The 71,179-nt window shown below is 48.1% G+C and overlaps 1 protein-coding gene and 1 long non-coding RNA gene across 10 annotated transcripts; one reads left to right on the forward strand and one right to left on the reverse strand.

Annotated features, from left to right (window-relative positions):
- Window positions 1-13,387: 13,387 nt before the first annotated feature.
- On the reverse strand, window positions 13,388-41,757 carry LOC123935818 (patatin-like phospholipase domain-containing protein 4). Of its 8 annotated transcripts, none has more exons than XM_045996620.1 (8): window positions 41,195-41,368; window positions 40,758-40,866; window positions 40,232-40,383; window positions 36,471-36,565; window positions 36,168-36,303; window positions 24,923-24,988; window positions 15,351-15,503; window positions 13,388-14,635 (listed from the first exon to the last, which is right to left on the reverse strand). In XM_045996620.1, exons 4-8 carry the CDS (start codon window positions 36,482-36,484, stop codon window positions 14,504-14,506), a joined length of 501 nt encoding a protein of 166 aa, XP_045852576.1. In that variant the 5' UTR covers window positions 36,485-36,565; window positions 40,232-40,383; window positions 40,758-40,866; window positions 41,195-41,368; the 3' UTR covers window positions 13,388-14,503. The 8 variants fall into 8 exon arrangements, with proteins under 8 accessions (XP_045852576.1, XP_045852571.1, XP_045852572.1 ...); XM_045996615.1 differs by having other exon boundaries at window positions 40,232-40,416; XM_045996616.1 differs by lacking the exons at window positions 40,758-40,866; window positions 41,195-41,368 and adding an exon at window positions 41,634-41,757 and having other exon boundaries at window positions 40,232-40,416.
- A 162-nt stretch (window positions 41,758-41,919) lies between these two features.
- On the forward strand, window positions 41,920-60,436 carry LOC123935821. 2 transcript variants are annotated; one of them, XR_006817026.1, is made up of 4 exons: window positions 41,920-42,401; window positions 42,930-43,057; window positions 50,324-50,392; window positions 58,680-60,436. It is a non-coding gene; the product is annotated as an uncharacterized LOC123935821 (long non-coding RNA). The 2 variants fall into 2 exon arrangements; XR_006817025.1 differs by having other exon boundaries at window positions 41,924-42,754.
- The last annotated feature ends 10,743 nt before the right edge of the window (window positions 60,437-71,179 follow it).

The following is a 71,179-nucleotide window of genomic DNA, read 5'->3' on the forward strand; positions in this document are numbered from 1 at the left end:
TAGAGCTAAGCAAATTGGCTGAAATTTTCAAAAAAATTGAAATTACCGGTCGAAAGTTTAAAAAAAAAAAGAAGTCAACATTTGGTTGCTATCTACCTAAAGCACCCACAGAACTCTCTTCTGCTGGGGTGGTCGTGGGAACTCGCCCACAATGCTTCACATTTGCAAGTCATAAACTCTGAGACACAAGAAACATCTGGCTCCAGGAAAAAAAAAATTATATCGTTTCCATCGGGCTTCATTCACCAAAAAGGATGCTCACTTTTAAGCTTAACTTAAAGCTACAGGGAAGGAAAATCTTGAAACAGATTTCATGAGCACAAGACAGCAGCCAGTAACCCATTGTAGAATTCCCCTAACTTCAACGTTCGTGTCATTAACATGCTCCGAAGGCAAGAAGCTGGTTTGTTTTAACGAAAAATTGTACTTATCTGGAGCTTCCGTGATATTTACTTGTCACTGCCGTCCCTCTAATCATTTTCACAGAAGGTCTTCAATCTTGCCTCCGAAAGGCATGTAGTTGGTTCAGTGTTGTTCCTGGGGATACGTTGCTGTGTAGTCTTTCCGCAGTGAACGGGGAATGAGCAAGTGCTGAACGGAATGCCACACGCATGTCTCTTGTTGGCGTTTCTTCTTCTTCAGATCCTACCTACCTGTACAGTGAGATTTCAATGAGGAGAGAAGGGCATTTACTGTCTTCCTGGCTGTAGCATTGCTTCCTAATTCTGTTCATCATATTTTCTGAGAGTGGTTAATTTTGGAAGGACCCTAAGCAAATATCAAATTGTTAGGTTGATTGTAATGCTGATTAACACTTAAGCATGTATCGATCGTGCTTATGTGTGTTAATCTGACATATAGACCTTGCGCTCATTCGGAATTATGTTTTAGGACTGGGCAGAAGGCACAGCAAACGTTTTGTGAGGTGCTCCGTAAGAAACATCTGCTTTCGTGAACATTGAATGCGCTTACCAAGTGTTTATCTTCAAATTTTATAAAAACTTGGGAAATTTCAGATGATCCCTTTTCCCTTGTCATATAAAAATTATTCCTTACTCTCCGTTTTAGAAATCAGAACTCAATTAGAAATATTAATTCAAAAATCACATTGGTCTTAGAATTTTAGTTTATTTAGACACAATCTGGGAAGCAATGTGCAGACTTCCCTCCAGCTGGACACCATTTGGTTATGAGCAAAGAAATTCAATAAAGTAGAATTGCACAAATCCCATTCATCATCTACAAGCACAGCAAGTATTTGGCTCACATAGTCTGAGGAGCACGGATTTTAGTCCATATGTATCTCCTATTCTCTTAATTATTCGAGCTCAGGCAGAAGAACTCATGTGCAGATGTGCAGAAAGACCCGTATCTCCAAACCGTTCCAGGACATGTGTGTTTGAGAATGACGCCTGGAGAAACTTCTCCCTCCCCAGCACCTCCCCCTGTGTAAACCGTAGAGTCCAGCTTTGGAAACATCAGGGCCGGCAGAGCACATTCGAAACAGACTTACCAAGGTGGATGGGTTACAGATCATGGGCTTCTTGACGTCTCTCATGAAAGAAACGAAAACGGGACGTGGGCTTCATGCCTGAATTTGGAAGTACGAGTTGAGGGAAAGCCTTGTTTCAAGGCTGAGAAAGGTTCCTGGAGAAGCATTGACAAATGAGGCCATCTGCCTGCAGATGACTTTCCGGGACACTTGTCTCTTGGGTAGATGTAAATGCAGGAATAAGAGATACTGCAAGTCTCCCCCCATTACCCCTTCCCTCTAAACCACGGAGAAGAGCTTTACCCCTCACTGGAGAGACAGAGAAGGCTAGCAAGATGCGACCTTGCCACCGCCACCATCCTATCCACCAGTACTAAGGAGCAAAGGAACATATTAACAGGGAATTCAAATAGTGAAGATAGCATAAGGCATGATTTTCTGAATATGGACAAAATTGATCTTTACCGGGATAAAATCAACCCAAATGAAGAGTATTATGATCTCGAGGTTAAAACAAGGCCGACTTCCCATTTGTTTGTTTTTGTCTACACGGTCAGTGACATTTGAAACGACTGATACTATCCATTGTTGGTGATGGTGGGGAGAACAACGTTCCAAAATCTGTTGAGAATGCTTATTTTGGTACAACCTTTTTTGGAGGTCATTTGTCCCAGGAGCTTTTGGAATATTAACTGTGTTCCCTTTAGCAATTGTACCTGTAGGAGTTTTTCCTGATGTAAATATGTGTGTTGAGAATGATTCATGCATAAAGATTGAAAGCTAAGTGACCACATGTAGGAAATGGTTAGTTGAGTTTCAGGGTCCTGAGACAAGGCAATTTAAAAGTAATGAGTGAATTCAGGGGAAGGATTTCTGTGATATGCTACTGGATATTGAGAAAAACAAAAGAAAGTTGCAGAAGAATATATAATATGTAGAAACTATGAGCCAAATCTATTCTTTATCTCAAAAAATGTATTTCTGTGTGTGTGTCCCAGAAAAAACAAATATATACCAAAAATATAACAAGTAATGTTCCTGATATAGGGATATGAGGAATGAATTGAAGACTTTTTTTAATGGAGAGAACATCCCCATTTTGCATTCAAACACGCACAACCTTAAAATAAATAAAAACAGATAGACAACTTTCAAAGTAAGATGAGCAACCATTTGCAAACTTTCGAAAAACACGCAGAATTTGTGCAGCTCATTGACCACTTATGGCTTGATTAGCCCAAGAATTCTTGCTGTATATTCTATTTTAAAATATTTATAGGGACACCTGAGTGGCTCAATCAGTTGGGCGTCCGACAGTTGGTTTAGGCTTGTGGTCTCTGGGTCTTAGGATCGAGCACTAAGACAGGCTCTATGTTGGGCAGGGAGTCTGCTTAGGATTCTCTTTCTATCCCCGTATTTCTCCCCTTGCTTTTGTCCTCTCTCTTTGTCTCTCTCTGCACCTCCCCCTGCTTGCATTCTCTGTGTCAGATAAATAAGTAAAATCTTAAAAATAAAAAACTAAAATATATACATATACATGTATATATAATAAGTCTTCTGAGTCATCTTGATGAGGCAGACCCCACACCCCAAAGCTAACGTGTCACATCTTGTCCATCACATATCTTCGTCTTCAAAATCACCACAAGGATTATTCAGCCCCAATGCTTTGCATGTAGAAGTCATCTGTAAACCTAAGTGACGTTTTCCCCTACAAAATTTCAGGAATGTACCCTTCTGTGAATATTGCTGCAGATTCTCTCGTGTCGTCAAAGTCGAAAGAATAAGAAAAACCGGCTAAACACGAACAGCTTTAAATAAGAGTATTCATCAGGGGTGTGAAGACAGGGGCGCCTGGGTGGCTCAGTCAGTCAAGCGTCCAGTTCTTGGTTTCCACTCAGGTCATGACCTCAAGGTGGATGTGGTCAGGCTTCATGCTCAGTGTGGAATCTGCTTGAGATTCTCTCTCTCCCTCTTCCTGTGTCCTTCCCCTGCTTATGCACACACCGTCTCTCTCTCAAGTAAAATAAATAAAATCTTAAAAAAAAAAAAAGAGTACGAAGATAGATCTTTTACAGAAATGCGTCAGAATCAAAATACATTAGCAAGCACACGACGAAGGATAATATAAATGTTAACAACTATGAAGAGAATTTCACTACTTTGCATGGGTTCTGCCTTGTCTCTGATTTTCTGTATTTTGTTATTTGCTGTAAACAAAAGTTTATTTCCCTTTTTCTTGGCTGTTTTCTCCCATAAATAACATTCTACTGATAGTTGTGGATTATTCAGGAAGAGCAAGATAATGGCAACTAAAATAAGTAGGTAAGGAGTATTTTTCTTTATTCTAAACATTCCGTCTGTCTGACTGTATTTATAGTATGTAAAACACCTGTTTTTATTTCCAAGGGACCAATCTGGTTCTAAAGTCACAGCTGGTGACAGTCTGTGAGGGTGTTTAGATACTATTTCTTGAGCAAGGCAGATGGCTATCAAAAGCAACTTCATAGTTTTATTTTTTTATCACCATTCCCAGATTTGGACAAACTCATGTGGACAGAATTGACAGGACTTGAGCTTGGAAAGTGCAGGGCATGGGTTCTGCTGGTATGCACAAGGGATTGCCATAAGCATGGGAGAGTCGAAGGGACCAAACACGGAGAATGTTTGTGTCAGAGAAATGATGCTAAGAGAAGTCAGTACCCAGGACTAAATGCAGATGAGCAAGAATCGTTGTCATTTCCAAGACAACATTGACCTCAACTGTCAGATTCGCTGCCCTTGATGACCAGGTCCCTTTCAGAACCAGCGGCCCATCTCTATATACCAGTCTGCGTAATGAAGGCAGAAAGGGCACGGTATGAATATGTTTATGATGACCTGTACTAAGAAGGTGAGATGTTCAGATCAAGTGCCATCGGGGCAAAAATCCCCAGTCAAATCAACCAACTGTTGGAAGCAATGACTTGGACAGTTCCTTCTGTAAAGCACTAAAGATAAAATTAAAAGTAGGACCACTCCAGTTGAGGAATCGATTCAAGAAAAATCAACTGGGAACACACAAAAATTTCCATGACCTAGTCCAGCAGATAAACGAGATCGTTCAACCATGGGCAGCCATGTGCAACCATCTCAATACTCTTTATCTTTAGGGTTAGAAATATGGAAATATTCAATGTACATACAGTTGCTAAAATCGATGAAATGCAAGAAACACAATTCTAATAATGAATAAGAATAAAAATTAGATAATAAAGAAATGTCCATTGTATTTAACTTATTAGTACTTCTGATCTGATTATCCTGAGTGAATCAGTCTGATTTTCAGCATGTTCAATATTATGTGCTCTTGTTGCGTCTGCTCTATAGGACAGTAAAGCATTTAAGAAAGACATATCAGACTGTGATTTGAATTAAATAATTAGAAAATGTCATTAGTTGTGTAGTCAATGTTTGCATGTCTATAGAAATCTAATCTTTTTGTTTAATAACTTTTTGCTTTATTGGTTCCATAAATAAAATATGGGTCTTTCGAAGAATGCCACAGAAATAAATTGGATGTCAAAGTAAAAATAGTGGTATTCTTCACGCACATAAACTTTTAGATATGAGAAATCTACCAACATTTAAAAGGGCAGATGCATCGGTATGTCACCTTGTTTGTAGCTAGTAGAAATGGAGATTGAATTTAAGTTCCAGAAATAAGTGCTGGAAAGGAGAGGTAAAACTAAGGAAAGAATTCCATCTGGAATATGGTAAATAAGCTCCTAAAAATATAAGCGCTATAATCACTATTTGAAAATATGTGATTTTAGAATATTTAAATCCAGTAATAGGAAGCAGAGAAGACCAACAAATATTTGTTGGATATTCATAGAATTAATTCTTTCTCTCTTTTTTTTTTTCCAGATAATTCCTATTCCCCTTATGGGGCTCATACTCATGACCCCAAGATCAAGAGTTGCATGCTGTAGCGACTGAGCCAGCCGGGTGCCCATGGAATTGATTCTCAGTAGAGGTGTCCACCATTGAAGGGGAAGGATGTGATAGAATTCAGCAGTTAAAAGCATAAGAGGAAAGAACTAAAAGTCAAAGGATAGCAGGTAAAATTGAAGACTGTCTGTAGTTAACCCTGTGGTTAACTTGAGAACGAAGAGCATAACGGAGGGGCGCTCACGACTGCAGGATGGGAGGCATGAGACTGGGAGTTTGGTGAAAGCCTTGTCAAGTTTGAAGGCATTTCTGAGACCACCCAGTGGAGGCATTCAGTAGGCACTTGGATAGATGGATCTGGGGGTCAGATGATGGGCATCTGGGCCATGGCTAGGTCTTGGGCACCATGTCTGATGGGCTGCACCTGAAGGCTCACTAACCACTGAGAAGGAGTGGGAAAAGGGGGAGCTTGCAAGGGTTTGTGACGTGCCCCCACCTGAGATGTGTGCAGAAGACGATGCTGGCACAGGGCTCTTTGAAAACAGGTGAAGGGCTACAAGGTCAATGCACAAATCCTCTCACAGCAGGGGAGAGACAGTCTCTTGGACTTTGAGCTTGGAGGAAGGAAGGGAAGGTGGGCGTGAGTACGAGAAGATTTGCTGCATTGGTTTTGAGAAGCTAGTGGGATTCCCACTGGAGGCACTTGATTTCCCTGGCGTGGAAGGTGAAGTTCCTGGCTGATTCTGAGAAGAACAGGGGAGGGGTGGTCGTTGAGAACAAGAGACAAGGAACAAAACTTTGATCACAGTAGGGTAGCCAAAGAGTGAATTTACTTGCAAACATTTGGCATGGACGCCTTTCAAACCTTAGAATTAATGTAATAGAACTTGAAAACAGATTTTTGCAAAGTTTGGGTATAGAAAAAAATAACACATAAACTTATGTGAAGTCTTAAACTTGAAATTATTAAGTGAACTGCTAAAGTCGTTCTACCATTGGAGGGAGGAAGACAAAGAGCATTACCCACCATTAAAATACGTTACTGCAGAACCTCCCATCCCTTATTAACAGACTCCTCAAATGGTAATGGAATTTGGAAGTTTGTTTTCTGTGAATGTCAAAGGTAAAGTGATTTTCTCTAATGAGCTTAGAACCTTGCTCACCAACACTACAGTCCTATACAGACGGTTTTAGGGAATTTTGCATCAAAAGGAAAATAACTTGTAATTGTAGCATTCCCCTGTTTCTCTCCCAGACACTAGCGCCTTACTTCTTCTAACCCCTTATCCTACTCACTAAAATCAACATTGGCTCTGAGAGTAGAGTTTTCTCTGTTGCCACCCTAGAAGCCTTCCCTCCATAACATTCCAATTTTTGCCACTTGCCTGCCATCAGGATCCTTAGTCTGTTTCCAAGTGTCTGCTATTTAATCGAGCTAGAAAGCCACGGAAGCCACAGAGCGGTTTCCTGAATTGTCGAATAAATGATCCAAGCTGGCTTGGCAGACCCACGTTTCCTTCATAGCTGGTCTAAACTTGAATGGTCTGCCTTTTGTTCTGAGATGAAAACCAACACCCTGTTTGCTTTTCTGGATCGCTCAGAAATGTTTTGCCTAGCCAGCGAGTCTCCTGGAGAGCCTGCTTTTCTGAGAGTTCCTCCTCTGTTTTCCACTAGTGCTTTTGAGCTGGTTTCTACCACCTTCTGTTGGATCCCCTCTCTGCTCTGTTCCTTTTTCCCGGGCACTGGATTCCCTCACTTGGTGACAAATGTGCCTTCCTCGTCCTTCCCTGTCCCCCAACTGTTCCCAACCAAAAGTAGTATCTATCCACACATCTAACTTCCACGTTTACGGTCTTCTCTCCATCCTTTTATATCAAACATCCTGGGGAAAAATCTGTCTATAAAATATAGCAGTATTGTCTGTGCCATCTGCCATTACTGCTTCCCCCACCCCAGAACAGTCTCTTCTTCCCATTACTATGGAAACAACCGTCTGACCAGTGTTTCTCAAAACTCAATGAATCACTTGGTAATATAGTTTAAAATGTAGATTCTATTTATGAGATTGAGCCTGAAGCCTGAGCTTCTGCATTTCTAAGTTCCCAAATGATGCCCCAGTCTTGGTTGAAGGACCACAGTTTGAAATCCAGGAACCTGAAGGAACATCACTCCAAGATTTATTTGTGTCTTTGCAAGCTGTCACTTGAGAACTAAAAAGACTAGACTCTCATCTACATCGTTTCAACTACTTTAAAACTGTCCAACTCAATATTTGTTTCTTGAGGCCATCCGTCCACGACACTGGTTATCACTAGATCGACAGTCCTGTGGTGTCACGTTCAACGGCTTTGCCGTCCATATCTTACAAGTCTTCTCTGCTGAAGTCAACACAGTGCACCACTCAGGCAATTAAACTGTACAACTCTGGCTCCCTTGGGGGAAGCGCTTCTTTTAATAATATTACTGTGCAAACATCAATTTTATTGAAAACCAGTGATAAAAATATTTCCCTATTTCTCCCTTCCCTTTGGGCTCCAGGACTGAGCTGACAGAATATCCAACTCCAAGCCCACAGGAGGGCAGCGATAATGCATGACCTACTGGAACCCAGTGAGAATGTTCTCTTGGACTTTCTCTTAGGACTATTGAAAAAGAAATCCCTGCCTATGTCCTGTGACCACTTATATGGTAAAATAATGGGTTTTACTCAGAAAGTAGCCACCTTATTCACCATCTGGAGAGAACCTGTTCTAAAACTAGATCATACCTGGAGATGTGATTTGAGCAGCTACACACAGATGTGCCGGATATACCTTGGACTGTACAGCCAAAGGTACCAGCCCGTGCCCTACAGCATGGCAACTATCTTTCTTGTATCTCTTTCTTTCTTTCAAGATTTTATTTATTTACTTGACAGACAGAGATCACAAGCAGGCAGAGAGGCAGGCAGAGAGATAGAGAAAGAAGCAGACTCCCCGCTGAGCAGAGAGCTCGATGCGGGGCTTGATTCCAGGACCCTGAGATCATGACCTGAGCCGAAGGCAGAGGCTTTAACCCACTGAGCCACCCAGGCGCCTCTCTTTCTTGTATTTCTCTTTGAATTAAGGTCTTCTGAATTGGGTTTCCTTCACATGCAACAACAGCTTTCAACAATTAACTGCCCTGAAAAAATGACCTTTATTTGGCTTCCCTTAAATAAAAAAAAACATCTCTAATGCCTCCTTGGAAAAGTGGACAAAAGACATTAAAGAAAAAAATGAAGAAGCTTAAGGTCACAAAATTACTTAACCTTTCTTGGCTATCATGGAGTGTTTCTTCTGCCAGTTGAACTTTCACATACATTGGTCACATTTCAAAAACATAAACATTGCCGGTGTGAAAGAAATTTGCAACATTTGTAGCTTAATAGGAAGAGACTAGACATCACCCGGAACTTGAGGTTCCTATTGCAAAACATTGTATTGTACGATCCCATAAGTAGGTAAATCTGTGCGATCGTGTTTCTTTCCCATTTAAAAATTCTTTAAAGTTTTTATCTGTTTATTTATTGGAGAGAAAGGGCAGCAGGGCAGAGGGGGTTGGGCAGAGGGAGAGGGACAAGCAGACTCCCCACTGAACATGGAGCATGGCAGCTGGGCTCCATGTCTCCAAGAGACCATGACCTGAGACAAAAATCAGGCTTCACCGACTGAGCCACCCTTGCACGTTTTTTAGGTTATGGGTATTGTTTTGTTACTGTCAATGCATTGTTCCATCTCTTAAGTTCTGGTAGAATAAAAGCACCATTTTCATATATTTCTGTCGACTTTTTAATGAATACTTCTCACAATATTTTTTAGTTGATCATCTTGTTTTTTGAGGCATGGAGTCCTTCATTCCTTAACTGTTGAGGATTTTGGTGTCTTGGACCCATCTCCGAAGGAAAATGTTTTTGCTCTGTTTTTCCACCATAAATAGAAATGTCATTTTCTGGCATAAGGAATTCAAACAGTCGCAGAAATCACAGATTCCAGAGCAGAGGGAGAGGAAGTAGAAGACAAGCCTAGAGAATCTTGTTCCAGAAAGGAAGGAATTACTCAACGGACGAGGAGGATCTGACAGGGGATGGTGACAGGGGAATCGGCCAAACTAGGTTCCCGCTGAGCAAACAGGCCACTCTGGGCATCAGAATAAATCATGACAGTAGCCAATTATAATCCTTTGAATGAAACAGGAAACCACGAGTCCACACGGAGATAAACTGACAGCTTGACGAAGCAGGAGATATTTATATGCTTTTGAAAACGCTTCCCCACACACGGATACATGTTGATTATAAAGGGGCATAGAATAACTTTATGGGGGAAAAGCCTGGTGAACATCCCTTTCACCAAGGTCAAGTCTCATTCCATCTGCTAAGATGCCACGAGAAAGAGGCAGCATTACATCTGTGATTTCCTTGCCGATCATGAGGATACAGGAGATAAACCGAAACTGAGGGAAATCCTTTAAAATCACTCAGGGGACAAATAGTGACTCCCCAAAGTCCAGTCCATCCAGAACCCCAGAATGTGACCTCAGTTGGAAATAGGTCTTTGCAGATATGATTCATTAAGAAGGTCAAGATGAAGTCATCCTGGATGTAGGGTGGTCCCTGGATGCGCAGAAGGGCATCCTTATGAGAACATAAACAGACACAGACACGTGCACAGGGAAGAGACCTACGGGAAGAGAAGCAGATGTTGGAACGATGCTGCCATAGCCAGGAAATGCCAGAGATGGCCAGCGGCCCCCAGAAGTCGGGAGAGAGTCATGGAGCACAGTGTTCTTCAGGCCTCCAGGAGCAACCAACCTGGCCAACCCCTTGATTTTTGGATTCTGGCCTCCTGAGTCTGTGAAAGAATAAGTTTCTCTTCTTTTAAGCCAAGCAGTTTGTGGTCCTACTGATGGCCATCCCAGGAAACGGATGGAGAAAAGGACCCATCACCTTCCAACCTCCCGCTGATACCGCCAGTGCCATGAGGTCAAAGAAAGACTGGATAACGTTGCCCGAGCAGAAGGAAACTGAAGAGACATGGTCCAGACCAGGGAGACCCCAAGCTGCTCCCTTACCCCTCATGCTTGTGACGACACAGCGAGAACATGGCTGTCTGCGAACCTGGACAGCGAACTGAGCTGGTGGCTCAGTATCTTCATCTCGGACTTCGGCCTCCAGAAGCGTGAAGAGCACATTGCTGTCATCTGGATGCCACTCAGTGCCTGGTGTTTTGTTCTAGCCGCCCAAAGGACTAGCACAGCTCGACACGGACGGTAACACTGATTCTGTTCAACCAGTGGAAGCAGCAGTCAGGAGCCGCCAAGGGAAGCGCATCCCCTCCGCCTTTAGGAGGGATCAGCTCTGCTAACTGCCTTGGATGTGAAACCACCATCGGGTACATCTGCTTCAGGCTGGTCAGCGCGCCCTCGTCTCCCAGGTCCACAGCCTTGCCAGGAGCTATGTTTTTGGGGCACTGAGAAGGGTGCCCATTGTCAATGTCTCCCCCATGTGAGCCAAGCCAGGGAGCGATCACTCTCTGGGCAAATATGCCCCTTCCTGAAGCGACTTCTGCATTTGAGCAGGTGTTATCCCTCTGCCTCTCAACTAGCATTTCTGTCCCCGTCCAGGTGAGTGACGGGTTGGGCGTGATGGTGGAGCTCTGATCTTGGCTAGCAGTGGACACCAGTATGGCTGTGGTCAGCAGTGGACACCAGTATGGCTGTGTGGTCTCTACTCGCTTTGTGACCAAAGGAAAACGAGCAGCCCTGCTCTCCCTCCTCCATTTCTTGCATCTCCAGTTCCTCATTGATCACATGAGTGGCATGAAGCCAGGAGCCCACACATACGTCCTATAGAACCGTTGTATGGCTCAGTCCCGGTCTTCAGAGGTAGAGCATGTCATCTGACCTCCACTCTTTAGGATGGGGGTCACGTGCATGTCTAAATGCATGAGGCTTTTCAGCCTACAGACCACTGCCTTTGAGCCAGGGATGGGGAGGTTCCTGGGGGGGTGGGGCACAGCTGCAGAATGGTACGGCAAAGCTGAAGGACCCATCAGGGGAGGGCTACGTTCCTGCACTGGCTGGAACTTTGTGGCTTTCCACCCATGGACAGTACACCGATTCTCTCTTTCTTTGGTCTGCCCACAGAAGTGAACTGGACTGTGTACAGCTCGAAGGACATTTGTAAACACAGTGGAGAAATGGAAAATTCACGGGAAGTAAGTGAAAGAACTCAGTAAGTGCGTGCTTCATGTCTGCCCTGTTCAGAGGCACACGCCCCGTGCTTCTGGTCTCTGCGTGCCCGTGTACAGACGTACGTGTAAGGACGCTCGTCCACATTCGAGGTGGCCTTAGTTCCAGATGACGTTGGATGTGCAGTTATGTAAGGAGGGCAGGAATGTATATTCGGAAATCCGGTCTACAGTGCGGACAAGACTGAGTCCTCTGTTTGCCTCTCTGTAAGTCAGTCATGTGCCTGAGGGATTACACTGCAGGGACATATGTCTGGAGGGTGGCAAGACACGTATTAGCGCTGAGCAAGCCAAGGTTTCGGTTGTGTCACCAGAGGCAAAACCAAGGGCAGAGCTGAGGGATTACACGGTGAATTCCGCCCAACTGAACTGTCGATCTGCAAATAATAATAATCATCATAATCGTGATTAATAATAATTACTAGTGATTATCAGTAATTGCTACTGATCATTAGTAATTATCATTGTTGTTGTTTAAAAACGGGTCCACTTCTGGTGGCCCGCAGAGGCTGCTTTTCCAATCCTGCTTTGGGTTATGTGGATAATTAACGGCAACTTTCGGTTTTACTGTGCCAGAGTGCAGGTACAGCTTCGGCAAGAAAAACCTCAAAACCGTGAACCTCCTTAATGATTGGTTCCTCCGCAATAAAATTAATAGGCTGGATCCAAAAATTCTCTGGGACTCATATTTACAAATATCAAGAGGGAAAGGGATTCTATGTATCTGTGTTAACCATCGGGGAAAAAATGAAGACCAGAATAACTGAAACCTGCTGCGGATAAGGGCCCTGGTCTGTTCGGACTCTGCGTTCAATGCCCAGAGCCGAACGGCTGTTCTCTGTGAGCTGCTGGTGTGCTCACAATACACCCAATATTGGGAAACTAGAATGGAACAGAGGTTGTATTTTTGCACGTGTGTTTGTTTTAATATACTGCTTGCTCCTTCAGAGCATTCTTTAACTTCAAAACCAAATCTAGTTTCTCTAATTGCCAGTGGAAACAGGGGGTTACCATAGTTACAGAGTAGAGAGGGTTCCTGAAAAGAATAGAAAGCCTAATGAAATTTTAAATGACCGTTTCGAAGGCATTAGGAAACTGCCCCAACCGGGGACCGGGTACGTATCAGGCTGACAATCCCAGTAATACCCAGCAAACCTATCAGGATCTGGGTCTGTGGGGAGTGCCTGTTTTCTGCCAGTCCAGATGCGTGAGGACACACTGTGAGCGGCACAGAGCACGAGTCGGGACCGGCGCCGCCGGAGAACTCGGTCCAGCACCCCTGACTCGCAGAAAGCAGCATTGCAACGTGCTGCCACTGTTCCCTCAGGGGAGAACATGGCTGCCCCGCACGCACCTGTCCGTGAGCTGACCCCGGTTTTCCAGGGGAGCAGTGTCCACCAGGACGGACAGAGACGTAAGCAGTGCGTACAGTCACTTCGATGTCTAACATGCTAACGTTTGTTTGTGCTCACGGGGCACCCATAAAAATGGGTTGAAATATCCTACAAATAGGAGAGTCACATAGAATGATAAAAAGCGGGGAAATCTAGCGGACAGACAGATGTGAAACTGAACTGAAGATGTTCACATCACGTCTGAAAGAACGTGTTAGGATTCAGCTACCTGTTTTCTAGAGGAGCAGGAAATAGACACCCCAAGGAGGATCACTACCCAGGCCTGAGTCTCTGTATAACTCATAAGGAAAGAGGCAGTCAGTGGTGGTTATGCGCTAAAAATTGTGTATTTGGAGCTTTTAGGAGCCATAAAACTGATTTAAAGGATGGTTTCAAATGTTAAGAGAGAAATGCATAACAATTAAACACAGGCAATGAAACTGGTTTGTTTCTAACTGCCTCTTAGTAATTAAGAGTTTATGCTTGGCAAAGCCCCACAAACACAGATTTAAGACTTGAGACAGTGTCCAGGAATTAGAATAAACCCACATCCGAGTCCTCAAAGTGATAGGATTGCTACTTAGAAAATGGAAGAGCTAAATCACTGTAACATGACTTAAAAAATACGAGACAAATGATTATTTTCTACTGAATTCTTCTTTACTGGGCTACTGGGTGCACTTGGTTCTTCATATGTAGAGGTGTATCTTCTGGGTTCCTGAGTAGATTTACCCTCTACCTAGACTGATGGGTAAACAGCTGATGGTATATGGCCTGGCCAGACAGACAGACAGAGGAAGTAAGACATCAGCTGTAAGAGGCAGAGAGATACGGAGAAAGAGACAGGTATTAAGGAGAGCTGAGGGTTTACAAGAGGGACGCATGAAAGCAGACTGAAAATTACCTTAGTGGGGATGCGGGGGCCGGGCTGGGGTTTAAAAAGAGGAAGGTGGGCAGGAAATGCAGGTCTGCTGAAGAGAAAGGCAACCCCCAGCCCCCTAGTGCCCGAATCTGCTGGGCTTCCGGGCTGCCATGTCCCATTGTCTGTAGGAAGCATGGCGGCCCTCCAGTTTCAACACCCCATGGTTCACCCGAATTGCTGACCCTCTACATTTTCCAAAGGACCTGCCTGCTCTCTGGCAGGGACAGAGGAGGATTCTTTGGACCCTCAGGTCTCCTGAGGAGACTCCTCAGGACCCGCATATGCCCTGCCTAATAAAATACCTCTCGTTTCCTTGCACAGAAGAAATAATCACAAATATTACAAAAACTAGTAACAGAGAATCCCGATAGGGTTTGTTTTTTTTTTTTAAATGATTTCATTAGAAACCTCTGTCAACAATGATGTGGACAAAAATTAAAAAAAAAAAAAAACAAGTATGAAGTCTTCTGTGCATTATAAACTCGTAAGCATTCTATTCAAACCAGTTTTCTTTGAGGAGAAACCTAATGGCGTCGTCAAAGCCAAGCTGATACAGGGATTCCATTTTCCTCTTGCTTGGGGGGAAAAGGGCGTGGTTAAGCCTCACCAGGTTTGCCACGGACAGCTAGAAGAGAACACATTGAAGGGAGAGGACATTACAGTACAGGTTAACCGCACTGACGATTTCTTGCCGTAGATACCAATCGTGGCTTTACAAAATCAGTTGGAGAAAATGCAACTTTAAAGGTTTAACTTAAGTCCTAGACGAGCTGAGGGTTTCTCAGCCTTGGCAACGAGGACGTGTGGGGCCAGACACTCGGCTGTTGTGGGGGCCGCGTGCTGACTCGTAGCGCTCACCCCTACGTACTGGGTGCCAGCAGCACCCCTAGAGGGGACAACTCCCCACGTCCCCTACCCGTAACATCGCCTCCTGTTCACGACCACCGGGAGTGGAGGGAAGAGAACCCATATTTTACCTAAGTTATTCAGTTGAGCCCCAAAGCTTTTGTCCCGTGTTTTGCCATACTTAACGATCACATTTTTTTAAACAAATGATCTGATTTAAGATTGCACTGAAAACCTGCCATATGTTCTCTGTCCTGAAGAAGTGAAGAAAAGGAGAACTTTCCCCAAACAGATAACACAGAGGGAAAGGCTTGTGAACTCCCAGTGCCTAGGTTCCCAGGCCCGTGTGCATGCGTGACACGCCATGGGTAAGAAACCCTATGGCCGAGACGATGCCATTTGCATATACAATTATCAATGAGCTTCCAACGTTTCGGCAGCGTGTGGTAGTTTTTAGGCGATTATCTGCAAATGCAACGGAGCCTCTGGCTCACCATTACGTCCTGATTGGCGAGATTGACGTAGAGGTCCAGCTGTCCTTTGTCCTGCGGGGAGATGTCCAGGCGTCCGCTGAACGGTGAGATGGTCACCGTCCGGCCGACAGGAAGGATGGGCAGGCTGTTCGTGAGGCCTCCGTCCACCCACTTCTGTGGAAAGAGAGACCCCTTGTCAGCACACGTCACTGTCACGCCCCCTACGACAATGGGCACAGGCTTTCCAACAGGGCTCTCTCCTCATGGAATCCATGCCCTGGAAATGCTCTTAAATTACTACCAATCATCACCCATCAGATGGGTGATTTCTGTACAAGTCTTTGCATACATATCATTGACCTATATAATGAGAACCTCACAGGATTGGGAAGCCTCTCCAGCTATTTTTTTAAAGATTTTATTTATTCATGAGAGACAGAGAGAAAGATGGAAGCAGAGGTGGTGGGTGAGGCCGACTCCCCAGTGACCAGGGAGCCCGATGTGGGACTTGATCCCAGGACCCAGGGATCGGGGCCTGAGCTGAATGCAGACGCTTAATGACTGAGCCCCCCAGGTGCCCCTCTCTAGTTGTTTAAAAGCTTTAACTAGATTACTATACATAAGAAGTACCTAAATGTTTGTAACAGTGCATACACCAGAAGCCATGTAATAAGCTTGGGGTTCATCATTAAGTCAAAGTGGAAAGCCACCTTCATGGTTGATACTGCGTAGACCATCCACCATCACAGGACATTCTGTGTATTACAAGCAGTAGAAACTGGCATTCCCTGTCGCAAACTTAAAAGTAAGCTGAGCAACCAGAAATCCTTCTATTTCTAAAGTGGCACCTGTCTTCAAGACATGAGGTTTCAAAGCCAGAAAGAATGGGAAGTACTACAATTTAGAACAAAACAAAACAAACTATTGAACTCCAAAGAGGTTCTGTATTTTCAGACCCATACCCAAAGGGGACAGATGGACAGAGCAGGTCAGAAAAGCTTCCAGAAGCTCCTGGACACCGTGTTAGGAAAGACAACAAAGAAACAGGAAAGTGATAAACCTTATGCTATCCATTTCAAAGCAAGAAGTCTCGGGCATCTTTGAATGGACAGTATTGACATAATCGGCTCTAACAACAGACACACAGACACACAATAGAAGTACACATTCTCCAAGCTGTATCTGTGATGGAAATAACCTTCGGCTGACAGGGAAAGAACACGGTCTAAATGGTTGAGAACCCCTCGCAAAAGAACCTTTACTGGAGAATTCTACTACGCTGTTTCCCCCGAACATTTGGAATGCAATGTAGGAAAACCCAAGCTGTTCTGTTCAGCACAAAGGCAGAGCGAGGAGGGAGAAACGAGTTCGTACAAAATGCCCTGAAGTTGCTTAAAACATACATTTGTTTTGTTCCAAGGTGTCTCTGTGTGTGTGTGTGTGTGTGTGTGTGTCTGTCAGTCTTACTCCTTTTTTAAAAAAATTTTTTTAAAGATTTTATTTATTTGACAGAGATCACAAGTAGGCAGAGAGGCAGGCAGAGAGGAGGAAGCAGGCTCCCTGCTAAGCAAAGAGCCCAATGCGGGGCTCCATCCCAGGACCTTGAGATCATGACCCGAGCCAAAGGCAGAGACTTAATCCACTGAGCCACCCGGGCGCCCCTTCTTACTCCTTTTTATTGGTAAAGCTAGTGATGGAATGATCCGTCCCCGCACTGTTCACAATGGCTTCGCTGAGTCACTAACTCCCCCCGCCGCCCGCCAAAGGGAATACAAGTAGATACGTGAAAAGGGAACGCATGTTGAAAATTTGAGGGGCGTGCATTTTGGTGTCGGAGAAAGAGAAGTGCAGTGGTTTATCATACACTGACCTGCGTAACTTGCGTATCGTCATTCTTTCTAACAGAACATAACAGACATCACCATGTAATTACATTCTGTGTATCATATAGACACATTCATGTGTGTGTTCAACACACCCATGTTCCCATGTGTTTGTGTCTACATATGCTTATAAACACAGTTCAAAATAAGGGAGATTTGCAGTGAGAAGCCCCCCAGATTCTGCTTCCGTGCCTCCTGGTCCCAGAGCTCCCTTTTGTTTTTCTCCCTCCCCCCCTTTTTTTTCCCCCTTTTGTTTTTCTGATGGCTTTGGGCATGGGTAAGGATTTCTGGCATATGTTAATCCCTAGAGAGGGCGAGGAAAAAAAAAAACTTCCAAAATTATCGTTCATATTGTCAATAGACTATATTGCCAATGATGTAAAAGTCCGGGTAGTTTTCATCAAGCGAAATTAGAAATATGTACTGTGTGTCGTATGAGGTCATCTGACTCACTCAACTTAAGGGAAGGAAGGGCAGTCTGGCTCATCACAGTGCAGAATGTTCTCATTTACCACAGGGCTAACGACTGCTGTCTCTGGGAACTGAAAATTCGTTCTCCGAATTTTCCTCACTCTTGTTAGCTTATTCTGATTGGATAAATGATGGTGGAAAACATAGAGCTTATCAAATGTCTTGATTAGATTTTGCAGCATTACCAGGTCCGCTAGAACTGTACTCGGTACCTGCTCAGATTCTCCGAGAGCTCTGGACTGTCTTCCTGATTTACACTCTCAGGAGCTGTATCAGTCCCCAAACCACGCATTCCTGCAGGCATGCGGATTCTAGCAACATCTCTAGAAACAACGGTTACAGCAGGAAACGTTCCTCACCCCCAAATTAAAAGTGGGGATATTCCATATCTAGCGTGCTCTAGTTTACAAGCCTGCATTTAAATGCTGCTGTCCATGAATTCGCGGGCGGTTTGCTACAGGTTTCTGCAAGTCATCTCGTCCTTCCCACCTTGTGGGCAGCATTCAGTAAGGGGTAACTACTGCCATGAGCTTCTGTGATTCCGGAATCTTCTTCAGGGAAAGAAGCAAACCGTGCTGGTGCTTCCTGTGATGGTTTGGTATCACTTCTAAAGGCACAGTGGTAACTGTCCCACCCAAACCGGCCAGGTTATGACGTGTCAGGACGTGCCCAAGTTTGCCCTACACACAGATGTGCTTGGGAATAGATGAGGAACATGCCCCGAGATTCATGAATTCAGACAATTCTTGGTCCGTATCTAAAGGGGAAAAGCTAAGGAAGTAGTCTCTCTTCTAAGGGCCCATGAATTCATTCTGCAAGACCTTCAGGACATCTGATGTCAACACTGAGATGTGGATGTTCGTGAGCAAACGGGATGCAGGGCTGAACTGTCTTCAGCGGTTTTGTTCAGAAAACAAGTGACTGCAGAATTCTTTGTCAGGAGAATGAACGCGATGTCAAAAGCTAGAATTATTGTAAGTACTGTGGCACAGGGCCTCACAGTTTATGAAACCACCCCCCTGTATGACTTAGTTTAATCTCTTCGAGAACACCAGCAGATGGGTAGGTCATGCTTGTATCATCAGTTTTCTCATTTTACAGGAGAGGAAACTGAGGCTTGCAGGGATCGTCACACTAGGTTGCGGCCCACCACCTGCTTTTGTAAATAAAGTTTTATTGGCATATAGACGTGCCCTCTTGTTCACGTTTTGCTGTTGCTGCTTTCCCACGGCAACAGCCAAGCTGAGCGGAGCCTGCACACCTACCATGCCACACGTATCTCCCAGCGGACGCTTTCCAGAAATTATGTGCCCCGCCCTCCTGCCGTGTAGGCACGTGGAAGGTGTGCGGCTGGTCTCTTCACTTGCACTCTTCCTTCTCCCACACTGTAAAACAGCCACGGAGATCAGAACCGTTTCCTGTGTGGCCAGAGGTTGTGGCCGGGGCACCAACTGGGTCCTGACGAATCGCTCGGCATTTGCAGGCCTGTCTTATCTTGTATGATATAGAGGACAGGTAGTTACGTCCAACAGAACATGCTTGGTCCTTGAGTCTCAGAATGGAGGCAGGGAGGAGAGACAGAAAGACAAGGAGATGCCCGCTCTCCACGACATAGGTCAGAATCTCCCATCTGAAGTGAAGAAACATGAGTGGGAAGGAGAGATCGATGAACTTTCCTTAAGAAAAGAGAGACAGCTGAAAATAAATAAGAAATTTAGGAAGAGGTTGAACAACCCTGCTACTGTTTTACTAAAGATTATTGGTACATTGTCTTAATTTTGGAACTTCTCATTTTTTATTTAAAAAATGGTGATATTCAATTTTGAGAAAACACGGAGCATTATATCAAAAATATTCCCTGGAAGACTAATAATGTGTTTTTTCAAAAAGACCATGCAAAAAATTTTAGAATGTTGCTGAAGAATAAGGTCCTCTCTTTCAGATGAACTGGGAATTGCTGCGCGGATTTGCATCCAGCCTGGTGGCTGGCGACCAGGCCTCTGAGGGGACTGAGCCATGTATCCGTGTGAAACGTCTAAACCGTGAAGAAGTAGAAGCCTAAGCTCTGTAGTAACGATTTTATACAAATACATCGTGACGTAGACTATTCCACAGCTCTCTCTCCCACGAATATGTCAGTAATGAAAGGGTTAATAATCCATACCCCATGCAAAATGCTCCACAGACCCGAAGAAGTCAATGTCAAATTTTCTCCATATAAGTCAAAATATTACCTGAATTCTATTTCAGACAACAACCAACCAACCAAAACCCCCAGAATTCGGAAGCTTTTCTTGAAATGTTTATCTGTCGGCTCGAGAGATGCTCTTATTCTGTTGTTCTGGCATTTTAGTTACTTGCCAATCATAGTGCTATCTCTCAGAAACAAAACAGCTTGTTAGTCAAGAGCTCCTCTTGAAAATGCTCATTTTTGTTCCAAACGGATGGCAAGAACCTGTGAAAACGTGGCCTGATAGTATGCATGTCCGGGGGCCATACATACGGATAGAAAGGTCATTAGTAAAAAATACAGGTCTGACCTTCAATGTGTTTGCATTCTCATTCTTGTATTCAGCTGGGAATGACTCCCTACCGTAAATAAGTTTTTTAAAAATGCTCTTAAACGAAGCCAGGAAAAGCTACAAGAACTTTTTTTTTTTTTAAGATTTTGTTTATTTATTAAAGATAGAGATTGAGATCGCACAAACCGGGAGAGTGACAGGCAGAGCCAGAAGCAGACTCCCTGCGGAGTAGGGATCCTGAACTGGGGCTCGATCCCAGGACTCTGGGATCATGGCCTGAGGCAAAGACAGATGCTTAACCCACTGAGCCACCCAGGCTTTCCTATGAGGAGTTATTTTTAAAAAAATTAGGTTGGGGCGCCTGGGTGGCTCAGTGGGTTAAGCCTCTGCCTTCAGCTCAGGTCATGGTCCCAGGGTCCTGGGATCAAGCCCCGCATCGGGCTCTCTGCTCAGCAGGGAGCCTGCTTCCCCCTCTCTCTCTGCCTGCCTCTCTGCCTACTTGTGATCTCTCTCTCTCTCTGTCAAATAAATAAATAAAATCTTTAAAAAAAATTAGGTTAAAGGAAATAGAGGTCATTCCACTTCAAACAGCTGGTAGACAAGTTAGGAAGGAAATATACTGTTTGTCAAGTTAGTCCTCAGTGTTACAAAAGAATGACACTTAAGTGATTAATAATTGATTTTAAAAATAAAAACATTAGGTCCACAAATAGATATTAATAAAATCCAGTATGTTCAATACGTAGTTTCTACCAGATGTGGAACAAGGAGGTCTGTGCGTTGCTCGGGGCCGGCAGGAGCGGAGTCTGCACGTGGTCCTTCTTGGTCTCCGTCACATGGGCACTGCTCTGTGTCCCAAGGTTCGATGGCCCCAGTGCAAGTTGTCCGTTCCCGTTTGCCCCACTGTGGGCACAACCTCCTTTGCTTCCGAGAAACCACAACACCCCAGTGAAGACCCAAGTTCTACGAAAACTTTAAAACCTAGAACTCGAGAGATGTTTTCAGCATGATGGAAATTTTTCTGTAATTTAAATCCTAGGAAAAGCTCACACCCACAGCAGGACACCGTGTTTAAAGCACACATCCCATTTCCCTGAAAATGGAACAGTTCTGGAAAATAACTCGGCCTAGAAGCCCTCTAACACCGTGGGAGGCTTTCAGGCTGATGGAGAGTCCGAGATGAGCACAGAGCGAAACTGCCCTGTTGCTTGGGGTCTGCATCAATGGACAAGGTCTCCGAGGGCTATGTCCGTCCTTGGCTACATGCCGTCTCCTCTTGGTGGACATCAGTAAACCACCAAGGAAATGAGCGCTTTCAGAAGGCATCAAAATTAGGTAGTTATCATGTGTCTACTAGGCACAGACATGGGTCATCAGCAAGACCTTGTCCTCCTGCCCAAGGTCAGGGACCTCGGCGCTGGTCTCCGTCCTTCTTCCGGCCTGGGGGCTGCATTCCCTGCTGCGGAGCTGCGGCTGGGCTTCCACAGTCATGTCCAAGTGCTCAGTCACGTAAAGGGAAACGCAGCCGAGAACAGCTGACCCTTTTAACCACTGCGAGTCATCAGGTCACAAACCGAAGAAGCAGGAATGGGGATGGAGGGAGATAAGCCGAGGGAGATGAAGGAACACACTATGCAAACTGGGGCAAGAGACATGGACCGCAGAGACCCAATGGTTGGGGATCATCCTGGGAAGGCTGCCCCCTTAGTAGCTAGGCAGCCTCGGGGAAGTAACTGAACATCTCTGCATCTGCATATCCTCATCGTTAGATACCAGGGAGCAATCCCTTCTGTTGCTGCTGATAGCAACCAATCACAGCACAGGTTTTCCTTCATTTTCTAGGAAACAGAAAATGCATGGTGGAGTGGTACGTGTAGCCTCCCCAAATCATTTAGTGTCTTTCTAGCTTACTCTGTGGACATCTCGAGGCTGTGATTTCTCTGACCTCATGATCCACAACAGTTGCTATGGTTCCAGTCATCACATCAACGTTCCAGGCAGCAGGAAGTAAACAAAGGTAGGTCCCTCTGTAATTCAGCTTATCTGTCTGGCCAGCCCTTAGATGTGTAGCCAGAGCTGGTGACAAGGGAAGCCAGGAAATGTGGCCTTTTAAGCACACCCCTCCAAGTCCAGCGAGCAGCTCTGACTCCGATGTAAGGAAGGAAAGAAACGTTGAGGGTGCAAAAAGACTAGAAGCCTCTCCCACCTGCACCTGCTTCGTGATACTCTTACCAGTACTTCAACAGGAAAGTGTGTAGCCTCGCCTTAGAGCTCACTGGGCTCTGGGACTCGGGTCTGTTGTCACCTTGACTCTGTGCTCCCTTTCTGCAGTTCCCACCTCGGTATCGTCACAGGCTGTATGGACACCCTCCCTGCCCAGTCACCACCTCTCAGTCACAGATCACACTGGCAATTCTCGTGATTGGACTCCCGCACCCCCTTTTTCATAAGACATAATCTCTCAAACACCTTCCTGTTGTTTCCCAAGTAGCCATTTCTATCATTGTTATTATAAATTGAAGTTCTGAAGTAAAACGATGACGTTTCAGATCATTACAAAATTAACGCTCCTGAGATAGGGTTGATGTTGATAGTATCTGTGTTCAAAGTTTACAGCGAAAAAGAAATACGAGTTTTTATTCCTCTAGTAAGAGGGGAAAGGTTCTCAGCTTACTTTAAATAAACTAATTACATAATTTACCTTCCAGATAAAACTTCAGATGACGACATAGCTCAGGCTCCTTGGGAACCGAATCTCCTGCTTTCATGTGCTGAGTGTAAATCGTTTTATGTTGCTCTTAAAAAACTGTGTGTTTTGTTTCTAGCCAGTCACAGAGAGGGCTGGAGCCTCCTGTACGTACCGTACGTGTACCGCTAATCAACAGAGTGCGAGTCAGAGGAACGGTTACGCTTAGGCTCTGCCTCTTTGTACCTCCATGGCCTTCCCAGTTACTTAACCTCTCTGTCCCTCGCTCATCTCACCCATCCCTTTAGACGGCCATCCTGGGGCAGAGCAACTGGGGCCCAGGACTGTACAGGGAGCAAAGGACTGGAAAGGCCAGGAGAGCGCCAAGAAAGAAAATCATGAGGACTCGCGAGATCAGAGCTCACACAGGTTCCCAGTCAGCGCAAGGTGAGAGATGCGTACAACTGGCTTCCTTCTGTGCAGCTACCGTGCTGGGCCCTCAGAGTGAGTGAGTGAACGTACGAATGAACGAATGACAGATATCAAACATTTTTCACGTACCCACTGGAGATTAAATACATATTATGTACATCATGAAACCAATAAAACGGGTGGCCTTTATTCATCTGCAAGTATGGGCCTGACCTTGGGTGTTAAATTGGTAACTGTATTTGAGGGCGCCGGGGGTCTCAGTGGGTTAAGCCTCTGCCTTCGGCTCAGGTCATGATCTCAGGGTCCTGGAACGGAGCCCCGCATCGGGCTCCCCGCTCAGTGGGGAGCCTGCCTCTCCCTCTGTCTCCCCCTGCTCATGCAGGCTCTGTCTTTCCTTCACAAAAATAAATCTTAGGAAAGATACTGTATTGATTCTACAATGTGTGTCTTTGGTATGTGTTAAACGGATGCTGTCTTTGATTAGAAATACAGATCTCTGTTATGCGTTAAGTCGATAATGCATTTGATTATAAAATGCGTGTTTCGGGTATGTGTCAGTTAGCGTATGTGATCATAAACACTTATCCCTTACATGTGTTAAAATGAACTGTGTTTGATTATAAACATGGATCTCCGGCACGTGGTAAGTAGATAGTGTATTTCATTATAAAGTGTGTATCTGTGGCACGTGTTACATGATAGCGTGTCTGATTATAACGGGTGTGTCCCTGTGCAGGAGCAGGGGGGTACGACGATAAAGGAGCTGCTAAAATACCTTCCCATAAAGGCACCTGGGGGCTCAGTCTGTGGCGTGGCTGCCTCGGGCTTGGGTCATGATCCCAGGGACCTGGGACGGATCACAGCGGGTCCCTGCTCTGCAGGAAGTCTGCTTCTCCCTCTGCCCCTCCCCCGACTCCTGTTTGTGGGCGCGCTCTCTCTCCCCTTCTGTCCTTCTCTGTCAAATAAATAACTGAAATCTTTTTAAACAATGAAAAGGAGCCCCCTCCCCATAGTACTGACCACGAGCAGACTGCAGCGGGGTGAGCTGGTGGGTGGTCACCTCTCACTTCCCCTCCCGGACCCGCCCCCAGCCGTCGGTGGCACCCCCACACAAGGATAGCTCTCCTGCAGCGCAGACCATCTGACAAGCACCTGGGTTAAGTGACGGGCCTGGCAGCGGAGGGGCTTGTCTTGTGTGGTGGACAGAGGGGACAGGGCTCCAACTTCGGTCAGGCAGGGAGGGTATGTGGGGCCCTGATGTCTTTTCCCACCTGACAGCGCAGTTCTGCTAACAGAAGGAGTGCTGAACAGGACTTAATTTTTTGTGAAGGCTTTTAGTCTTTTTTTTTAAACAAGGAATGAAGTTTTTAATTAGATGAAAAAAGAAGCTCCCCGATCATTCTGAATTGTGACATCTGACTATAAGGTTCCAAGCCCCTGTACTTGATTTTTTTTTCTGTTGCAAACAAAAGTATTTATGAAAAAAAAAAATCATATGAGCTGATCTGGAACCGCCAGAATAATGATAAAATCAGATGCCTCAAAGGAAACCTGTGCCTACAGGAGTCCCGGGTCATACATGGGTTACGAGAAGGTTACCTGCCCTCTGTACTCCACCGGGTTCAGTCCCGCGTAAATGGGCACGAAGCTGCTGGCCAACAGCACCTACGCGGACAAAATGCAGAAACAGCTCATAAACGTGGGCATTCGCATGCGTCCAACAGATTTGATACATTGACTATAAAATGTGGAATTTTTCAAAAAATAACATCATACTGTAAGACGTGACATGAGTTCCGTGTATCTCCAGTGCACACAGGACACTGAACTAGAAGACGGCCCTTTCGTATCTGAGACGACCATGGAGGGACACGTACAGTCCAATGCTCTGCGGCTCCGCAGGCTTCATGTGAGGAAGATCGGGATTTTAACTGCAGACAACGGAGTCCCTCCCACAGTAAACTCCGGGTAAGGCTCCGTTCTCGAGTTCGTCCTCATGAACTGGTACAGCGCTCGAGCATCGACTGTGAACATCGCACCCGTGTGGTGCCGGCTGGCTCAGTCCGTACAGCCTGACTCTGTCTTGGGCTCATGAGTTTGGGGCCCACACTGGCAGCAGAGTTTACTTTAAAGAAAAACAAGAAAGTCCGGCGCTCTTGTATTTTTCAGAGGAGCAGACCGCTCTGGTGTTCGCAGCGGAGACCGGCCTGCAGCGTGGGGGTGTTCTAATTTGTCACAGGATGTTGCTCAGGGGAGCAAGACATTTCGTGGGCTAGCGACGCGGTCTAGAGACGTAATGAGGCAGTGGCAGGTACCGGACCCAATTATCCTGTCTTGCTTTGGGAAAGTCAAAAAAGGTCGCCCTTTAAAATATTACCATTTCTTCCAACGGAAGAAGCTGGGCATTGGGAACCTTTGACATGTACTTGTTTTATTTTTCAGCATAGTTTCCAGATCCATACTGTTCTGTTTGGTAGACGGAAGACACGGAACATTTAAGCTATACGCTTCCAGCTAGTAAGTGAAGATACATGGCTGTTCGTTGTGAAGGATTTCATGAGATTTGGGGGCGGGGCATATAGTATTCAGAAACGGATTATGGCCCCAAAATGGATTTGTAAATCACGTATGTAGAATTGATTAGAACTCAGAGGCTATTTCCCCCAAAGAAACGGTATTATAGGTACGTTTTCTGAGGTTAACTCCCAAAGGTCAATTTATTCTGAACTGTGAGTGAATAAGAGGTCTGGTCACCCGCAACATGCGCTTTCTATAGGAAATGTCCTCTGGGTTGTCACCTGCCACACCTAAACCCCCTCAGGTCTCCGTCCTGTCCTGCAAGCTGGCCCAGGATTTCCTAGCCGTGCAACGGCTCCTGTTGGCTCCTCGCCGCCCAAAGCTGCCGAAGGGAAAGGGTGTGTGTCTCCTGCATGGTCAGTCCGTCCTTCCCAGGGCTGATCCTCGACAGATGGCCGTTGTCATCTCCCCTTCCCCTCTGGTGCTTCCCCGCCAGTCTGACCCATGGGAGAAACGAGGATTCTCCCATGTTGTTGGGGGCACGTCGAGGACAGAGGGAAAGGGCCTCATAGCACCGGGCTCTTGCCAGGGAGCCCAGTAGCATGTAGGGCATCAGATTTGTGTGGTCGCAAATTCACTGGTACCCTAGCACAACGCAAGGACTCCAGCGGGAATGGGGGTAGGGAATGACATGTGTCACGCATCTCCGTGGTCCCAGGCTGCTGCTCGGTGCCAGAAGAGCTACCTAGTTTGTGCAGAAAGAAAAGCCAGTATTGAGGACTGCAGCATGTGGAAGGCGGGGCATCAAACCAAAGCACAATGGCAACCTTGCGTGAGATGTGTGCACGGTCTACGGAGCAGAGTGAGCGTAGACAGGCCCGTCGTTAGGCATTCCTCTCGGCACGAGTGGCGTGACAGAACGGCGCGCTGTGATGCGGGGCGCAGCCAGCATACAAAGCAGCTAAGGGGGCGTGGGCACGCTCTCTGGATGGGCGGGACACTGCCTCCCAAGCCCGCGGGGGACGACAGGATGGAGACCAACCTCCTGAGTCCCAAAGCATCAGCAGCTGGGTGCTTTTCAGAGAAAGGCAGTTCAGCGTGCGGGCCCTGCGTTCGCCCTGGCTAAATCGGGCCCTGACAGCAATCGGCTACTCCTTTCAAAAAACAATTACAGACCCTAGGTATGTTTTGCGGGCACACCGTGGCTACTTAATGACGTTATTTGGCGAAACGCCCCATCGCACTGTGGCAATAACAGACACAGTTTGTGGATAGCACACGTATTGGGAAACTGCACTACTTAACGCTCTTTAAAGAACCGAAGGCGCTCTGTAAACATAGCGATTTATTTCATCATGTTGCGTAATTGTATCTGCCCTGCAAAAAAAAAAAAAAAAAAAAAAAAAAAAAATCACTACCATTAGAATCAGAATTATGTGTATTTTTACCCCCTGTGTCAGACTGCAATGGGAAGTTCACAAGTTAATGCTTGGAACTCTTTTGCGGTGTTTGGTTGAAAAATACTATTCAATTACTTTCCTACAGATAAGAACAGTACGCGTCCTCCTCGCTGATAGGAAGAGCTCACCCAATGGGAAAATGCCTGCCGCTCTTCTAAATCAATGTATTTATTCTGCCATCCCTCACTTGCCTTTATATACGCTGCTGCTTTGTAGGTCAAACTACGTTTGGTGGGAAAATTAGCTTCCAAAGTTAAGAACGAAGTGGCTTTTCTTATTCGTGTGCGGTCCGCTTCTGGCCATTTTATGGCCAGCAAAGAGGATTTTCTCAGGAAAGAGACAAGCGCTGATAGTCTCAGGCCGTTTGGTAAGACGGGAGGCGTAAACGTGTCCTTCTGCTGTGTCTTACCGCGTTGTTTTTGCAGGCAGAGTTTTCTCAGTTTCAGTCCATGGAGAGCAGAGGTTCTCAGCAAGGGGAGGGAGTGTTTTTGTTTAGTGATGTCTGGAGACAGGACTGTATGTCACAATTGTGTGTGTGTGTGTTGCGGGGGGTGGGTACTACTGGCGTCTAGCGGGAAGAGCCCACAGATCCTTCTGCACACGCTGTAGTGCACGGGACACCCACCACAGAGAAGCAAAGGACCGCAATGTCAGGGGTGCCCTAGCTCCCAAGCCTGAGGCAGAAACTGGAGTCTTGCCATTCATGGCCCGTGCCACGGCCCAGCGCCGTAAGCGATGCAGGTAGGTTCAAACATTGATTTGCTTTGTCTCCTTCTTACTAAATACACAGAGATGAAAATAAAACTCAGTGATTTCCCGCAATAACTGTGCAAACGTTGCCAAGTGCATCTGCAATCCACGTTCTGACGAGCTCTTTTCATTTCACATTTTATAGAAAAGGGGTGTTTAGAAAATTATGTGGCCTGGCTTCCTCGGAGAAGAAATTCCCAACAAGTTGCGTTTATGCCTGAAGTTTGCTGTGGAGTTTAATGAGGATCTGGCTGTTTATTCAGAACCTGCTGGCGTAGTTGAAATTCAAAGACAGATTCAAATTTATCTTCTCCAGTCTTCTCAAGATAAGGACCAATCTTAAATTCAGGCCTTACTTCACCTTCAGAAGGCTCGGTGGGAGAAGATGTTGCTATCCGAGCATTCTCGCTCTGTGTGCAGAAATCTAGAACATCCTAGTAATGGAGACAGAGTCGTTCTTCTCAAGGGGGACATGGTTCTGCACGAAAGCCGTTGTGGGAATACAGATCAATGAGCATTCACTTGGGTTAAAAGACCAGCTCAGACCACTCATGTCTGTCAGCTTGAAACCTGAAGAATTCAGTGACTGATACTAATTCAGACAAGTGGCCAGCAGCACCGATCCACGGCATGGTTAATATCAAAATCATTTCTGCTCTGCTGTACAAGTGACTTACGAGTTTCTTATAAACAAAGGATTTACCTCCCTAATCACACTTGGCTGAAGGCTAATATTAAAATGTGCTTGGATTTCCTGATCGCATCTTTCCTTGGGAAGACAAATAGCGCAGACATCAGGGGATAATGTGTAAAGGGGCTCACAAGGAAAGGACTTGCCAGCGACCCATGGCACACAGGAAAAGAGAAGAGCCAGCGTCCCTGAGCTGGCAGGTACTCAAGGGACCTGAGGAAGCACTTCCGTGGACTTGATCTCTGCATCAGACTGTGGGATGAGTGGTACAGCGTGCATTCCAGCTTACAAAAGACCAAGGGATGGATGGAGAAGCTGTGCCAACGATCCCCAAGAGACCAAGGAACGAAGACGTGTGCCAACGATCCCATTCACACTCCACCCAACACAAGGGCTAAGCTCTTCCATTACCAAAGCACCATTGCCTTCGCAAAATGGGGTCCCCTTTTGGTACTGATCTGCTGAAAACAACCGACCCACAGCCATAAATGATCAGTGGACTTCATCCTCCAAGGGAACACTATTTTCATCCGCCCCTCAACTCACTCCCCTCCCCTGAAAAAAGTGCAGCAACCAAAATGAATCTTTCTGGTTGAGGAGAATAAAAAATGAGGCATTTGCAGGAGGGGAGCCTCTTGGGGCTCTGGTCTACCTGTGTAAAGGGATCCTCCATCTGGGGGTCTCCTCCTTGTATGGTAGCACAGCTCACACGTGTCTCCCTTTCTTGGCTCAGTCACTACAGGGGAGCAGGGGCGGACTTGACAAGTAAATTCTGGACAAAAGAACATGTGAAGACCACACGCCTGTCTCGTAGTGGGAGAGAAGGGAGCGGAAACACCACCACCACCCGCCCTGACGAACTCAGTCTTATTCGGGCTGCTCTAACAAAATACTATAAACTGCGCGACTTATAAACGACATCACAGTTCTGGGGACTGTGGAGCCCAAGAACACGGCCTCAGCAGTCTGGTGTCTGGGGAGAGCCCACTTCCTGTCTTCTCACTGTGTCCTCTTGTGGCCCAAGGGGCAGCGTGCTCTCTGGGGTCGCCTGATAAGGTAAGGGCGCTCTTCCCATTTGTGAGTGTTCTGCCCTCGTGACCTAGTCACCACCCAAAGGCCCCACCTGCTAATACCATCTCGTGGGGGTTAGGTTCCACCCGCATTTTGGTGACAGAAACATTCAAAGCAGAGCATTCCACTCCTGGCTCCCCGAAAATCATGTCCTTCTTTTGTGCAAAATCCATTCAATCCCTCCCAACAGCCCCAAACCGTCTTTATTTGTTCTAGCAGCAACACAGAGTTTAAAGTTCCATGGGTCCCCGAAATGTCATCTCAGCCAACCCTCGAGGGTTCCTCGAGGAACCCTCCATGCGGAGGCAATCTGCTCTCCTGCTGTGAGCCTGTGATCCCGGCGTTCTGTGCTTCTAAAACAAGCGGCGAGAAGGCACGGGATAGACATTCCCGTTCCAAAAGGGAGAACTCGGGAAGCAGAAGGAGGTGACATGTTCAGAGCAAGGCTGAAGGGCACGGGGGCAAATGCCATTTGACCGTAAGACAGGACGGTAATCTTCCTTGCTGCGCCGTGCGGCCCTGCAGGCCCATGACAGTGGGTCCTGCCCCGGACGCTCTGCTGGGCGGGGGAGGCACCCCACCTCTGAGTGTCCTGCCAGAAGCTTCCCAGGGCTTTCCTTGTGTCTGGGGTCTCCACTCCCATGGCTCTGAGCGGAGGAGGGTTGTCCGGGGAGAGGAGAGCGTGTGTCTACCATCAGCCTTGTACTCTGGGCTTCTCTGGAGAGGGGCAGCCCTGAGGATCTCTGCAGTGGCTCCTGGCTCATGCTTCCATCGTCTGGGACAGTCGCCGTGGCTTCTCCTCGGATGGCCGGCAGCCCCTCATCACGTGGCTGTGGGCCACACCTTCCAGCCCCGTTCTGAAGACGCAGTCCCTGTTCAGGAAGGACAGGCTGAGAACGGTCCAGATCTTTCAGCTCAACCTTGCTTTGGATAAGAGATGCCACCTCTAAGACCTTTCTCTGTTCTTGCATTTCATACAAGCGGGCAAGAGACGCCAGGCAGCATCTTCAACACTCTGCTTAGAGCACGGCCTCGTCAAATAACCATTTTTGTCTCTTGCAGCTTCCATCTTCCAGAAAACACTGGAAGCCTTCACGGATCCCCCACAGGAGGGAGGGCCTTTAGTCCAGTGTCCAGGACATCCTCCTTTCTGTTTCTGTCGGAGACCTCATGACATGGTTCTACCACCCATAGTCCTACCGCCTTTCTGTTCACGAGTCCCCGAGAAGAAGAGGCTGTCTCTGCAGCTCACGTGTCTCTTGTGCAAGTCCTCTTCAGAAGCGCTTCTCAAGGTCCCTCACAGTAATGTGGGCTCTTTGCAGCACGCGCATCTCCCACCTCTGGCCGTTACCCGCTTCCCAGCGCCTGCACGTCGCAGGACTGCTTTCCCGTCCTAGTCCATCAGGGACGCTGCAGCAAAACACCGCAGACGCGTGGCTTCTCACCAACAGGAACTGATTCTTCACGTCGCGAGAGGCTGGGACGTCCAAGGTCACGGTGCCAGCGGATACCACGCCTGCAGACAGCCTGCTTCCCGCCATGTCCTCCCAAGCCGGAAAGACGATGCTAGCTGTCAGGGGTCCCTTTTTTCAGAGCATTAATACCATCTCACAGGGGCTGACCTTCAAGACCTCTTCCTCTCCCACAGGCCGACCTCCTGATCCTATCCCATCTGGCATTCAGAATTCACTATATGAATTCGGGTTGGGGGGGGGTTGCAGCCAAGACATTCAGACCATGGCACTGAGTTTAATCACTGTGCACGTGAGGTTCAGAATACTATGGAAATTCAATCCTAAAGAAAGGGGATGTTTGGGAGCCCCTGGGCGGCTCATTCAGTGAAGCATTTGCCTTCAGCTCGGGTCATGATCCCAGGGCTCTGGGATCGAGCCCCACATCTGGCTCCCTGCTCACTGCGGAGACTGCTTTTCCGTGTCCTCCTCCCTTATATTCTCTCTTCCTATCTCTCTCTCTCAAAATAAGTAAAATCTTTAAAAAAAAAAAAAAAAAAAGGAAAGCGAATATTTGGACCACATAATTGGTCAACACAAGTTCTTAGAGAATTTTCAACTATCGTTGCAGGTATCAAAGGAAAGACTAATCTTTTATGCAACTAGAAGCGAAGTTGATATAATTTAAGTAGGACTCCTCACACAAGAGCACATTTATAAAACAAAGCCAGTGGTAAAGGGATGCAAAATCCTATGTCAAAAGGTGGTAAAACTAGGTAATGATCCATTTCCTGAGATATTGCAAAGGTAGGTCAGTCATGATCATAGAGGATAAGGAAGGGGGAGGAGAACTGCGTGTGCAAGAAAGGCTGACTCCCACTCCACAGAGAGCGGGCTGTGACCCTTGACATCTCATGACCGGCTCACACCGGCATGCTGACCAGTCATGTGTGTGGCTTAGTACCTGACTTATTTACTATTTGCTGAATACGGGCTGTATCCAACAGCCAGAAACACACTTTTACTTGCTTTATTCGTTGTTCTCCCTGGTAACACAGGTTGAGTTGTTATGTCCATTTCACAGCTGGAAACACTGAGGCTTGAACATAATTAGCGCTGGCGGGTGCTGTCAGGAAATGAGAGACCCAGATACGATACTGAGAGACGCACATTAAACACGCAGTAGTGCAGGAGAGCACACACACACGCCACGCAGGCATACACAAAGGACTGGACACACACACACACATACACATGCACACACACGCTTTAACATACAGAGACACCTGTTTGGAATTAAACGTGGCAGTCACCCGGTGGGTAATAAAGAGCCCAGCCTTTAGAAAAAAATAAAAACACTAGTTAGAAAGGGAACAAACAAGTTAATGATCAAATGGGTAGAAAATGCAACGCGGTGGTTGAAGTCTCTAGTACTCACTACTCCCAGACTCCTTCACCAGCGGCCAACTGACACCTGACATCCTCTCCCTCTGGTTTTCTTAGTCTCTCGGCCTGTGTGGGCGTTTGTCTCTCTGACCTCCAGAATTTCCGAACCCTGGGAAGGAGACCCAAGGCTGTGTGCTGAGGGCCAGGTGTCAAAGCTGCCAGGAGACTCAAGTGCTTCCCTGCTTGGCTCCAGGGGCCTCCCGTCTCCCCCGGAGGCAGGGAGCGGAAGGGCCGGCAGGCGGCTTGCTCCTGTCCCTCCCCAGTGCCCGAGGCGGCCAGCCTGCCGCGTGGCTGTTCACCGGGCAATCCTCCGCCGGCCTCCTCCTTACTCCGAGCAAAGAAGCTCACGATGTCCCCACCAGGAGGGAGTTTGCGTTCTCTCCTCTCCATGCCTTCTCCTCTCCCCTCAGTCCCCACCCGCTCCTACTGTGGAACGAACTGCTTCTTAGTATTCCAGGGATGGGTTTCACATGTGTCCTAGCCACTGTCTGCCATCAAGCATCTATCCATCCTTCCGACTTGTAGTTCTGAAAAAGGTTAGAGCATTCTGCTCAATGTTTAAAATGCTTCTTGGATAACCTAGGATAAATGTTAATTATTCAATTATTCTCCTTACAAGATATTACACATTTGTGTCAACCATTTCTCTTCCGTTCAGTGAACTCAAGTAATTACACCAATTCTCTGAATAGTTATTATCCAAAACAAAGGAAATTGAAAAAAAATCATGTTTACTTACTGCGGTAGTTTGCTATTGCTGCTGTAACAAATTACTACAAACTCAGAGGCTCAACATAACAAACACAAATCTCTTACTATGTAGTGTAGAGATCAGAATGTCTCGTGCAGCGACCACCCACGTACCGGCAGGCCTGCACTCCCTCTGGGAGGCTGTAGGGGACAATGCTTCCTGCTCGTTCAGCCTCTACCGGCTGGGGCACTAAAGTCCCCTTTGCTTCGCTGGCCGTCAGAGGGGACGGCCCACAGCGCCCACTACCTCTGTGCTCTACTAGAGTGAGAGCTAGGAACCGCAAAGGTGCGTGGCATCCAGGGACGATCCAGATAATCTGGGTGGACCCACCCAGATAATCCAGGGTCATCTCGCCATTTCAGGATCGTTACCTCGATCATATCTACAAAATCCTTCTTGCCGTGGGAGGTGGCATGTCCCCGGGTGCCAGAGGTTAGGGAGTGGACATCTTTGGAGGCCACGATTCAGCCCAGTACATTGTCATATCAAAGGAACTGAGAGGGGGATAATATATCCAGCATGGGATGTCATCAAGCAGAATGCTGGACATCTGCTCAGTGGTCCAAGCCGGGCCACTGACCAGCTCAGTCATTTTGTAAAGATCACTCAACATGTAGGATCCAGATGCTTTCTTCTTTTTCTTTCTTTATCTTTTTTAAGTAGGTTGCACCCTCACTCCAGATCCCAGTGTGGGGCCTGAACTCACAGCCCTGACATCAAGCCTGGAGCCATGATCAAGAGTTGGATGCTTCGGGCTCCTGGATGGTTTAGTTGGTTAAGCGTCTGCCTTCGGCTTAGGTCATGGTCTCAGGGTCCTGGGATCGAGCCCCACGTCGGACTCTCTGCTCAGTGGGGAGACTGCTTCTCCCTGTCTCTGCTCATGCTCTCTGCTGTCTCTTTCAGATAAAAAAATAAAATCTTGGGGCGCCTGGGTGGCTCAGTGGGTTAAAGCCTCTGCTTTTGGCTCAGGTCATGATCCCAGGGTCCTGGGATCGAGCCTCGCATCTGGCTCTCTGCTCAGCGGGGAGCCTGCTTCCCTTCCTCTCTCTCTGCCTGCCTCTCTGCCTACCTGTGATCTCTGTCTGTCAAATAAATAAATATAATCTTTAAAAAAAAATAAAATCTTAAAAATAAAGAGTTGGACGCTCCACCCACCAAGCCACCAAGGCGCCCCTTCGTTTGTTCCCCGTGAGGCCACTGTCACAGCTGCCGGCTCGGTTCATCTAGGAACCCATTCCCACTGTCAGGCTCGGGGACTGTCACAGCAGACAAAACAGAACAACCCCTGCCCGCTGGGAGCTTACGCTCGCTCGAGGAAAGACTGGCGATAAACACCGAGTATGTTAGGCAGTAAACGACACAGCACGTGACTGGTGATGGTAAGTCAGGAGGGTTACGGGAACCCCAGGGGCTCTGCTACGTCGAGAGAGAAGCCAAGGACGGACGCACTGAGCAGGTAACAACTGGATGGAAGGCCTCCTGCTTTCCAACGCGGCGACCGCAGCCATGCCCAGCGCACGGACAGCTCCCTGTATCCGTGCTGACACGGGCAGGCCGTGACAACGCAGGCGTGCATTGGGCAGCTCCACCCTGTACAGCTTGCAAGTCTCCACCGGATTGCAGCAAAATGTCTTTGTTCTAAGACGGAGAGACTATTAATTTGCAAGTGCCAGAGTGGCATAGTCAGCACACCAAGTAAAAATGGTCTAATCTGTGAAGCCACAAAGTAATTTTACTTGTCAGTTCAACATCTCATTGGGTGTTTCAAATTATATTATTCACACAGTAGAACTCCAACAGTTAGACTCGATAGGAAAAATCAATGCGTTTATCATGTAATTCAGGCAGAAGTTTCACCACTTACCCTCAATCCATCGCCCACCGCTGTGTCCAAACACACAGTTCTCCACATTATGTGAAGCTGGTCGTGATTCCCACCAAAGGGAAAACAGAGAAAAAACTGCCCGGCTTTTGTAAGAAAAGTGCACTCTTTCCGATTTACAAATATTTGATGTATTACTTTAGCAAGCACACTGTTATTTGCAACTGTTATTTGCAACTCTAGCCAAAGTATTTCCCAGAGATAATAAATTCGCAACCGAGTAACTTTCAAATCTGTCTGGGTAGAAAAAAGCATGAAAACAAAATGGGAGGATGAAATGGAATGTCAGATGGGGACGTCAAGAGACCCAGGGTCCAGAATGCCTTCCCACAGCCGGTCGGTATGACCTTGGAGCAAGCCACGTAAAATCTCTCCACCCGCTTCCTCTCTTTAAAGGAAGAGAGCAATAAAAGGGCAGGAGTCACACCTGTCCTACCTGATGTACAGAAGGCCTGCGCGGGACTGAATAGGACCGCACGGGAACGAAGTCTTCCGGGAACGGGGAGATACCAGCGACGTCACGCAAGGCACTTAGTAGCACTGTGCTCCCCAGCCGCACGGGCGACCCGCCTCCCAGGGGCTCATGGGCGTGCCGGCAATCACGGGCAAAGCACGGACCCAGTATGGGAGGTTTCTGGGGCCTCCGAGGTGGCCTCTGAGGGACACCGGTTAAGCCACTCACCAACCACATCACTGATCGAGCCCTCATTGTGTCCCAGGCATGATTGGAAACCTTGGATGTAACGAACACGGTGATGCCCGTGGCCCGGGGGAAGGAATTAAGTCCTTGCTGACCCCCTCAAATGTGAGATGTGGCTGAGTTACCTTAATGAGGTCCTCCCTGGAGGGAAAGTTGGACACCAGGTAATTTTCTCTGGTTTTGGTGTTGGTGATAGAGACGTGCAGGCGGCTGTGGGCCAGCTCGTGAGCGTTGGGAGGGAGAATCAACTCCATTCCGCTTCTAAAGAAGAAAAAGTGGCCTGCGTTATTCACCTTGAATTATTGAACGCCTTGTAAATATTTTAGAAGGGAGAACGCTGCCCCGAGCGTGCCACAGTTTACAGAGAGCGTCCTCAGCCGTCCGCCCGCACGCACTCTAAGGGAAATGTTCTTTATTCATGTACGTACCTCAGTCGGGCCATGAAATCGTAGCCGGGCGTCACCGCCCCAAAAGACTGCCTTCGGATTTCTTCGGCAAAGTCGTAGGTAAATTCATTACATTCCTGAAAAAGAAAACAAACAGGTGAACCTGTGATTTGTAGAGAAAGAGAAAATTCCTTCTTTTTCCAGAATTCTCTGGCCATGGCACAAGGCACCTGGACCCCACATCTTACAAACCCAACACTCAGCCTTCGACGCCCCTTTCCTTCACATCTGTGTGAGTCCCACCTGACCGGCCCTCACCCCACTATGCTTAGTCCCCCGGCAAGCTATGTGTTCTCCCAAATCCAGTTGTCTTCCCCCCCCCCCACCTTTTCTTTTTAAACCACCTCCGAGGGCTTTGCCCACATCTGGGAAATCCTTGACGGCTCAATTCTGATTTTCATTTAGCACATTTCTTCAGCACAATTGACCTCCTCTCCCATCCCAATTCTGTGATCTCTGACACAGTCTGATTGCAACAGTTCTGATTACTAAGGACGATAGCAATGACCAAGAGAGGAGTCGTCATGACACGGTTTGTCTTTGGACATTGGTCTTGGGCATTGGGAGCCTCCGAGTGGTGAGGAGGGTGGGTGTCTTCTGTGCTGGCATTCCCTGATGCAGATTCTGGAAGCTCGTGCTCTTGTAACCGTGCGAAGTGGATATAATACCCCACTCGACAAGTCAGAAGACAAAGGCCTGGAAAGATTAAACATCTTTCCCAATAGCTCATCAAAACTCGCCCAGAGTCAGGGTCTGAATCCGGGTCTCTCTTTCCTTTATTAACTCACGCACGACACAACCTGTCCTAGGCACTGGGATTCGGGTGCGATGAGATACCAAGAGGCCCTGCCCTCATGAGATGGAGGACTGCCTCAGTGCGTAGATCCCAGAACGCGACGAGAGCGCCGTGAAAGTGCAATAAGCAGAATCAAGCCCCCCTCCCCCAAGATGGCTACATTCTAGTCTCTGGATTCTGTGAAGGTTTCCTTACAGGACCAAAGGGATTTTGCAGAAGTGAGTAGGTTAGAGATTTTGAGATAGGGAGGTCATCCTGGCTTATTTAGGTGAGTGTGGTGTCATCGCAAGGATCCCTGTAAGTGAAAGAGGGAGGCTCGACTGTCACATTTGGAGACGGAGACTCGAAGATGCTGCGCTTAAGGCTTAGAGATGGAAGGAAGGGCCACGAGGGCAGGCATGCAGGCTGCCTGCAGAAACCATAAAGGGCAAGGAAACAGATTCTCCTCCAGAGCTCCCAGAGGGAGCACTGCCTGGCTGAGAATTTGGTTTTAGCCCAGGGAGACCCTTCCAGAACTATGACTTCCAGAAATCTAAGACGATAATTGTGTGTTGTTTTAAGCCACTGAGTTTGTGGTCATTTAGTGTAAGGAGCAACAGAGATGTTACACAGTGGCCGTCAACCAAGGCTTGCCTCCAGGGAGACAGCTAGGGTAAGACCTAACGTGAGGAGGAGCGGGACAGGAGATGGGGGCAGATGAGGAAGACCGGCAGGGACAGCTGGGAGCACAAGCCAGCAAGGGCCACTGGCCTGAAAGTCTTCATCAGTGACCCAGTGGAGAACCAAGTCACAGTGGCTCATGGGAGGCTGCCCAAGAAGTCTGGATCCTGTCCTAAGTCCAAACAGAGCCCTGTGGATGGCAGGGGAGGGGAGGGGGAGTAAGACAGCCAGATTTGTGTTTGTGAGGTGCTGGTTTCTGGTCGGGAGTGGACGCAGGGCTGCTGTCCAGAAGCTGTCCCCAAGATGTGTGCTCCTTCTACCAGGCCAGACTGCCCACTTCACCTACTTTCTGGTATGAATTCTACTTACACACACACACACACACACACACACACACGCACACAGAGCATGCATGCACACACAGACACACAATCCCCTGACCGCACCGGAAACTGATTAAGCAACGGATTGACTCATCTTTGTGCTCTCCGCTGTATCTCACACCGTGCCTTGCAAATTAGGGGCTGAGAAAAGGCTTGCAGCGCTGAGCTGTTCCATACGGACGTCTAAATTTGCCTGCCACCTAAAATACATCCGGCATCAGGTGCTCCTCTTAATTATACATGCACAAACTCAGAACTAGATTAATCACTCACGTATTTGTCACAACACCACAAAGCTCGAGGAACCATCCGCAAGAACTGAGCTAACACGGATGTGAGTAAGTAGAAAACAGTTTGCTAAAACACTCAAAGCAATGGTGTATTTCAAATGCTAAAAACAAAAAAGAAATAAAATAACCTTAAGTCAACGGGCTGAAAATTTATTTTGACAAAGGAGAAATGAGGATGGTCCAGGTAAAGACAGAGAATCATTTCATACCTTCCAGTGTGAGCACTCCGTACGTCCTGCTCCTTTATGTACCCAACAGCCCCCACCCAATCTCGCCCACACAGCTAGACAATACAGCAGGGGCTCGAATTCACTGAGAAAAGATACAAGAACAGGTAATCTGGCTTGAAATATGATATCAAGTCTCAGATCCAGAGGAACCGTCTGTGTCTGAACACCACAGAGTTTCAGTTAAGTGGCTATATTATGGCAGTATTTCTGAGTCACATGACTTGGAGATCACACTTAATACAGCTCTAAATCTGAAGATTCAAAACCAAATCTGTTCAATTGCAAAGCTGAGAATTTGCCCCACATCAAGGAAAGATGGCATTGAGGAGAAAACAACCCCTTCGGTGTCCCTGGCCTCAAGAGTTCTGGAAAGGAACGAGCTTGCAAATTCAGCTCATATGCTTCTGCTAGTTTTTGGGGGGGGGGGGTGTTCACATCTTACATCTACATTCACTGCCTTCAGATTCTCATTCTGTGCGATCTGTACGGCACCGCATCCGTTCTCTGGTTTCCAAGAACGCAACCGTGCAGAGACAGGAAGAAAACACAAGTGGATTCTCATATGACTGGCTTCAAATCCAGTTTTTCCTACATAAGCAGCTCATCCTAGGTGATGAGAACAAGAGTCTGGATGTTTGAAGTTTTGTAGCTTTGACATTTAAAATGTGACTTAAATTTATTCTCGGGCTCGAACGAGTTCGTTATTGAGTTGTTGTTCAAAGCCACTGGAGTGTGTAAGTAATGAGTGAATAGGATATTCGGCACCTATAGAAGACAGTTCTCCCAGTCTGCGAAATGCAGGATTGCTGTCTAGAAGCAGAAAGCATTTTTACAAGATAGATGGCATTCAGGGTAATGCCTAATGAGGTTATTTTTCATAACTTTTGGATAGACTGCTTGGAATTCACAGTTTTTTAACCGTGAGAATGAAAAATAAAATATCCACATCATTCTGATTAATAGAAATTCTTGGTCCACATTTTTGTTTAGACACCTGTTTGTAAACAGGAGGGAACAAAGTGTTATCGGCCCTGTGTTCCGGGTCTTGAAAACAGGGCTGGTGTTTTCATGATCAGATAAAGAAGAAATATCCTTTGCTTGAAAGAAACAGAGCTGGGACCTTAAGACTAAATAGCACCCAAGGTGGGGGGCGGGGGAGGGGAAGGCATTTTATTTCCTTGTCTCACTGTGATCCGAAATAATCTTTCCCAAATCCCGAAGACAGGTGCATAATGATGAAATTTTGATAGAAAACTCTTAACCTTTTGTGTTAGCCAGGCAAAGGATTATTTCTCTACGGTTCACTTGGTGGGGGTAGCCTTCATGTCGGTGGCTGGGTGTTCGTTTGCTGGCGAGGGATGCAGTCCGGTGACAAGTTCATTACCTCTATTTTTTCTGGTGCGGTCAGCAGGACGGTAGCCACCAAGGATCCTGCAGAAGCCCCTGCAAAGGCCTTGACATCCTTCAGGAGCTTCTGGCCGTGTCTACAAAGTGCAGATGCTGCCCCCAAGTGGTAAATGCCCAGGAACCCGCATGCTGCAAAGGACAAGTTGATGTGCTTCATTCTGGCTGCAAAACAAACCCCCGGAAAAATAATAAATAAATCAATCCCCCCAAAACAAGCAAACAAAAAAGGCCGTGGGTCGGTACAGTTTATGGCACGTGCCGTGTTGTCTCATGCCTCATCCTTCCAAGATTTTGTTTTAATACAAATTTTCTGTGCGAAACAGAGTATCGTCCATGAAAATCTCATTCAGTATCAACATTTTTAAGAAAACTTTTTTTTTAAACTCTCTCATCTTGGCCCAATACAGCTGTATTAATTTTAAAAAAGGGAAGTGTCCTATGTCTTCATCACACAAGACTGCAAATCTGCTATTCGATGTACTCGGCAAGAAACAGATCCCTACGTTACATGTGGCAAGGCCTGCGGTCTTTTTTTTGTTGTTGATCTTTTTTGAACTTCTTGGGGGATGGCTACTCTTGTGGAAGGTCGATTCGCTACATAGTAGCGAGTTCCTAACAAAGCACACGCAAGCTCTTGGCAAGTGCATCACTGCACCTCAAAAGCCCCTGCCGCCCTGGCCCCACACTCGCGTTGCAGGCACTCGTGTGGATACTGAAGACCCCAAACCCCAACCCTAATGAACACACAACAATGATGCCCACGAAGCAGCGTATGGACGTGCTCGCCCAGGGTCTCGAGACAGACAGGGGAACAGGTGCACGCCACCGCGCAGCCGCAGAGCGGCTCACCTGGAGGCCCCCCGGGGTCTCGTCTCCGCCCCCCCACCCCTCCCCCACGCCGAGGCGTTCAGCCCGGGCCTCGAGTTCAGGGGCCTAAGACCTTTGTTGGGCTCGGGAGCGGGATCGGCCCGGGCAGCCGAGCCCCGGTTTGGGTTTCGTTTGGACTGGGGGCGCTCAGCGTCCAGGCGGCAGGCACGCGCAGGCCCAGCATCACCGTGAGGGCCTGGGGACCTGGGCGGGCGGGGGTTACCGCCGCAGCAGCCCGGGGACTGCGGAACGGCTGCGGCCCGCTCACCTCGGGGAGAGACCTCTGAGGACCAGAGCCCGCCCAGCGCCCTGCCCTACCAATGCAGCGCTGAGGCACCTCCATGTTGAACGGCCCCCTAACGCGGAAGGCGGGGCCGCGCCGTCACTCAACAAAGCTCCGCCAATCAGAGCTGCCCCACGCTCGCGGAGGGACTGCCCAGGAAGGTCTCGCGGAAAAGGGTCGGGGCGGGCCTAGCGGCGCGGGGCTGCGACGTCATCAAGCCGACGCCCACCGTATTTAAGCCACCGGGCTCAAGATGGCGGCGCACATTCGACGCTTGACCCCGGCGTCCCGCGGCGCGGGTAAGGGGCACCCGTGTCGTCTCGAGTCCTGCTGTGTTGGATACGCAGCGATGCGCTTTCGTGCGCCCGCGCGTCTTAGCGGCACCTGCGCGCGGGCCCGTCACGTGCGAGTTTGCCCGCCCCGAACGACCCTCGTTGGCGGCGCCCCGGAAGCGCTTATTCCCCCCCCCCCGCGCGCCTTGCTCCGGAAGTGGTTCTCCTCTTGTTTTCCTCACTCTGGGGGCGGTCCAGCTGGCCGCGAGGGCGGCGTCCACGTGCCGGGTTGCGGGCAGACCGCCTCCTGGCGTTTTCAGCTCCTGTGGCTGGTTTTTACCTAAGCGTTCCGGGAAAGCTCGCACGTGGACTTAGGCCGGCGTCCGCCCTGGGCTCGTGAGGCTGGGTGACCCCGGGCAGCTTGCCTGACCTCTCTGAGCTTCTCGGGGTCCGTGTCTGCCCCGTGGGTTGCGGGCAACGGTGTTGGTGCTCAGCACGCGAGCTCGAGGCGCACAGCAGGCCTGCAGCCCGCCGACCTGCCCCGTCAGCCGCCTGCCCCGGGCGGTCCTAACACGCGCGCCCGGAGGAGCCGCAGACTCCCGCTTGGAGGTGCCCGGGGCCCCTGGCTGCAGGACAGGCTTCGTCTGCGGCTGCGGAGCAGAAACAGCCGCGCGCCCCGGCCCTGCCTTCAAAGACCCAGACGAGGGCAGGCCCCCGCACAGCCTGTACGAGGGTTTGGGTCCCCCCGTTTCGGGTGCGGGGACCGGGGCTCGGGCCCACCGCACCGACGGCCCTGCACGTGAGGACTCAGGGAGACCTTGTGTCCTGCGCTGAGACCCTTGATGCTGGCGACCTCGTAATGCCTCAGCACGGCCCAACTCCTGGGCGAGTTCTTGACCGCCCTGAGAATGGAGGGGAGGCAGGGGCAAGTGTCCTTGGGGGAAATGCAGAAGGACAAGCCCTTGGTTCTGGCACTCCGGGGCAGACGGTGGTCCTCGCCTGAGACCACCCTCCAGGAAACGTCCCAGAAAGGACAATCTGAGGTCTCTGAGCCGAGCTCCTGATGCAGAACCTGCATGTGAGCAGAGCCCACCCCCGTGGCTGGCCATGCTTCTAAAGGCTGGGAAGGCCCCTGTCTAGCGGGTGGGGTGCTTGGGCTCACGGTGATGCGGTGACATTGGATGTTTAGACAGAGACAGAGCCCGCCTGGCCAGACGCTGGCCGGGGCATAGCCCAGCAGCTGTGTCTTGCAGGTGGACGCTGCCACCAGGCAGATTCCCGAGATGAAACCATTGTCACGGGGCAGCCTGCTTGAACACAGGACGACGAGAGCCTCCGCGGAAAGGGAAGGGCACATCTCCCACTATGAGCACAACCGCCGGTGAGTCACTTTCCGCTACATCTGAGTGTCACGGGAAAAGCGTTCCAAAAGTTCATTCTTTTTTTTTTTTTTAAAGATTTTTTATTTATTTGACAGAGAGATCACAAGTAGGCAGAGAGGCAGGCAGAGAGAGAGATCACAAGTAGGCAGAGAGGCAGGCAGAGAAAGGGGAAGGAAGCAGGCTCCCTGCTGAGCAGAGAGCCCGATGCGGGGCTTGATCCCAGGACCCTGGGACCATGACCTGAGCCAAAGGCAGCGGCTTAACCACTGAGCCACCGAGGCGCCCCCCAAAAGTTCATTCTTACCGTGTTAAACTTTCTCTTAAAAATTAGTCTCCTTTCTCCCGCCTCTTCCCCTGATCATATTCACAGCTAATTAACACACTTAGCTTCCTAAGCTAAGGAAGGATTTCCAATGCATTCACATTTCGTTTTTGCAATTTAAAGACCAGACATAACATTTAGGGTGCCATCAATAAATATGATTTGGGTATTGGATTTAACTAAATTACTCTTCTGAATATACAGTAATTTAATTGCCCTTTAAGACCTCTTTTTTTTTTTTTTTTTTTAATTTGCTGGTTTTTGCTTCTCGGTTTTCCTTAGTAGTTTAGTTTTGAACTGGTTTATTTATTTAGCCATTTATCACACGTTTCTTAAGCATTCATTGTATCACCAACGGGCTGTTGGTCCAGGGCTTGCAAAGTTGGGGGAGTTCAGTTCTTCCCCATCAGGGATGCAGACTCTAGGGGGCAGGGTTGATTGATCCTTACAGGGACCTGATCCTGTGCGGGTCCTGGGCACGCAGGTGCTCTGGATGGGAGCCCTGAGCTACGGAGTAGGAATCTCTTAACTTGGAGAGACACCTGGAGAGAAAACAGACTGAACCTGACTGTCCTGTCCCTGTGCCCGGCGTCCTCCCACAAGATTTTATCGTGTGTTCCACAAAGAGGGGGAAGGGTACAGAAGAAGGGGTTGTTGCCACACTTCGGGCCCCCAGGACAGGACCGTGGACCGTCTCTCAGCGTTTCTGAGTCTACTCTCTTCTTCCGGTCGGCTGTGCTCCTAGTGTTATTTTGTTGCCACCATGTTACCACCTTAACACATACTGATACCTCTGTGGGGGGCATTCATTGCCCCTGCAACACCCTCGCCCTCCCTCCTTTTCGGGGAGTCCTCACCCTGTCACCCCCTGGTGCTGATCCTGATTGCAGGGGGATGCGGCCACACGGGTGGACCGCACGGGAGTGCCCTTTTCGGGGGCCAGGGGCATCGTGTGGTAACAGTCCGTGTTGGCCTGTACTTTGTGCCTACTTGAAGCACTCCCTTGTTTTAAAAGCACGGTGGAATTGAGAGAGAGGCGAGTTTGCAGTCATGGAGGAGAACTTCCCCGCTAAACACAGGGAGACAGGCCTTGTCCCTTCCTACGGGTCGCTGTCTCTGAAGAAGGACACACAGTCACCAGTGAATGCCACCACCCAGAGGTGGCCAGCCCCCAAGTAAAAGCAGCCTAGGGGGAGTCAGGGCTGGGAAACAGAAGCAGGGGAAAGGTGTGAGGGCATTTCTTAAGCCTGGGGCTGCAGCTATGATTGTCCCAGACTTACTCCCCAACGGCTCCCCCCCATTTTCTGTTTGCTTTCTGAAGGTGAAAACCGCGTTTCTGAACCTTGCAAGGCAGTTCTCACTAAGAGATGGACTTCTCCCGCTGCATCTGACCATTTTCTCTCGCTAGCAATTTGCTAGAAGAACCGGTTACTCAAAGGAGCACTAGGAGAGAAACACACACACACACACACTCGAGCAATGGGGAGGGGCAGAGGGAGGGGAGAAGCCAACTTCCCATGGAGCAGGAGCCTGTCCTGGGGCCAGATCCTGGGATGTCAGGATCTTGACCTGAGCAGAAGGCAGACGCTTAACCAGCTGAGCCACCCAAGCACCCCTAAGTGAATCCTTTTTAAATGGGAAAATATTTTTTCAAGAGATGCATGAATTACGTGTTTTATATGTATTTTTCTGTTCCATACGTGTGTATGCATACGTAACAAAGGACTTCCATAACACCTGAAGGCATTTCCAAGTAGACGTTCTAAAGTGTGGTTTATTTCTGGTTGGGTGCCGCGAGGAGTGTACAGTCATCTATAGGTCTTTCCATGGCAGAGAAGTTGAATACCAAGTCATTTCTATGAAACAGACATCTTTAAAATTTGACATTGATTTATAAGCTCGTTTATTTCTAACATTAAGCTTCTTTCTGATTTAACACATTCCCAATGTGCTACATGTTTGCACTGGACAGCAGAGATGGTGAAGACGTTCCGAGTGTTTCCACTGGCTTATAGGAATGAATTACGGCACTTGTGGGTGATGTTGTACATAAGCATAAGATAGGGCATCTTTTAAAACCGGCGTTTTGAATATATTTTATGGGAAAGAGGTGTAGATCTTTGATACACACGTGGTGGGTTGGGGTACCAAATGCATTACAGCGTCCTAAATATCAGAAAGCACAATAGAAGGAAATCCATGTCCTCTGCTCTTAACGCTGTGTTGCTCAGCAGCTGTACTCTGTGACCTGGCCGCACTCGTGGTCCACGGCTCGTACAGGTAGATGGAAATTGTCCTTCTTGCTATCCTTACGTGATGTTCTTGCAGCGGAAGAGATGATTAGGGAGATAATGTAAATGGCAGGTAAGTTAAATTGTTGAGTGGTAAACAGAATGTCAGTTTTGATGCTTTCGGCTTTATTAAATTTACCAAAATACTCTCTTCTAATTTGGAGGACTGGTTTTAAACATCGCTGCTGCTTTTATCCAAAGAAACACCCTAATTGCTAAAACATCCAATTACCTAATCACCTCATTTCATGGAGACAAAAATAAAGATTTTGGTCTGTTTCCTATTTGCAAAACGCCTTCCTTTCCTGAGCACCTGCTTCTATTTACTGGGATCTCATGATTAATAATGACTTCACTATTGACCTTCCTCAACCTGCCAGTCCTTCTTTCGCGTTTTCCTGTGTAACTTTTGCAACGAGCACGAAAGGAAAAAATACACGCAGTAGGTGAAAATTTGGAATTAAAACAATTTTCCCACATCCACACAGGTGCACAGATTATCCGCCCAGGTCCCCCTCATCCCCAGGCACGCCCTGTGCAGAGACTCAGCTCTCCTACACGGTTCCGGCAGTGAATTAATATAGTATTGAGCTCTCATTCTGTGCTGACGTGGGCTGTGGCGTCACCGTAGGCTTCGGAACCTTGAACCCGTTCTTTCTCTGGTCAGAAGTTGTAATCACCGTTCCTTCATATTTAGATACGTATGATTTTACTGAAAAATGGTACAAGTCCTTAGTCCTTATGACCTGTAAGTTTGTTTATTTACTTAAAGCATTTAGAGAACTTGTTCATAGCTGGGAAAGAAAAAAATACAAGCAACCCAGAAATGAATGAAAGCTCGCCTTTCTGCACTTATCCATCTCAGCAGTAACTCATTTTGATGATGACTTTTCCTGGAAGCTGTGGCGTAGAGTAGGTTATTGTAAAAAGAGGCTAATTTCCTGTAGGAGCAATGTCGTAAAAGGCCATCATGTCACTGACCAAGGCCTTATCTCTAAAGAAACTGTTTATCCAATCATTTATCTTTATGCCTTTGCTCACTCTGTAAATTGTGTTTGGTGTCTAATACATGACAAGGGCTGGACTAGGCATTAGGGAAAAAAAAAAATCCTGCAGATAAACTTCATGCCTTCAGCTCACTCTGTTTTCTTACTGGAATGTCCTTGTACATTTTTCTGTTCCGTTCTGTCCTACTTCCTCTTCAAGACCGAGAGCAGGCTCTGCTCTCTCCTTATATCCTTTTGGGTGGTGTTCAGCCACCTTCTGTCAGTATTTGCCTTACCTTCCTCTCTGTCAGTGCATGAGGCATTGTTGTCGCATCTGTGACTTTCTATTTCGGCAGACTTGTGTTGCCTCCACACTCTGTGCTCAGTTCATCTGGAGCAGGGACTGTCGTCTTGGTTTTTGCCAGGTTCTGGTAGAGAACTGAAGACTCGTAAATGTTTGTAACTGTGGGGGCATCTTTAGTTGGCATGTTTCAGAAATCTAACTGGATGAAGCAGGAAGCGAATTGCTAGTTGAAATAATCTCAAAGCTTAGACGTCGGGCGAACTGCAGGTATGGCTGGATCAAGCACGTGGGTTTCATTTAGTTTCGTTCTGCAGGTAGGGCATCTCCAAGAGGTCGTTGGCTCCCCATCCTCTTCGCCTATCACTGTCCACCTCCCAGACTTAGGAACCAAGACTCCTGCTGGTTGTTTTTATCACAGGACTATCTGAATGAGTCATTTATTGGGGCGCCTGGGTGGCTCAGTCAATGAAGTGTCTGCCTTTGGCTCAAGTCATGATCCTGGAGTCCTGGGATCGAGTCCCACGTCAGGCTTCCTGCTCCGCAGGGATTCTGCTTCTCCCTCTGTGTGCACGCGCATGTGTGTGCGCGCGCGCGCTCTCTCTCTCTCTCTGTCAAGTAAATAAAAATAAAAAGTGTGGTCACCATTTAGTAAGTGTCCACTACTATATCTCTTATTTTCTTTTAAAACTGGAAAGAAGTATATAATTGACGCAAACTCTTGAAAACAATCTTTTTTCCCCTAAGATTCATTTATTAGAGCGCATGCACACACATGAGCAGTGGGGGGAAAGGAAGGGGGAGAGGGAGAAGCAGGCTTCCTGCTGAGCAGGGGCCCTAACATGGGGCTTGATCCCAGGACCCTGGGAGCATGACCTGGGCTGAAGGCAGACGCTTCACCGGCGGAGCCACCCCGGCGCCCCTCAAGAGCATTCGTTACAGTACCTTCACTGAATTTCTAAGGTAAAAATGACATCTCCAGCCGCACAGGTGTGGTCCGTATTTGGAACACTACAGAATGAGCAGCGACGATGGCTCCGAAGTCTGCGTGTCGAAAGGATCCAGCCTGACATGTAACGACTGCCGTAATTTCAAGATCTGTGATGGCTTGAACTTTCAGGACACAGGCTGCAGAAAAGGAACTAATGAAATGTGATGGTACTCCGTGGAAGTGTTTGTTGAATTGTTGCTTGGGGTTGTCAGGACTGAAACGTCGATGTAAGAGTAGACGCGTGAACACCGGAAAGGTAAGTTAGGTCAATGGCCATCCTTTGTGTCCCCGTCCTCCTCGGCTTTCCTCACCTGTACTCTGCACGGTTCTTACTGATTTCAAACGTAGACCAACTAGATTCCGTCCTGAATGGAATTATGTCACATGGTTAGAGATACTTGTTTCGACTGTTTTTAATGTTTGATTGTATTTAAAATGCTCATTGTGTTGCCAGATAAGGCACAAGTTAATATTAAGTCCACATTATGAATTCACTTTTTTTTTTTTTTTTTAAGTGAAGAAGGTTAAATTTAAAAAAGAAGCACAAGGCAGGGCTTCTGGATAGCTCGGTCAGTTACACAGTCCGACTCTTCCTGTCAGCTCAGGTCGTGATCTCAGGGTCCTGGGATCAAGAGCTGCGTCGGTCTCGGTGTTCAGTACGGAGGCTGCTTCAGGTGTCTCTCTGGCCCTCTCCCTTTGCCCGTCCCCCAGCTCCTGTGCACACATGTGCGCACTCTCTCTCCAATAAGTCTTTAAAAAAATTTAAAAATAGGCATAAGGTGATTTCTGTATTAGCTAGTATAGTTATTCATTAGCTTTTGTAGTTAAAGCTAATGCGAAAATAACGTCTAGGTCATGACAATAAGCCATAAAGCTGTGTGTGGATACAGGAATGCACTCAATGGGAATAATTATTTCACAAAACAAGTGTCCGTTGTTTTTATTCCTGTTAGAGTTTAGCTTTTTAAGAAATAAAATCTTATTCTTGTTTCTAAGGAAGCACACATTCCTTGTAGAAGATCTAGAGAATACCGATACAGATTTAGAGAAATATTGACGATGCTTGTAATATTTCCATGTGTGGTTATGTATCACACACCCGTCTAGGTAAGTGTAGTGTGTAATTTACTCTCTGGAGATTGCTATCTCAAGTTTTAATACAAAGCATTATACAAAGGCCATAAATATGAGATAACCAGATAACTGACAATAACTTGATTATGTAGTGAATGGGCTGATACTATAAAATATATGTAACACTCCTTTTTGCTTGTGGGCTTCCCGACATCTTATGTCTGGTGAGTGATGACTGGTGAGTATCGTTTTAGCACAGGGTAATGCCCGCTAGTGAATGAGACCAGAACAAAGATTAGATTCGATATTAACGTTTGGTTACCTACTAGGCTTTGTTTCCACCTCGGTGACCTCTCCCTGCCAATTTTAATAACCAAGCTGTTTAATGTTTAGGTCTTCATGAATTTATAAATTCTGATACACCACGGGCCTTAGCGCTAGAAGTTTAAATGCCGAAGACAAGGATGTGTACGGTGTTAATGGAGCAGGGTTTTAAAAACCGTCTGTTAGAGCTCGTCCTTTCCAGGATGTGTTTTGGTGAACATGGCTGCGTAAGAGGTTATGAATCGTCTCCACAGCCTGGGACTGTCGTTCCGTGAATGTATTGATTCAGCCACACTGGGTGCTGTGTGTTGGCATTTTCACAGGCCCTGGGGATGTAGTAATGGGTGAGACACGTAGGCTGCCGTGTCATGAGGGAGAGCGGTGACAGCCATTATAAGACAGGAGTTCAGGTCGTGAAGGGAAGGCGGCACAGGGTGGTAGGGCTCCCGTCCCACCCAGTCCCCAGAGTCCAGTGGCTTGTAAAAGCCTCGGGAGTTCTACACTGAAGACTGCAGGTGGGAATTCCAGTGTGTGGGTGGGGTGCTGAGCGAGAAAACAGTGTCCCAAAGAGATGAATGCAGCAGACACGAGCTCCCATTGTCTTCCCTTACCCAGACATTAAAGAGACTCGTGAAACGATGGCACACTTCTCATCACGTTTTTTGTTGGGGAAAATACATTTTTCATAAAAATATATGAGATCTGTAGATGTATATGTAAAAACAAAGTGCAGAATCATGATGGCTGTATTAAGGGCCGAGAATGCCTGCTGCTTTGGGAGACCGTTAGAGTCACGTTGACCTTGGAAAAACCCCAGGATTTGGCAGAGGGAATGGCGTGCAGTAGGTACTGTGCGAATGCTTCCTGATAATTGACTGACAAAATGATGGTTGTGCAACTGCGAAATCCTTGTTGAGGTCTAACCCCAGATAGGTCCAAGCCTCGGACAGCTCCTAATTCGTTATCTCACTTCCAGGAGTGCCTGAGTCATCCGAACGAGAGTCCAGGCGGCCCAGGCATGCGGAACCGGCCTCCGCTACTTGGGGTGAGTACTCCTTGCATTCTAAAACTGGGTTACGTTGGTTTACATCAGATTCGTTTGACTTAAAATTACCCAGTTGGCACATGCATGGATACGTTTACCTACGTACACAGACTCTCAGATGAAAAATTTAATTGATGTGGCTTAAGGTTAAGTCAGCCTGTCTTTTTCCTGCTTTGTGCTGACTGGTTCCGAGCCAGGCTCTGCCCCTTGTAACTGTGTGACCTTGGGAAGGTTACTTGACCTCTCTGTTCCCCAGTTCCTGATCTTGGCATTATGGGTGATGATTACACCCCATTGCAGAATGTGTATGAAGCTCTGAGAGGTCGTACATGTAAGGAGCGTAGAATACGATTTGTGCATAGAATCGTGTAACTATTGCACTCTTGTTATCCTCAACTCGAAAATATTCCCATTAAGAACGTGTAACTTGCCAGTAGTTCTCAGTATGTACCCGGTAAAGTTTGAATGAATGAATGAAATTTTGAATGCTCTGGGGGGCACCTGGTGGTCTCAGTTGGAAGAACATGTGACTATTGATCTTGGGGTCGTGAGGTGAGACGCACCTTGGGTGCACAGATTGCTTCAGTAAATACACTTTAAAATTTTTTTTAAATTGTTTGTGAAGCCAAATCAGTCGATACATGCAAAGAGCAGAGAATACTGTGTTGTGGTAATAGTCTGTTGTTACTGTTTTTAACCGTGATAATAATAGAAACATTGAGATGACTAGATCAAACTAATACTTCAGTTTACCGTCTGTCATGAAGGTTTTGGTTATGTTTGATGTTTTAAATATGTTGAAAGGCATGAACTACGAAAATGAGGAATGAAATTAAGTGGAGAAAATGGAAATGGAGTCATTAGAATACCTTTTCTGCCTTCAGATGAAAGATATATCCTCAAGGAACCCAGTTCCTTGGAACTGAATACATTTTAAAATCAAATTCATTTTTCTTGCAATTTATGGATCTGGAATTATTAAAATGTTCGTATCTTGGGGCTAATGTGGCATAACAAATTTAATTTGCAAAACAAAGATGACATGACTAGAACATGATCCATAATCACTTTTTTTCCCTTCAGCTTCTCACTGTAGGCACTCTGTTAGGAAGATGGACAAGTCAAGCGTATTTTATAACATCATAGAACTTTCCCAATAAATACGCTCTTAGAAAATCATCAAGGAGTAGAATTTTGGAACAAAACGATTCCTCGGAATTTATCTTTTATAATGTTTCTCAGTTGTGTAGGGCACGGCCCTGCGGCCCTCGGCAGGGGTGTTTGGAATGTATGGGGGTGCTCTAGGCTCAGTGTCCCTGGGTATGTGTCACAAGGCGGGGGAGTCGGGGGAGGACTGGGTGAGAGCACAGGCTGATCGGAAGCTTGCCACAGAGCGGCAGTCCTGGGGCAGCCACGGCCACACGCTCATAGTGACCACCGAGCACGAGCCTCGGCTGGAGCTTCCCCGAGAAGAGCGGGCCCTCATGCCCACGCGGCAGCACGTCTGGAGGGGCTGCGTTTGGAGACAGCCAGCCCGGCGCCTTCCTTGCACGGGTGGTCTCTGAGCTCCTTCTGCAAGGCGGACTGGACTGGAGCAGCACAGCTCCACGGCCGCTGGTCACTGACGTGTCTGAACCCAGCTTCGCGCCTGCCCCTGGTCCGATCGGCCCGTGTCCGACAACGATGACCGCGTTCAGTGTTGGTACGCTTCTGGGCTGTCTCGTTTCATAGTGTCGCCTTTGAAGGTCATTCACGTGCCACGTTGGTGTTTTGGCAGAGTCTGTGGGAAGAGGGTAGAGACGGTAAGGAATAGCGTCTCTCGGAAGGGCCATTGACTCTGCCCGTAGTGGGGATGGTGATTAGTGCTGGTGGTGGTAGTAATTACAGCAGTGAAAGGTGCGGAGGGAGTCAGGAGGAATAGGGTAGCAGGACTGATAACGTTCGTATTGACTGGCCACAGGACTGGGGACTGCTGTGTAAACGCTCGTGTACTGCGTACAGCGACACGGCAAGGAACGCGTCAGTATGATTCGCATGTCGGAGGTAACGTACAGAGCAGGGCAGTAGCTTGTCCCAGCTCGTCAAGCTCGTAAGTGATGCAATTCAGACCTGTCAGACCGAACCCTCCCACCGACTCCCATCGTCTGTCCTTAGAATCGGGCCGCGGGGTCGGTTATCCTGTTTGCTGGCTGTGTAATCTGGTCACAACTGATCTTTCATGCCTGGATTTCCCCAAGCACAGGAAGTCTGTAATAATCATCACCATCTGGCTTTGTCGCGGGGTAATGTGGGGGAGAAGAAAAAGGTGGTGTTGAGAGCATGTTTTGTAAATTGGCAACCCTTCTTCCGTAAATGCTGGCTCTTACCTTGCTGGTATTAACCATCCTGCGTTCTGGAAATGAGAGTAGCACGTGGTTCCAAAACGTTGACAGCAGCAAGTACCGTAGATTCATTCTCACGAATTATCCCAGACCTTAGGAGCGGGAGGTCATCCGGTTCACAGGCTCTCAGCCCTGCTGCATATTTCTGTCCTTGGGGGGAAGTTTTATAAAATGACGGTTGCCCAAGATTCCATTCACTTTCGGAAACTGGATTTAATTCGCCTGCTGTAGGGCGTAGAGATCTAAGTATATGTGCGTGCATCCGTATTTGTACTGGTGAGCACGTGTGTGTGTGTACGGTGTGTGTGTTCTCCCAAGGAGATGCTGATAAGTAGCCAGGGGGCAAACATGGCTGGCTTGAGCAACAAGCTTCCCTCTGACGTGTGGGGCAACCGCATGTTTACAAGGGACAGCCCCCCTTGGTGCCTGTTGCCCACTGTCCCACCTGGTAGCCACCCCTTTCGCTCTCCAGTGTCTTTGAGATGGTAAATTATATATATTACATAAATCGTGCCCCCTACTGATGAGGACCTGAGGCATGAGGAGGCTGTTTTCCTTCTCAAAGAAATTGAATATGGGATTGCTTTAGAGTTCCATTTCTTCAGATTCTCAAGCTAGAGCATTTCTTGATTTTTCTATGATGATAAGATCTGTTCAAAGTAGAAATAGGCTCTGTTCCATGTAAACCAACAAAATTTTGCAGTATTGAGATCTCCCATCCCACCAGATTGATTTATGTAGGAAGCAACTGATCATCATTTATAATTTTTTTTTAAAGATTTTATTTGTTTATTTGACAGAGAGAGAGGTCACAAGTAGGCAGAGAGGCAGGCAGAGAGAGGAGGAAGCAGGCTCCCCGCAGAGCAGAGAGCCCAATGCGGGGCTCGATCCCAGGACCCCAAGACCATGACCCGAGCCGAAGGCAGCAGCTCAATCCACTGAGCCACCCAGGCGCCCCCATCACTTATAATTTTTAAAGCACTTTCTTGTGAATACTGCCCTTTGTTATTTCAAACATTGAACTGAGAAAACAAATCAACGGTTTTATCAACTGTCGCAGTACTAGTTTTCTGAACACCCCACACGGCCCTGCTGGATATGACATGCTTAATGACAATGTTTATGAAACCTGGAACCCAAAGAAAATTGGACTCTGACCGAAAGATCTGACCTGTCGTTTCTCTGTCGGGCTATGTTGCAGTCATCCTAGCTGTGTCTTTCTCAGCCAATGTCAGACTTGGTTTTGACATCAAGGTCAGGACTACCCAGAGTAGCCATGCCTCAGAATAGCTACAATACTTTCCAGCCAGTAGCCTGGCTTTCCAAGGGCACACGGGACGTCTGCATTCAGTACACATACCAGTCCGGGCCTGTGGGCATCTCGCGATGGTAACAGTAACAGTATCGTCTCCTCATCGCGCACATTGTTGCAGGATGGCCCAGTCCGACGGGCAGGCCTCGGGAAATAACACATCTCGGTTGACTGACGTCCATCAGAGTGAAACCAAATGGTGGAAGTTCCTGTCACCCGGCATTAATGACTTGATCTGCTTCTGGAATCTGGGGTCTGTAGGATGCCCTGAAGATTCTGTACAGTGCAGCCTGCGAGATGGCAGTGTTCACAGTTTTGTCGGCGAATGATCACGGAGGAAAGTCAGAGGTTGATTTAATTTTTTTAATTCCAGTGTAGGTAACAGAGTGTCATGTTAGTTTCAGGTGTATAATACAGTGATTCAGCAATTCTCTGCATGACTCAGTGCTCATCAGGATAACCGTCCTCTTTACCCCATTGCCTGTTTCCCCATCCCCCATCTCCCCTCTTCTCTACACTTGAGTCTGTCCCTTGGTGAGCCTTTTTTCCCCCGTGTTCCCTTCTTTCTTAAATTCCACCTATGACTGAAATCATATGGTGTTTGTCTCTCTCTGACTGACTTAGTGTGTTTAGAATAATATCTCCAGCTCCCTTCACACTGTCGCAAATGGCGAGATTTCGTTCTCCTAACTACCTAATTTAAGAAAGAAAGGTCAGCTGGGGCACCTGGGTGGCTCAGTGGGTTAAAGCCTCTGCCTTCAGCTCAGGTCATGATCTCAGGGTCCTGGGATCGAGCCCCACATCGGGCTCTCTGCTCTGCAGGGAGCCTGCTTCCTCCTCTCTCTCTCTGCCCGCCTCTGACTACTTGTGATCTCTCTCTCTCCTGTCAAAAAAATAAATAAATAAAATCTTAAAAAAAAAAGCCAGCAAATTTCCCCAGCTATTTTCTGAGGAAAGGGAACGATTAAAAGAGTTGTTTAATCCAAGTGTCTTTGTGATTCTTCCAAGACATGCTGGGTGTCCGTCCTCTACATGCTTAGGGCACCGTGCACACATCCTTTCCCAGGATCCGAGCTGCAGTGTACTGTAATTACTATTTTGCAAGCCCTTCTCTGGTCTAGAGCAGAAACCATGTCCTACTTACCTTTGCATTCCCAGCGCTTAGTAAAGAAATCCCATACAGGATATGTAAAAAACCTTGAGTGAATTAATAACTTACCAGGAAATGCAGAGGAGCTTGAGTATCCAATCAAGAAGTGGGTCCTTGGGCGCCTGGGTGGCTCAGTTGGTTAAGCCACTGCCCTGGGCTTAGGTCGTGATCCCAGAGTCCTGGGATCGAGTCCTGCATTGGGCTCCCAGCTCTGCGGGGAGTCTGCTTCTCCCTTCAACCTCCCGTCTCATGTTCTCTCTCTCTCTCTCTCTCAAATAAATAAAATCTTTTTTTTTTTAAAAAGTGTGTTCTTGGAGAGAACACGTAGTCAGGGAGCTACGATACTTAGACTGACATGAAAATACACAGTGAAACATCATGGAGACCAGGCATTTCCTACCAAGGGAGCACTTAAGCTCATTCAGGATTCCGGGAGAATCGAGCACCTTACTCTTGGAGCTTGAGGGATTGAGGGAGGTTGGAAGAGCTTATCAAAATCCAATTTTGCTCAAATTGATCAATATGTTTTAATGACCCTCCCGTGAATGCTGAAACAGTTGTGCTCATCAAAGTGCATCTGGACTTAATCGGATCAGCAGGGAGTCTCTCTCAGGGTGGAAATGGCCAGAGCTTCATGGATGCACTTTCTGGAACGATGGGATCCTGAGCTCAACCAAGGATGACCCAGTGCCAAGAGGTTAAGTCGTCGTAGATCTGCATGAACATGACAGCGTGCATACCCACGGACAGTGAATGGCTAATGCCACTGTCACCTGCTAAGAAGGGCTCCGTTACCACAGCCCTTTCCAAAGAGGCAGTTCCGTGGTCAGCTGCAGAGCGTAAGAACTCTGCACCTTCGCGGGCCTGTGAGACGTTCCTCCTGCCCTTGGTCCACGGAGGTATCCATTCCTGAACCACTGCGTGACCTACGTGATGAAGAAGAAGAGGGAGAGGTGGACTTGGTCCCTGAGTGGGAAGGTGCTGTCTGTAGTACCAGACCCCTCCTGATCTCCCCGCCTGTGTTCAGAGAAGTGTAAACCCCGTGGCCGAGTTCAGTTGTGCCCATCCATGAAGCGGCAGGTGGCCCCCAGATGGCGGCTTTGCTTACTGATCGCAAGCCAGGGCCGTGTCTCTGTTGGCGTAAAGCACAGGCTGATGAAGGTATGCAGTCGTCCTGGGACTGGGGAAGTTCTAGAACCTCCCAGCCTCTGTGATCACCATCTGTGATGCTTGCAGATCGTTTTGGGGATGTTTCTCGGAGGATAAATCGTTCCCTTTCATCTTGATATCATCTGTATGTCACTGGGGTCTTTTGCTTTGTGTTTTTACCTGTGGGCAAGATGAATGGGAGACTGCCTTTTGGATCTCAAGCCGGCATATGATGCCCGAATCAGCTGGCCACCCGGGAACCCCACCGGCGCCAAGCTCTCGGGCCCCCGGGCCGTCAGCAATGTGTGTAACCACTCGGGGTTGGGACTGCGCTGCTCTCCGGAAGCAGATTTTAGAGAAAGGTTTCTCCGACATTAGACACGTGACTGAGCCACCTGGTGTTTCTTCCAAGATCTTTCCTTTGCCTTTCGACTTACAGAAGGGGAGTTGGCATCTACGGCTTTCCACCATCCCCTTTAACGGAAATCTTGCAGAAAATCCACTTCTCAGTTTCCCAGTGACAGGTAACTCTTTCGTGTGACTGGAATAATTTTTCTGGTTTTTGAAAAACAGTCACCACTTTAAAATGTAATGTACACCACGGGGCGCCTGGGTGGCTCAGTGGGTTAAGCCTCTGCCTTTGGCTCAGGTCATGATCCTGGGGTTCTGGGATCGAGCCCCGCATCGGGCTCTCTGCTCGGCAGGGAGCCAGCTTCCCTCTCTCTCTGCCTACTTGTGATCTCTCTCTTCTTCTGTCAAATAAATAAAAATCTTTAAAATAAAATAAAATGTACACCAGTACTATATTTTTTTTCTAATTTTTTATTTAAGTAAGCTCTTTGCCCGATGTGAGGCTTGAACTCACGACCCCAAGATCAAGAGTGCCATGCCCCACCAACTGAGCCAGCAGGGGCCCCTTATAGCAGTGTGATTTTTTTTTTTAAATTTACTTGACAGAGATCACAAGCAGACACAGAGGCAGGCAGAGAGAGAGGAGGAAGCAGGCTCCCTGCTGAGCAGAAAGCCTGATGTGGGGCTCTATCCCAGGACCCTGAGATCATGACCTGAGCTGAAGGCAGAGGCTTTAACCCACTGAGCCACCCAGGCGCCCCAGCAGTGTAATTTTTTTTTTTAAAGATTTCATTTATTTATTTGACAGACAAAGATCGCAAGTAGCCAGAGAAGCAGGCAGAGAGAAAGGAGGAAGCAGGCTCCCCACCGAGCAGAGAGCCTGATGTGGGGCTCGATCCCAGGACCCTGGGATCAGACCAGAGCTGAAGGCAGAGGCTTCAACCCACTGAGCCACCCAGGTGCCCCAGCAGTGTGATTTTTTAACAGGAATACATCACCTATGAGCTACATTAGTGAAATAGTTGTCTAATTGTCTAATGTATTTTAGTCTAATGAACACTGTTCCCCTGTTTCTTTTTTGTTCTATTTCTGTATTTCATAGTATTTAATCCACAAAAAGTGATGTGTTTTCATAGTAGATGGCTCTGGTATTGTCTACTCGAGTTTAGCAAACAAACATTTAATTTTTTCTTTTTTTTCCACATGTTTTTATTAATATAGAATGTATTATTTGTTTCAGGGGTACAGATCTGTGAATTGTCAGGCTTACACACTCCACAGCACACACCCTCCCCAATGTCCATCACCCAGCCACCCTCTCCCTACCTCCCTCCCCTGGCAACCCTCAGTTTCTTTTTGTTTTTTAAGAGAGAAAGACCAAGCCTGGGCATGAATGGGGGTGGGGAGGGGAGCGGTGTGGAGGGTGTGGCAGGCACCGTGCTAGGTGCGGAGCCAGACAGAGGGCTCCATCCCGCGGTGACCCAGAGATCATGACTCCAGCCAGAATCAAGAGTCAGACACCCCACTGCCTGAGCCACCCAGGTGCCCCCAACGAAACATTCTTGAGGCGATTTGGAAAAAGTCCCATTTTCGTGGTGGAGTCAGAATGCCCAGGAGTAAAGCTTTTCTCAGTAGGACCTGCAGGGTCATTGCCGTGACACAGCCCATTCTGCGTTTCACCACGATGAGGAACGCAGGAGATTGAACCGGTTTTGAGCACTGTCACTTTTAGAGCCGCGCTAGAGGTATTGACGGTGCGCATACCATGCTGCGACCCAGGACTTACAGAATCACTTTTTAAATGGTTCCGTAGGGTCTGTCGTGAAGGAAGACCTGAGGATTGGTTTCTTCAGCCTTTTGATAGGATTCCAGTCAAGGTGCGGCTTCTTTGTCCTAGATAACTGTTTTCTCAAATAATGGTGAACGTTCTCTTGGATTTCATAGACGCAGGTGCTCTGCTAAGGCCAGGATTTCAGAGAGAGCCGGATCACGTTTGGGTTAGCACGTGCTGTCTACTCGGGCGCTCGGTCTGTCCTCGTCCAAACTGTCAAGACAGTATCCCCCATCCCAGCCTCTTCAGATCATGCTTCCCACGCTCCCTGCACGTGGGCGTCTCCTCCGAGCTGGTGTCTGATGTTCTTGATGCCTTTTTCCGGCCAGAAGGTCCCCCTGCTCTGAAGCCCCATCCGACTCAGAGCTGTAGGGAGGACAGGGTTACGTGACTGCAGGCACAGCTGCTTGTGTTCCGTGTCTGCCCAGACGCTCCCGTGGCGCTGCGAGGACTCTCCATCCGTTGAAACTGGTCGAGTACGGACGGCAGCGAGCGCGTGGAAAGATGCACTGCTTCTCTGTCCTCCGGGAAACGCGGATTGGAACCTGACGAGGTGGCCCCACACAGCGGTGAGGAGTGGGGACATCCAAAACACCGACAGCAGCAAACGCGGGGGAGGAGAAGGAGCAGCGGGACCGTCGCACGCACGGAGAGTGGGAGAGCGAGGCGTGGCGGCTGCGTGGGAAGACAGTGTGAGGACTTCCCACGGAACTCAGCATAGTCTGCCCACGTGATCCAGCCCGTGTGCTCCTTGGTGTTTACCCAGAGGAGCTGAGGACTTATGTCTGCACGGAAACCTGCGCACAGACGTGCCTAGTAGCTTCATTCACAGCCGCCAAAGCCCGGAGGCCGCCAAGACGCCCTCCGGGAGGTGCTGGGTACATCAGCCGTGGTCCGTCCAGACAGCGGATCTTACTCAGTGCCAGAAAGAACTGAGCTCTCGGGCCATGCGAAGACAGAGGGAACTTGCGGTCCGAGATGACTAAGGGAGGAAAGTGGACCTCCAGACGCTCCGTGCTGTAGGGTTCCAGCTCTGTGACCTGCCGGGAAAGGCAAAACCACAGAGACAGTAAACAGATCCGTGGCTGCCTGCCATGGGGGGTCACGGAGGTAAATAGGCCATGCCACGTCGGATGTTCAGGGCGGCGAAAAGTCTCCGTATGATACTGTAAATGGTGGGTACATGTCAGTAGATGTTTGTCCAAAACCCCTCGACCTGCAGCACCAACAGTGAATGAGAAGAAAAAGTTGGACTTTGGATGAGTAGGGTGTGTCGCTGTAGGGTCATTAGTTTGTAACATACTCATGTTGCTCGTGGGAGAGGTGGTACCTTTGTGGCGGAACAGCCGGCCGGGGGACGTCCCTGCACCTTCCTCCCCGTTCCAGTGGGACCCGAAGGCTGAAACTGCTCTAAGAAATCAGGTCTTAACAAAACGACAACTCGTCGAGCACCTGTAGGGCTCTGTCGTTTGTGACTCCGACTCTTGATTTCAGCTCAGGTCGTGGTCTCAGGGTCGTGAGATGGAGCCCCCATGTCGTTGGCTCTGTGCTGAGTCGGGATCTACTTCTCTCCATTTCCCTCTCCTTCTGCCCCTCTACCTGCTTGTGCACTGTGTCTCTGACATAAATCTTTTTTTAAAAAATTAAAAACCAGTGATCCAATTTTGGTGTAATCTGATCAATTATTGTAGGAGATCGGAGCCTCAATTAATTCCGTTCGGACGCAGTTTAACCTGCTGGTTGGTGTAGAATTTAAAATACCTGTGTTCTCAATGGAGTATTATGCCTCCATCAGAAAGGATGAATACCCAACTTTTGTAGCGACATGGACGGGACTAGAAGAAATTATGCTGAGCGAAATAAGTCAAGCAGAGAGAGTCAAGTATCATATGGTCTCACTTATTTGTGGAGCATAACAAAGAACATGGAGGACATGGGGAGATGGAGAGGAGAAGGGAGTTGAGGGAAACTGGAAGGGGAGATGAACCATGAGAGACTATGGACTCTGAAAAACAACCAGAGGGTTTTGAAGGCGGGGGGGTGGGAGGTTGAGGAACCAGGTGGTGGGTAATAGGGAGGGCACGTACTGCATGGAGCACTGGGTGTGGTGCAAAAACAATGAACATTGTTATGCTGTAAATAAACAAATTAAAAAAAAAAAATACCCGTGTTCTCTGTCTGGGTTCAGTACCTGGTGTCTTTGCAGAACTTCTGCTTACGCCCTCACTTGGGCTATTTTACGCATCCATCTGTGTGTCCTAAACCCTGCAGTGTGCTTCCTGTCTGTGCCTTTGGGCCGGTGGAATCTCTTGCCTTCTCCTTGTGTTGCTTTAACAGTGTGAGTCCCCGTTTGTGCGTGCTGGCATGGCTCACTTACCTGCTCGGATGCCGGGCCCTGCCCGACAGCTCTCACATGAACGTGCACTCCAGAAAGCATTGCAAACCACACTTCCTTCTCTTTGTCCGAAGGTTCGGCATTTTCATAAGTTTAGGAACAGTTTGCTAAGTGCCACCGTGAGCCAGGCCTACCAGTCAAGTCTGGACGTCGTCATTTATCTTCCCAACGCCACGGACAAGAGCTGGGCAGGTCTTTTATCCCGGTTTTGAAGTTCATTAGCTGCCGTTTCCTGAAGCGCACTAACTTTTCCGAGGTGACGCAGCTACAGCAGGGGAGGCCCCAGAAGCAAAGAGCGGCAGCATCCCCCAGCCCGTCCCGTCCTTCGAGTCGGCGTGCTGCGTCCTGCTGGAGCGCTCCGCTGTCCGGCGGGTCTGACTCTGTGCAGTCAGCGTTGGCGCCCGCGCCCGTCTGCCGCGGCGGCCGGTGCTTCTGTCCCAGTGCTTCATGCTGCTCCTCTGCGGCCTCCTGCTGCTCTGCACTCCCTGTGTGCACGTGGGGCTTCCTGGGTTTCAGGCCCATGTGCCCCTCCTCGGCCTCCCCTGCCCTGCAGCACCCGATGAGAGGCACCTGCCGTATCACCTTGCTCTGATGTCCCGGACAAGCTCTGTTAGGTCCCCTCCGGCTTGGAGTCGAGGTTGCTTTCTGTGGGGCGTCTCTCTGCTTCACCGTGAGCTCCTTCAGCACACGGCAGGATTCTTTGGACGCAGGTCTCTGTGTGTGTCTGTATCTCGCAGATCGGCAGTGCTGAGACTTGACCGTGATGCCTAAGTCTTCGCTCAGGTTACTCCAGTTCACGTTCCCTGCACGTCCGCAGCGGTCAATTACTTGATGATAGTTTGTCCGGTCTCAAATCCTAGTGACAAATACGTCTGCAGCTCCGCAGCCCTGTTTGGCTCTAACTCTGCCGTCGTGCGCTCCCTCAGTTCTCCCAGCGAAACAGCACATTCCCTCTGCAGGAGCTTGTGGGCGTCTGGTGCGCAGTGTGTCCTCAGAGCTCTCGCTGCTGCGGTTATCTTTGTCTAGTCACCTTGTCCTCCGTCAGAGTCTGCGTGTGTCTCACTTCTCCGTCACTGTCTGCGCGGCTGCTCGTCTCTGCCAGGGCTTCCTGGAGGAGGTTTCTTGGGGGAGCGTATGCTCTGCGAATGGCTTCACGGCCAGGGCCATGACACTTACTGTGTTCGGTACATGCATGTCGACATGCACGTACACACACGTGTCTACTGTACACGGACATGCATATACTGTACACACACCTGTACTCACACGATACATGTACACACGTTGCGGTAAGAGCCCTGAGATCAGAAGCATGTGTCTGTCCTCCCAGTGACGTCTTTACGGCTGAGGGCGGTGCGGCCTCTGTTGCTCTGCCCGCAAGCTCCAGCCACGGCGGACTCAGCTTCTGGAGCCTTACTACATCTGTCTGTATCTCCCTCCCCCTCCTCTTCGCCTGCTCCCTCCCTCTCCCTTTCCTACCTCCCCCCCATTCTCTTTCTCTCTCCTTCCACCTCTCAAGTTCCTCTTTCTCTCTCTCCATGCTAACCCAGGGCACTTGGCTGACTTAGTCCCAACAGCCTCGCTGTTCTCGATGTCAGCATCAGGAGCTCAGGCCCCACATGGGATGTAGACGTGACTTGAATAAATTAAAATTTTAAAAAAATTTTAAAAACTGAAAATAAATGTTGACTTCTGATCTTCAAAGGAAAAGGTAGACATAAATAAAAATTTAAAATTAAGTAAAAGAAACAGAAGATAATAATGATAACAGGGTAGCTGTTGGTGGGCACGTACACGAACAGCCTCGTTTTTGGACTCCCCATGACCATGTTTTTCCTCCCGGCACCCGCCCCTGTGCCAAGGGTCCCTCAACTTACATTCTCCCTTTTCCAGAATCGCATGTTTCCTTGTGCTGCTCTGCCTTTGCACAAGCGGGTCCATTCACTGAGCGTGCCCTCCTCCCTCCTGTGTCACGTCTGTCTGGACTCCGCAGACTGCTGCTTTGGGCCCGCTAGAGTCTCTGTTCCTTCGGGTTGGACCCGCACATGTACCCTCCCCTGTTAAGGAAGAAATGATGCTTGCTTCTTACTGTCTTTTTTTTTTTTTTTTTTTTTTAAGTAGGCTCCGTGCCCAGCGTGGGGCTTGAACTCATGACTCTGAGGTAAGAGGTGTGTGCTCTCTCACTGAGCCAGCCAAGCGCCCCTCCTTCTTGCCTTCTTGGTCCTCCGTGACAGCCTGAGTCTCCTGGGTCGTCCCTGTTCATGTGCACGAACATGTGTGTATCACTGTTGATTTACGTACAGATGTTGGACTTCTCTGCTGTTTCTCCTTGCACCCTAATACCGTGCAGTGCGTCTGGTACCTCCCTGCCAGGAAATGCTTTCCAAAAGGGCTTTCCCACTGCAGACTGATGGCTAAGACGATGACTCATTCGGCCTGGAGCTGCCTTCTGATGGAGAAGAGGTGACTTTCTTTCACAAGCCATAAGCACATAGATCCCTGTCAACAATTTTTATCTCAAGAGTTGAATTACTTATTTTTTAAAAAAACTCCCCATTGTTACGAGCTTGCAAAAATTGTGAAAGTGAGTTCGTGACTTTCACCCAAAATATAACGAGAGAGCTGGTGATTTTCTTTCAGTGTGCGTGTGTGAGGTTTCGTTCCAGCGGGCTTAGATGGTTTTTGAAAAAAGCAGGTATTTCGGAATGCTGTGAAGGGTCCTGGTCTCAGGAGTTCCTGAGAGCCTCGGCTGTGGAGGCTCGCTCTCCTCGGCCTGACTGTGACGTCTCCGTTTTGCCTTCCACTGTATGGTGACCGGCAAACATCCTTTATTTGTAAGATACAGTATTTTATGTCATGCTGTTATAAGAGAATCTGACGATGTTATATAAACGGGAGGTAGTATAAAAGCCCGAGAATTTTCCAACATAGAAACTTGAGCTGTTCATTGCTACTGTCTTAAATCCTCCCCTTCCATCTCCTCCTCCTCTCTCTGTTCCTTCTCCTCGCTTTCTTTTCCGAGTGCTGCCTTCTGGGGAGCTGTGCTCACTGGCATATGAGGTTCCGGCCCGACAGCTCATGAAGATGTTCCTTACAGTAGTGAACGCTAGAGGTTTTTGTTTGAGTCCTTTTTTCTCTAGAAAGGAGAAACCAGAGAGAACCCTTGTGGGACGCTCTGCCACTCAGAAAGCATCCCTGCTGCCTTCCCATAGTGGTTCACCTGACCTTCTTGACGGCCCTTGGGCAGACGTGATGTGCTTCACCCACAGGGAGGCCCGTAGTCCGGGGACCACCCTACGCCCGTTGTACCGAAGCCTGTGCACAACTCCCTGTGTGCTCTGGATAGACCGATAAGGCGGGACTCAGGGAGCAGATTTGGGCTGCTGGTCAAAATGGGAACCCCAAAATGGTCTTCTTGGATGGACGTCTGCCCCCCAAATCTGTACATGGCATTTGTACCGGTATGTGACCCAGCGGCACCGCAGGCTCTGATCTGGATTACTGGGTCCAAGTCACTTGTCCAGCTGTCTCGTCCTGTTGCACTTGGAAACTTAGTAGTTCATGCGGATCATTAAACATTCTTCACGGGGGCAGGATCGCTGACAGCGCACGAATTCGCGCTGTCACATTTCTAATATGTTTGTCACTGACGTTTTCCTATGAAACATCCTTCCATCTACATAAAGTACCTCTGTTTAATTCCCTTCGGGATCATGACTTCTGTACAGCAAGAAGCTGTTTTCTGGGGAGCCTTGTTTCTTCTCTTTGGCCTCGCTGCGGCTTTGTCACTCAGGCTCTCTTCCCTTCTGTGACGACGTTGCTCGGCCACATGGCCCACGTTCTTCCCTGCAGTTTGCTTCCCCCTCTTTGTGTAATTTCTCGGTGGCAGGTAAGCTGCCTGCATTTGCACGTGCGTCCCGTTCTCACTCAGGGACACGTCAGCAGCCACGAGGCATGTTGCCCTGAGCAGAGTCGTTAGGGGCCCGTTCTCGGTGTGCTCTGTGCACCGGGCGCGCGGGCATCCGTGGGGATTCTGTGCAGTGTCCCGCACTGCAAACAGTACTTGGCCCCTCAACACCATTTTCCCGCTGTATATCATATACATATCTTCCCCAGGTGTTACCAGGGACCTTGGAAAAACAGTCATGCACAGCATCTAGTTTTACTTTTGTTCTTAAGATTTTCTTGTCTATATCACAGCGCACATGTCCTCAAGAGTTAGTTTCTTGTCTTTAGGTCTTTCTTAACATTTGTTTCAAAAATAAAATTGATGTCCTTTTGTAGATGTTTGGGTGGAGAATAAAGCCCTTTGTTTAGCAGAGATAGTGCGAAACAGGAGCGTTGGACATATTGATAGTTGCCTGCAAAGAGTCCGGGTTCTAAACTTCCTTAGTTCACCGATGACATTTTCGTTCCCTCTAGTTTCCAGCGGCTGTCTAAGCCTTTTCTTAGAGCGCTACGTAAAGTACACCCCTTTGAAAAATTATTTGCTCCTTAGCAAGGAGGTGGGAGATACCCACATGGGTTTATGTGTGTACGTATATTCACACCCACACCCACATACGCCACACACACTTATATGTGTATATATACACACACATAATACGTATACACTGTACCTGTGTGTACGATGGGATATCAGTCATATATAAAGGATGTATTTGTTGGTAGTATATGCATCATGTATAAATTACATATAAGTAGTGTGCATTATATTTACACATGCATGCATATATACACACATATAACGTATCTGTTACACCTGTGTGTGTGTCGTGTGTGTATATATGCCATATAGATAGTATATATTTATTACTACCATGTTTTACATATATCCTACATGTTTGTTCTATTATACACACACAGACCTCTATACACATGGAATACACGTCTGTTGTACCTGTGTGTGTATGTGATTGTGTGTGTATCATATATAGTCTGTATTATCAGTAGTAAGTGTATCTCATACTACGTGTATGTTCTATGTATACACACACAGACCTCTATGCACATGGAATACACGTCTCTTGTACCTGTGTGTGTATGTGATTGTGTCTGTATCATATGTAGTCTGTATTATGAGTAGTAAGTGTATCTCATACTACATGTATGTTCTATGTATACACACACAGACCTCTATGCACATGGAATACACGTCTGTTGTACCTGTGTGTGTATGTGATTGGGCGTATATATATGTCGTATACAGTCTATGTTATTAGCATGTGTATCTCATGTATACTACGTGTATGTTCTACATATGCACACACACCTCTGTACACATGGATTGCACGTCTGTTTTACCTGCGTGTCTGTGTGTGACGGTATTTATACACGTGCACATGCTGCTAATAAATGCAGACTCTGTATGACATACACACACATAATCACACACACAGGTGTAACAGACATGCACTACGCGTGCATACAGGTATGTACACACACTACATGTGTGAACTCTGTACATACCTGTGTGGACATAGAACACGGATCTGGTCTCGCTGTGTGTGAGTTTATCTGCGATAGCATGTGTGCATGAATGTCATACAGCACGTATCAGTCTGTGTATCATATTAATGCGACATGCGTGTACGCAGACACACAGACACACACATGCACATGCGTGTATATGAAACGTGAGTGTCACAATGACTCCCCGTCAGCCTGCAGCTGAACTAATGAAGTCCACAGCGAGTGCTAGAGCTGAGGAGGAACCGAAGGGCGGAAGGCCAGAGAAGTCCTGTCCTCACACAGATTTCCCGTTACTGGGAGGCGAGGGCAGAGGAGATACTGGGAGGTGGGGCCATGTGTAATAAGGGCTTCAGGACAGCGTCCGTGACACAAGACGGCCGTGGAGGATTAGGGAAATCCATAGAGGTTCGGGCAAGAGAAAGTAGAAATGGAGTCCATCTGAGAGATGTACAGAAGCGCTCCCAGTAAGAGTCTCCAGGGGTCCCTGTCGAAACCAGCCAACCTGGCCTTGGGGCTCGTGCCCTGCGTGCGATAAGGAACTGAGCTAGAAAGCGGAAGTGAAAGCAGAAATCAATGGCAAAGCTCATTGGTAAATGGGCTCGTAGCTCAGCAGCGTCTCAACTTTCTTGTCGCCCAAAAACTGTATTCACGGAAAAAAACCCATTTCAAAATGCAGGCTACAAGGAAGAAAATAAGTAACATACACATAATTAGCAACATTCACATTGAAGTTTTGTTTTGCTGTTGATTGAGGTGAGCTGGCGTTTCTGTTAGACATCGCTGGACGGGCGCTCTGTTACAGACTTAGGGTGGCTCGTTGGTCCGCAGGATGTGAGATGAAATGAGTCCTGTGGTTCTAACAGAACATCAGGTGAAAGTGGACTGTGCCTGTGGGCCGTGGGACTCCAGGTACCAGGTGTGAGGAAGGCGGGGACAAGGAGAGCTGGACCGCAAAAATGTCACTTACTATAAACGTACACGTACCTCAGCTGCTAGCAGGTGGTTTCGGGCTGGGTGTTGCTTAGAGCACCCGCAGTAGAAAGATTGGAGTGCTCTCAAGGTGCAGAGTGGATATAACGTGGCATTTGATGAGAGCTGGTGGGTGAAGGGGACAGCTTCTGGGAGAGGTGTGATTCAGTGTCCCAGGGACCGCAACGCATAGAACCCGACATTATTTTCATGGAGTTGGCTAAGAGACGGTTACAGATCTCAGGTTTTGGTATCCAGGTGAAAAGGGGAGACATGGGGACCAACCGGGCCAGGCTGAGGAACTAAGTCCATTTTGAAACAGCTTCACGGAGAGCAGCCTGGAGCCGAACTTTATTCTGTTCCTATGGGGACCACTGCTCATTTCTACATCTTCTCTATGGTCGAAGAAGGGCAGGGCACCTGTCAAAGTAACGATCTGATGAATGCGTGAAATCCCTATTTTTGTGAATCTTTTGTCATCTTTCTTGGGTTTGAGGTTCTTTGTGCAGGGTTCAGAGGCCTGTCATGGGGATTTCAGTACCCCAATGGAAGCTGCTATTCTGCTCCAGTCCAGGAAAGTAGGGCTCCCTGAAAGCTCGCATTGAGTGAGTGATTGATTGATTTAATTTGAGAGAGCTAGAGAGACCACAAGCAGAGGAAGGAGCAGTGGAAGAGGGAGAAGCCAACTCCCCTCTGAGCAGGGAGCCCGACCCCAGACTCGTGAGCGAAGCTGAAGGCAGACGCTTGAGCAGCGGAGCCACCCAGGTGCCCCAGCCGAAAGCTCTTATGGGAGCGAGCCAGGAGACGACCAGAGGAGCAGACCCGTGTGTTAAGATTCATGCAGGTGCCTTCCTCCTGATGCTCCAGAAGGCACACTCGCAAGGAACAGGCAGCTGGCAGGAGGGGGTAGTACAGGGGAAGTCCCTGAGTCGTGTTCAGCAGGGGCATCTGGCCACGGGCTGCGAATTCCCTTCCATTAGGACACGTCAGAGTCTCCCAACACGAAGCGCGGCACTAAAATGAAACTGAAAAGAGGCGCCTCCATTTGAATCCTTTGTGCGTAGACCCTGGCCGTCGCATTGACCCAGGGCTCCAAGGTAACCTCTTAATGCGGCGCACGATGGTCTCCTGACAGCCCCCCTCAACTCTCTCCCCCTTGCGCACCGTGTGTCTGCTTATTTAGGCAAACATGACGGTACCAGCCCATGTTTCTGAAGACCCAGTAGATGGCAAGGATGGGAAAACAGGAGACTGATGGCAGAGATAATCAAGTACAAAATCATTTCATCAAAACTTTGTACTTTCAGCGATAGAATGTAGGTGAACCAGCCATCATGTGTCATAGTTAATTCAAATAAACAGGTTATGAGCCTGAAAATTATAAGGCTGTTTTTATGACGACAGAGATAATTTGGTCTCATGTATTTTCCACAAGAGAAATTCTGTCATTGAAAGTGCTATATGGGGGGCACCTGGGTGGCTCAGTGGGTTAAGCCTCTGCCTTCGGCTCAGGTCATGATCTCAGGGTTCTGGGATCGAGTCCCGCATCGGGCTCTCTGCTTGGTAGGGAACCCACTTCCTCTCCTCTCTCTGCATGTCTCTCTGCCTACTTGTGATCTCTCTGTCAAATAAATAAAATCCTTAAAAAAAAAAGAAAGTGCTGTATGAGGCGTGGGGGGATGGGGGTGGGGCTCAGTCGTTAAGCATCTACCTTCGGCTCAGGTCATGATCCTGGGGTCTCGGGATCGAGTCCCACGTCTGGCTCCCTGCTCGGCAAGCAGTCTGCTTCTGTCTCTCCTCCTGGGTCATGCTTCCTCCTTCTCTCTGTCAAATAAAAAAAAAATTTTTTTTAAACCAAATGCTCTATGAAAGGGCCTAAGATTATTGTTAGAAGACTTGGGGTTCTGGGTTGACCAGTTAACTCTTCGTTGTCTGCACGGCCCCGCTCACCAGGACCTTCCGCCCAGTCGAGTGTCTGAAGAACTCGTGCTAAGAGCCCCTTCTGCATTGGTGTCTCCAGGAGCCTCGCAGACGGCCAATGTGTGGGAAAGAGTGTCGTGAGCCTCCGATCAGTGCAAATTTAGAGATGTCGTTAAAGTATATAGTCCTGGCTTTAAGTAGCGATATATATACATTTTTTTCTTTGTGGAACTTTATTCATAAGGAATTAAGTACTCCTGGAATCGTAGTTCTAACTCCTCGAGTAGTAAAACTAAGGCAATTTCTTTTTCCTGCTATATATGCCATTTGATAGCAAGACAGTGATGTTTAAGGCTTTCATAGGTTTAATGGATAACGGAGATTAGAAGTCTCTTTTTTCTAAATGATCGAATTTGTCCTTGAATAAAAAGGCATCGTAGTCAAATTAGTATTCAGTTGGCTTGTTTTATCCGAACTTTGTGAGCCAATTCCTCAAAAATCATTGACTATTTGCCACCTCTTTTAAAATTCAGGAAATGGTATTTAGGGAAGCATTCCATTTTAGAAAGACGAAAGGTAGGCAGCATCGCAGGGCACTTACGCTGTGCAGAGTATGTACAAAATATGTAATAGGGGTTTTCCTGGGGCTCAGAATGACAGCGCACTTTCTGGTGACGCTTGGTAAAATAGACCTTTCCCTCTTCGGCCACCTTGATTTCACTCGTATGGGCTGATTTATTTGGACACCTACGTAGGGATGGCAGGGACAGGACAGGGAGTCTCAAACCGCGGTGACACTTGCAACAAGGAGATGCGTTTCTGGTGGATGGCCCCGCAGGAGGGGGCAGTGGGTGGGGTTGGCTGGGAGGGAAGGACTGAGACCTTTGAGTCCCAGTCCTGTAGGGGATGATGTCGCCCCCGTTGGCATTCTAGTGGAGGGAGGAAGCGTTCGACAACTGGGGACTGTCGGAAATGCAAACATATTGCAGGCGAGCCCACCACCCTGGTTGACACTCGATGGCTTTTGGAGTTAGAATTCGGTGGAAGAGGACACACTGTTTGTGGGGAGGGCTGGACAGCCCCTCTTCTGGAGATGAGCACGTCAGTCTGCAGATGGCGGGCGGGGCTGCAGTCGCTTTTCTTCTGCCCCACGGACAGGGGATGTCTCTGAGGCTGCATTTCCTGTGATGCCAGGGAATACTTTCCCTCAGTATAAAAGCCCTTTGCATTAAGGCTTTTGACTTCTCCGTGAAATTGTCCTGAATGATGGGTCTTTTTTTTTTCTTTTCGTGGAAACAGAGTGGGTTCTTGGAAGACCCAAGACAGTATGAATGTGTGTCGCTCCTCGTGTGTGCACCACCGTCTGTATTTTCCGAGAGGCTGGGGAGGGGAAGTGAGGGGCGTCGTGCCGTCACTGCCTGTCTCCTGGGCAGCCCTGCTCCTCCAGTCTGCAGCACGTCCCCGTTCTGGCTACACAAGAAGTGTCAGTTACTTGATAGTTTGTCCTGCCTCAAACCTTAACGACAGTTACATCTGCAGAGAGAGTCTGTTCCCTGCCGTGCAAAGCGCCAGGTTCCTGGGCAACCGTAAACCGACATGTCGTCTTTGACCAAGAAACTCGGAGGAAGAATGAATTAGCAGTAGCGTCGGGAAGAGAGTGTTGTTCCTAAACCAGTCGGGATTCTCAAAGGGTTTTTGGGAAGGGGTGGACAAGAAGAGCGCGTGGCGTGGCCGTGGGTTGCTCAGGGTCGTGGTGGGAGAATCTGAAGCCCGGAGGGAGGCCTGGGTCTGCCGTAGCCTCTCGCTCATCCTGCCTCCCAGAGCGGACCCGCCTGGTGCTGCAAACAGACTTTGTCT

The sequence above is a fragment of the Meles meles genome, chromosome Y, assembly GCF_922984935.1.
Source record: "Meles meles chromosome Y, mMelMel3.1 paternal haplotype, whole genome shotgun sequence".
Classification (NCBI taxonomy): Eukaryota; Metazoa; Chordata; class Mammalia; order Carnivora; family Mustelidae; genus Meles; species Meles meles.

Excerpts from the sequence above, each read along its gene's own strand:
- LOC123935818 (XM_045996614.1), bottom strand. The coding sequence starts at position 41,464 with ATGGAGGTGCCTCAGCGCTGCATTG. Across the intron at positions 40,417-41,439 it reads GGTGCCTCAGCGCTGCATTG|CCAGAATGAAGCACATCAAC; the intron begins GTAGGGCAGGGC and ends TTTGTTTTGCAG. Across the intron at positions 36,304-36,470 it reads GATTTCATGGCCCGACTGAG|AAGCGGAATGGAGTTGATTC; the intron begins GTACGTACATGA and ends TTTCTTCTTTAG.